General features: G+C 42.8%; 2 protein-coding genes and 4 pseudogenes across 2 annotated transcripts; 3 read left to right on the forward strand and 3 right to left on the reverse strand.

Annotated features, from left to right (window-relative positions):
• Positions 1-3798: 3798 nt before the first annotated feature.
• LOC101527279 (RNA-binding motif, single-stranded-interacting protein 1-like) lies at positions 3799-9729 on the reverse strand (annotated as a pseudogene).
• Positions 9730-17223: 7494 nt separating this feature from the next.
• On the reverse strand, positions 17224-18192 carry LOC101525036 (olfactory receptor 7A10-like). Its single transcript, XM_004586250.3, has one exon. It carries the CDS (start codon positions 18190-18192, stop codon positions 17224-17226), a length of 969 nt encoding a protein of 322 aa, XP_004586307.3.
• Positions 18193-32371: 14179 nt separating this feature from the next.
• On the forward strand, positions 32372-33196 carry LOC101524801 (olfactory receptor 7A10-like; annotated as a pseudogene).
• Positions 33197-36817: 3621 nt separating this feature from the next.
• On the forward strand, positions 36818-41154 carry LOC101524560 (olfactory receptor 7A10-like; annotated as a pseudogene).
• A 10305-nt stretch (positions 41155-51459) lies between these two features.
• LOC101524092 (olfactory receptor 7A10-like) lies at positions 51460-52383 on the forward strand (annotated as a pseudogene).
• A 4348-nt stretch (positions 52384-56731) lies between these two features.
• Positions 56732-57700, reverse strand: LOC101523849 (olfactory receptor 7A10-like). Its single transcript, XM_004586249.2, has one exon. The coding sequence runs from the start codon at positions 57698-57700 to the stop codon at positions 56732-56734; it is 969 nt and encodes a 322-aa protein (XP_004586306.2).
• Between the last annotated feature and the right edge of the window lie 14389 nt (positions 57701-72089).

Consider the following 72089-nt stretch of genomic DNA (forward strand, 5'->3'; position numbering starts at 1 on the left):
TACCATATACTCTTACTTGATTGGATGATTGCTACTAAACACAGCTAGCTGCTCCCCTCTCCCACACGTTGTGGAATGGGACATTCCACTGGTTGGTGCCGGGACTCCTGAACTCAGACTCATTTTTTTTGGGATAGATTTGGTCAATTTGAAATACTGTCTGAATTTCAGCTTTCCTACTTTAAAAAAAAAAAAAAAAAGATTTATTTTTATTGTAAAGTCAGATTTACAGAGAGAGACAGAAAGATCTTCCATCTGCTGGTTTACTCCCCAAGTGTAAACTGAGCTGATCCAAAGCAAGGAGCCAGTAACATCTTCTAGGTCTCCAATGTGGGTGCAAAGTCCCAAGGCTCTGGCCCAGGTTCGACTGCTTTCCAAGGCCACAGGCAGGGAGCTGGACAGTAAGTGGAGCAGCTGGGACACGAACTAACACCCTTTTGGGATTCCAGAGCATGCAAGATGAGTATTTAAGCTGCTAGGCCCAGCTTTCTGAGTTTTTTTTTTTTTAAGATTTATTTATTTTTATTGAAAAGGTAGACATACAGACAGGAGAGACAGAGAGGAAGATCTTCCATCTGATGATTCACTCCCCAAGGGCCGCAACGGCTGGAGCTGAGCCAATCCAAAGCCAGGAGCCAGGAGCTCTTCCGGGTCTCCCACGCGGGTGCAGGGTCCCAAGGCTTTGGGCCGTCCTCGACTGCTTTCCCAGGCTACAAGCAGGGAGCTGAATGGGAAGCTGGGCTGCCAGGATTAGAACCGATGCCCAAATGAGATTCCGGCAAATTTAAGGCAAGGACTTTAGCCGCTAGGCCACTGTGCCTGGCCCTTTCTTACTTTTAAAAGCATGTTTTAATAGTGGTGGATATTTGGCCTGGCTAAGACATCTTGATCTCATATCCAGGTGCCTGGGTTCAAAGGCCAACTCTAGTATTAGAGCTTCTTGAAAGTACAGACTCTGAGAAGTACTAATGATGGCTTATGGGTCTGTGCCACCCATAGTCCCAGATTGAATTCCTAGTTTTTGGCTCCTGGCCTTGACCCCAGACGGGTGCCATTTTATTGAGCAAGATAATGAATATAGAGGGTGGATATGGTGGCACAGCACATTTGTGTTTCCCAGTCTCAGGTGAGGCCAACACTTTGCAACCTAAAGCCTGTAATTCCCACTCTGTGTGCAAGCCCCCTGTCACCCTTGCACTTTAGCAGGCTCTGCTGCCTGCTGTGCAGTTGCCTAGAACTGGAGAGGCCCAGCCACTGCCATACAGGGTGCAGTCGGTAGCTAGGTTCTCCGCAGTCTGTGGGGGCACCGCACCTTCTGCACTGTGGGTTTGTCTTTCCTGGAGTTTGTGCCTCTCCCGCTGGGTTCACCTGTGGTCTGCTGCCAGGTTTTGTATGCAGCTGATCTGTGTGTGCCTTCGGAGTGTGCTCTTCATCTGCTGGGTCACTGAGAGAAACCTCTGAGCCTGGGAGCTCCCGTGTCTCTGTTTCATGGGATTCTGGTCTCCCTCTGGGTGCTCAGGTCCTAGCGCCCTTGGGTGGGGGTGGGCTCAGGTCTCACGCCAAGTGTCTCCAACCCATGCACTTCATTTTCTGACTACCCTCTCCTCAAAAACATTCCTTCATCTGACTTTTTTTTTTTTATGTACAGAGGTTATGTTTCCAAAATCTTACCCAGATGAGTATGGCACTTAGTTCAGAGGATTCTAGCAGCAAATACAACTCCCCTCTAGCTCAGCTATCAGAGTTCTGTCTTAACTAATCAAAAACTATCAAGTAGTGAGAGACCCAGGTTTGTAAAGGTACTAGGTACCTAGAGGGTGCTGCGTTCAGTCTGGACTTTGACAAAGCAGTAATATTCCAGGGAGCATAGAACCAATAATACCACAACTTTACAAATAGTAAAAAAAAGGAAACAAAAACAAAACACATTTGTTTTACCACTATGTAATTTTCACTAGACTCTACACTTCTCAGAGCGGCAAGGACTTTTGAAACTATGAAATGTCACTGCCATCTATCATCAACTAACAAGCATAAGACTTCAGAACTTAAAAATACTAAAAAGAAATAACTGCTTAGCCCTTAGCCCTAGCTCCTGAGCTAGGGGGATTTGGTTGTGGAAACAGGGAGGGCCAGCAACCTGTCCCAGCACGAAAGGAAACAGACTCGGAGGTAGATAACTGGTCATGTACAGCTGACCAAAGTACACAGTTTTGGAAGACAATTTACCATTGCTTTGAAAACATATGCAATTGCCTTAATAAAAGCGCTTTCATAACAGTGAATAACCTCATATGTACTAAAGTAGAAATAACTTTATGAATCAGGAATTTCATAGTTTCAAAATTGGGTTTCTTTACACGTGAACACTTGTAGCGATGTTGTAAAAAAGTGTGGCCCTGCTTGGATCCGAATCTTCCTTCATGCTTTTTTTTTTTTTTTTGGTTGGTGTGTGTGTCCATACATCAATTAAAATTAGAAAAACCTAAATGGAAAGGTACAAAAAAGGCACATTCTCCTAATCGCAAACTGGTCTGGCAAAACTAAAGAGCACAGAAGATAGGATGCTGAGATGAGTTGGAGCTCCTGGTTACTGGCTCTTCGGTCTTTGGTGAAGTTACCTTTAAAAGTGCCAAGTCATTTTTATTTTTCAAATTTACCTGATCTAGAGAGAGCTAGTAGCCAATCGTTTTGCTTCTGTTCATATCTCAGCTTACATTTGAAGATAAATCCTTACTTTTAGCTTTTGCCATTTAGTTGCAATAGTAACATTTTTTTCTTTTTCTTTTAGGTCTGCCAGATCTCAGGCATAATTCTCATTCTAAAGCACTATCGTTATAATAAAACCAGGACAAAACATTCAGTGACTCCCCTCCCCCGTCCCACCCCCATTCCCAACACTGCCTACACTAAACCTAGAACATCAAGTTAGTTTTTTTTTTTCTGAAAAAAGGCAAAAAAGACTTTACATTGCATCATACAGCAGATATCCTAAATCCATCAAACTTTCAGGAAACGGTTGGCGTACAGTCTTACAATTTATCCTATTAAAAGTTCCCCAGTCTGAAAATGTGTTTCACACAAAATATTTTTCCCTTCTTGCATTTCACTACTTTACACACTATGTGAAAAATCATTAAAAACACCTACTACATATTTTAAAAAGCCCAAATTTCAGCAGCTTTTACTGACTACCTTTTAAAAGCCCTATGCTGCTGTTTTACAAGGCATGATAGACCAGCTCCTTTGGTCAAAGCATTCTACATCATTAGCTTGAACTAACTTTTACTGAAACAGCTACAGCATCAAAAGAGTTAAGGCAAATTGGAATTCATGGAAAAGTATAAGACACTTCACACTACATGGAAACAAGAAATGGAAAGCTAAGAAAGAGACGTTGACCCTGAAGGGTAGCGACACTCGCGCTGCAAGCACAAACCACCATGGTTGAAGTCAGACTAGTTAAAACTTGAGAAAGCCCATTTCATACAGCTGGGAAAAAAAAAAAAACAACACAAGCACAAAATGAACAGAACCACAAAAATCCAGTCATGCCCTTGGATAAGTCTTCATGGTCTTTGTGCACACCCAGAAAATCGAAGTTTTCTTTTCTTTCTTTCTTTCTTTTTTTTTGGCATGGTAACATTTGATAAAAATCTTTTGTTTTTTCCTTTTTTCTTTCTTTTTCTTTTCTTTTTTCTTTTTTAAGAAAATAAACCTGTTCAGGGCAACAGCTACTAGATGAATGTAAGGGTTTTATGCACCTTGTAGAACTTATAGGAAAAATAGTCAGTTGATTTCATTATAAATAACGTTTTCAAGAACCTGTGCAAAACTGTCAATAATTTCCTAAAGCACAACTGATCAGAAAAATCCATGATTGTTCAGCCTCCACACCCTTCTTCATGTAAAGAACACCCTTCTGTGTAGCTCACAGTTACTTATCGGGTTGAAAGGTATATGGAGAATGGTCATTAGACGTCTCTACTGCCACCTGCTGCTGACCACTCGCCTCCTCCACAGGAACCGCTGTGGTCTGCGTGTGTGGATACTGTGGCAGATAGGCTCCTTGCATAGCTCATGTTGCAGGCATGTATGTTCCGGTGCTGCCTCCTGATAGGTGACTCATCTGCTGGGCGGCCAGAGGGCTGGTCATAGACGCAGGTTGTAGTGACATGGTGTGCTCCATTGTGGGAGTCAACCTGGCACCGGGGTGCTGTAAGATATACGGCTGAGGTTGCATCCAACAAGGACTTTGTACCTGGTGGGCAGATACAGGAGATGCAATGTAAGGTGTCATACAAGTTTGAGTGATCATTCGGTTTGTAGCAATACTGTATGGTGAAGGGTAAAATCCGTTCTGTAGAGCAGCTGTAGTTGGGTCATAAGTGTCATTCCAGCAAGTCTCACCTCTCCTCAATGCCATGGTCTTCCATTAGGGATGTATTTGTTTGGGTTCTGTCTCTTCTTCTGTCCTCCATCCGCAAACTTGCACAATAAAGGTTCTGTCGGAGCAGAAACTCCAGGTGGGGTCTTAATGAATTTTCCATTAAAATGATCAATAATGGCTTCGCAGTTTTCTGCTGATTCTATCCTAGCAAAGCCAACGCCACGACTTGTACCACTGGACTCACGTAGTCTCCTGGTGGAGATAACTTGTCCAAATGGGTTGAGCAGATTTTCAAGTTCTTGCTTATCCATGGATAGCGGCAAATTAGAAACACACAGGTTTGTAGGATCTTGTTCCTGTTGCTTTGCCATTTGAGCTTAAACCCCGCTAGCCTTCAGGGCAGACACAGCTTTCTGAGCCGCCGCAGGACTGTCAAAGTCGAAAAAACCGTAACCTTTGCATTTGTTCGTTGTTTCATCCAGAAAATTGCCTTCGTGGAGACTATTTTCCCATATGGTTGGCAGAGTTTCACCAGGTCCTGGTCGGTGGTATTGGGGGGCAGACCTCGGATAGAGAGGTTTGTTTTGCTTAGCTGATCCCATCCTGAGTTGCTACTGCTGCTACTGTTGTTATTACTGCTGGTGGTGCTGGGACTGGGCGGGGCCCTAGGATGGGCTGGGACCAGAGACTGCTGCTAGCTACAGGGAGTTCAGCAGCTGCTGCAGCTGCTGCTGCTGCCGCTGCCCCTGGATCGCCCCTGCTGCTGGGGAAGATGATTGTGGCGGGCGCGCAGCGGGGCAGCGTGGCCAGGTCAGTGGTGAGTGACCCTGCAGAGGGAAGAACAGAAGAACAATGGGACCAGCACGGGGGCCCCTGGGCTTGTCAACACTAAGAAACAGCAAGAAGGGGGGACAGCAGCCAAGGAGAGCAAGTTGGAGCAGCCAGTGTGCAAACAACAGTGAAGCCTGGAAGCCCGGAGAGGAAGGAGCGGTCTCCTGTGCCCACACTGCTGACAGCCAAGGAAATGGCCTGCTGCCTACACAGCACTGAGAAGGCCCGGGTGCATCCTTACTCTCACAGCTTCTATGCCTTGGCTTCACAAAGGACTCAAAGTGAAGAGCCTTATGACGATATTAGAAAATCAAAGTTTAAAAAGAGAAAAATAGGGCCCGGCGGCGTGGCCTAGTGGCTAAAGTCCTCGCCTTGAAAGCCCCGGGATCCCATATGGGCGCCGGTTCTAATCCCGGCTGCTCCACTTCCCATCCAGCTCCCTGCTTGTGGCCTGGGAAAGCAGTTGAGGACGGCCCAATGCATTGGGACCCTACACCTGCGTGGGAGACCCAGAAGAGGTTCCAGGTTCCTGGCTTCCAATCAGCGCGCACCGGCCCGTTGCGGCTCACTTGGGAAGTGAATCATCGGATGGAAGATCTTCCTCTCTGTCTCTCCTCCTCTGTGTATATCTGGCTGTAATAAAATGAATAAATCTTTAAAAAAAAAAAAGAGAAAAATATTTTTTCTTTTCAAAAGCGTGTCATTGTTAATAGTGTGTATGTAGTTGAGAGAATTGAATGTCCATGCGGGTCTCTGATTAGGTGAAAAGGGTGCAGGTATGGAGGAAGATGGGTGAGAGAAATGTTTCAGCTCTTTTCTTTATTTTGTTGTGTCCGTAGCTGCAAATGGGGCTGCTCATTTCTTTCAAACTATGTCAGCAGTGGTTTAGCATGACATGACCCATACCCAGGGGGTGTTGTGCGCTAGTCCAGCCTGGCCCATTCCCAACCCACTCACGTACTCCAGTGAGTGTGGGTAAGTTTTGTAGTCTAGCCTGGCTTGACCTGTCACTAGGTCAAGTACAAACCAGCAGGTGTAGCAGTCCCACAGGGGAGAACCCACTGTCCATTACTGAACATGGCAGCAGATCTGGTTCTCTCATGTTCCAGATGCAACCCACCTGATGTGGCTGGCCCTGCACTTATAGGAAGATGCTGTGGTCTAGCCCTGTCAGACAGCACCCTGCTGGCTAACCCCTCCTCCCCAGCCTCAACTTTCACATGTACCAGTGGTCAGGTAGCAAAACTACTGAACCCATTCCAGGTCACACACGAGGGGAAAGTGCCTTGGTCTGACTCAGACATCCCCTCCAATTTATGCTTTGTAAATCACCTTGTCAGGTCTAGTGTGATAAACTAGCAATTTAATCCTTGCCTTGTGCCGACTGCCAGGATCACATATGGGCACCAGTTTATGTCCTGTTTCTTCCGCTTCCATCCAGCTCCCTGCTTCTGGCCTGGAAAGGCAGTGGAGGATGGTCCAAAGCCTTGGGATTCTGCACTCACATGGGAAACCCAGAAGAAGCTACTGGCTTCTGGCTTCGGATCGGCTCATCTCTGGTCATTGTGATCAACCGGGGAGTAAGCCAAGGGACAGAAATTTCTTTATGTCTCTCCTTTTCTCTGTTAATCTGGCTTTCCAAATAAAAAAAATAAATTTTAAACTACTTTGTTTGAGCTCCTTTGTTTTTCTGTGAGTGTAGTGGCCAGGTCTATGGAAGTCTCCAGAATTCATGCCACAAATGTCAAACATGCCTTTGGTGGCTCCAATTCCAATAGTCCCCAACCCTCCCTGAGACAATCTGTGCTCCACATGCCACACTGTGGTGTGTGTGTGTGTGTGTGTGTGTGTGTGGTGCCTGGTGGCCAAGGCAGCATGACCTGGCCTGGGTTCCTCATTGTGTAGCTCCACACAAAAGTGCCCGACATGCCTAGCAGAAAGGGCTGCAAGTTCCAGCCCAGCAGTCCATGCTTCCTGCCGTAAAGTGGCTTGTGCTGTTCCCTGCATATTTAAAAAAACAGAATAGGCAACTGTGTTGGCAAACTGGTACAGTTCACTTAGAGTTGGCATTCGCCAGGCCCAGAATGCCCGCCAGCTGTCGGCTGCTTTTCTCCCAGCAGTGTAACAGTTGGCTAGGTACAAGGCCATGTAGGCAGCTGCTTACAGCTTGGGGAGAAAAAACATTTTCAAAACTATGAATTAATAAAACATGAAACTTTCTACAGCCCTGAGACTCACAGCTCCAAGTGTGATTTTTAGGAAAGAAATTTTTTTTTTTTTTAATTACAAAGTCAGATATACAGAGAGGAGGAGAGACAGAGAGGAAGATCTTCCGTCCGATAATTCACTCCCCAAGTGAGCCACAACGGGCCGATGCGCACCGATCCGAAGCCGGGAACAGGAACCTCCTCCAGGTCTCCCACGTGGGTGCAGTGTCCCAATGCATTGGGCCGTCCTCGACTGCTTTCCCAGGCCACAAGCAGGGAGCTGAATGGGAAGTGGAGCTGCCGGGATTAGAACTGGAGCCCATATAGGATCCCGGGGCATTCAAGGCGAGGACTTTAGCCACTAGGCCACGCCGCCGGGCCCCTTAGGAAAGAAATTCTAAGTGATTTGAAATATATCTGGAAAAGTGAACAAGAGGCAGAAAATACGTGCAGTTTGGATTTGGAAGCAATGTGCCCTAATTCCAAAGACTGAAATCTTAGATAAAGGCTGGTCGCTAGTGTATCAGGCTAATCCTCTGCTGTGCCACTGGCATCCCATTTGAGTGTTGATTCATGTTTCAGCTACTCTACCTTTAATCCAGCTTCATGCTTCTTGCCTGGGAAAGCAGCAGAGGATGGCCAAGTGCTTGGGACCCTACACCCACATGGGAGTACTGGAAGAGGCTCCTGGATCCCAGTTTCAGACTGCCCCAACTCTGGCTGTGGTGGAAATTTGAGAGATGAACAAATGGATGAAAGGTTTGTTTATATCTTCTACTCTAAAATACATCTAAAAAAAAAAATCCCTAAAATTATATGTCACATACAGCTTTAAGTCCATAACATTTTTGCTGATTAGGTGAATCCTATTTTGGGAAATCACATATTACCATAATCAATTTGAGGCAAGAGTAAAAGGTGATGTCTCAACAGCCACTAAACAATTTGAAAAGGATGTTAACAATGTATATCCGCTTGGAGCCTAGATGGCGGCTCTGCTGCTGAATGACACAGCACCCTGTGCTGAGCCTGAGCGGCCACCAGAGGGCGCCTGATATAAAAAATTAAGTCAGAAAGAACATGCATTTTCTTTTTTTTTCCCGTTTTTTTTCTTTTTTTTTTTTAAGATATATTTTATTTTATCTTATTGGAAAGGCAGACTTACAGAGAGAAGGACAGACAGAAAAAAAGATCTTTGTCCACGGGTTCACTCCCCAAGTGGCCACGATGACCAGAGCTGAGTTGATCCTTAGTCAGGAGCCAAGAGGTTCTAAATTACTTGTTAAAACAAAACAAAACAAAACAAAAACTGGAGGCTAGAATAATATTGATATTGAAACTTAATGAAAATAGAGTGAAAAAGGAAATCGCATTATTGTCTTAGAATATAATTTAAATATAATAATTATAATAATAATTAATTTTAATATAATTTAAATTTGTTGTTGATGTTGTTGTTGTTGTTATTGTTGTTGTGATCGATGTGCCTGTTATGAAATGATGTCAATCCGAAAAATAGTAATATTATTTCAACCCCCCCAAAAATAAATAAAATGATTCAAAAAAAAGAATATAATTTAAATCTTAAAATGAATTAGGCTGATTATTTAAAGTAAGAACGCATTACAAAAAAGTCATAGCATAAACGGAAACATAATAAAATATTAATAACAGTTCTTAGTGTCCAGGCTGGCCTGGGAAGTTAAGTGAAGCATGTTACAGATGTGGCTCCTGGCCCTGCAGCTGCCATGGAGGTAATAAGCTGGGCCCTACCATACTTCCCGATTAACCATGGAGGACTCTTCCAAGATGGAGAGCTGGAGAAGGTACCAAGGAGCTGTGCCTGTGGATGTGTAAGCATGGACAGAACACTGAAGGTCACAGTGTGACCTTGAAAGTGAGGTGGGGTTCCTAATGATGCAATCTTGGAAAAGTCTTTATTAAAAGAACCTCACCATCCAAATATAGTCTAATTTCAAGCTGTACTTACGTAGGATTCCAGCTTATAGCTCATCCTTGAATTTCTTTTTTGCATATCAATAAATATTGGATTCAACCCCTCCTGGTCAGCTTATGGATTCTTCACTATTTAAGAGTTATTGTATCAAGAGGGGATTGTGTTTTGTCACTCTAGAAGAGATGTTCACAAAAACTAAACATCTATTGATTAATGACAAAGGAGTTATTACATTAGCTGGTGTGGGCTTCATCAGAACTTACGTCGTATCTGTGGTAATGTGCACACATGAGGTAGCCATGCCCTGTGCGGAAGGGTAGCTGTGGCTGGCTCATTGAACTCATCCCCAGTTGCTGTTTGGAATAGGCACCACATTTGCAGAGTCAACAACTAAGAAACCACATTTCCAAGGAGATTTAGGACGTTATCCATTCTCCAGGATTTTCAGAGCCTTGAGGCCTCCCAATAATGATGCCTACCCAGCAGTAGAGTTATCATAGTACTTTAAGAATACCTGTCCTAGATGGGAACCAGAAAACTTATCATTCATGTTAGAAAGTTGGTTGGAAATCACAGATTCTCTCCTGAGGATGTTCATCCATGATCCTGCTGAGCACATTTCTGGTAATGGGCAGATAGACTTGTTGGCTAAATGATCACCAGACTTTCCAGAGAATTGGCTACAAAGTGAGTTGAAGCTGGCCAAGGAGCAGAGCAGTGGTCGTGTCTGGTTAATGGGTTAACTGGTTGACAATGAGCTATCTGGCTGTAGGGTGGGAGAAGGGTAAGCTATGACCCTAGAGAACCAAAGAACCAGTAAGAACCAGGCAGCTTTGTCTGCAGGCAAAGGAAGGGTTGCCAAGGGAGCCTGGGAAGGGGTGTGGTGTCTGTATTTCCTAAGGAAGAATGAGCAGATATATCCTTGGGGTGATGGAGGAAAGTGGCAGTAACTCCCACCCCTACCCTTTTCTTCCTACTCCCCTTGAGAGTGAGTTGTCAGCTGAATTGGGACAAGGGAGGCCCTCCTCCATGCTAGCAGAAGGATTGTGCTTCAGTGCTACATGGAGTGACCCCAAACCTTCCCTCCATGCTGGCAGAGGGATCTGCTCCTTCCACTGCCTCTAGGACACTCCTCAGTGACTCCTCCTGCTTATCCTCCTTGACTTTTCCCCCAAACCCTCCAGTTGCTTCAGTTGCTCCCATCCTTTTATTCTCTTTTGAGGAGCCATCCTTTCCTGGTTTCATTTCCTGTAGCTATCCTCAACTTCCTGGAATGCTTTAGGCTTCTACTGTTCACCTGCACTTGTGTGGTCTTGCTATGTTTGTTTTCCACAGACACGTTCTGTCTCATTAAGGACTAAAGTCCTAGCAAGGGAGTGGTGAATCCCACATCAGAGGGCTTGGGTTCAAGTCCTGGCTCTGGCTCTGATTCTAGCTTCTTGCTGATGCACAACCTGGAAGCAGCAGGCCACAGCTCAGGTGCTTTTGTCCTGTCATCTACAGGGGGACCTGAACTGAGTTCTGGGTTTCTGGCTTCAACATGGCCCTGTTTCAGCTGCTGCAAACATTTGTGAATTTAAATAGCAGAGCAGAAGATTTCTCTGTCTTTCTCTCTATCTTTCAAATGAATGAAAATAAATTCAAAAAAGAAAAAGTCTCCAAGACATTGAAATTCAACAGGAAAAAGCAGAAAGCCTTTCTGTTTTTTAGCTAGACACTTGCAGAGCAAATGAAGAAAGAGTCCAGAGAGGAGGCAGAGGGTCCAGTGGGACAAGGGCTTGTAAAAGTGAGTTTTGTACTTAAGAGCAGGGTTGGTTATTACAAAGAACCTAAAAATGACTGCTGGCTGGAATGAGAAATCAATTGAAGAACTATTTTTTTTAAAGATTTATTCATTTTATTACAGCCAGATATACACAGAGGAGGAGAGACAGAGAGGAAGATCTTCCATCCGATGTTTCACTCCCCAAGTGAGCCGTAACGGGCCGGTACGCGACAATCCGAAGCCGGGAACCTGGAACCTCTTCCAGGTCTCCCACGCAGGTGCAGGGTCCCAAAGCTTTGGGCCGTCCTCGACTGCTTTCCCAGGCCACAAGCAGGGAGCTGGATGGGAAGTGGAGCAGCCGGGATTAGAACAGGTGCCCATATGGGATCCCGGGGCTTTCAAGGCAAGGACTTTGCCGCTAGGCCATGCTGCCAGGCCCAATTGAGGAACTATTAAGGCAAGTACAGAAATTTTTCTTGAGAAGAGGGAAGGAGAAATAAAAGCACAAAGAACGGTTTGTATCAAGGAAGAGGTAGCTGAAGACAGATTGAATCAGGGTCTCCCATGCAAAAATGGTTCTAACCCAGAGACAAGGAAGACAAAAACAACCTGGTACTGTTATTTCCAAACTCCTGACCCCATCCCTGAAAATGGCCTGGGTGTGTAGAAGCCATGGCAGTCACCATTCCATTAGTGGAAGGGAGCAGAAATGTGACCTTTGCTGGCATCCTGCTAGTGAGCACCCCACATTGGCAAAGAAACTATTTTTTTCTTGCTTGAGAAAAATTTCCCCTTAACTTTCGTTCAAAATCTGCTCCATTAGATATTTCAGTTATGTTTTAAGCGGTGAAGTGAGACTGGTGGGCAGTGTTGGCTTCCAGGCCTGCCCCCACCCTGGTCTTGTTTCTTGACTCCGCATACAGAAGGGCACTGTGCCCTCCCCAGTGGCCTTGGTGTCATGGACAGGAGCTTTGGCCTGCAGGCAGGTGCCTGGGGATCCTGCATCCTGCTTCAAGGAAGCCCAGCGATTGTGCCCAGCCCCCAGGGCTCTACCTCAGTGACACCATCGGGGATTTTACCAGCGTGCACCAAGATCATGAACCTGCTTGCCCCCCTCCCCGGTCTGTCCTCCCTACACCCCCAGATCTGCATCCTGCAGAGGCTGTCAGGCCCCACCCACTCTAGGCCATGCCCAGGAGGAAAAGAGGGGCCTCCGCAGTCCACATGCTCATTCCATCTTGAGTTTAGGACTGCAGGTCAATCTGCATTGGTCCAATGGAAGCCTTCTCCACATGCCTGTATAAGGATTCTCTTTGTCCTCCACCCCATCCCATGGCCAGGCTATGCCAGCAGCTGCTCTGTGTGGCAACAATGGGCTAGTATGGTTCCTAGCAGTCTGGGATTCTGAAAGGTTGGCATGCCAAACCTGTGATTGTACCAAGACAATTCTTCTGTTGTGAGCCCATGTCAGTGTGAGGCAGTCCCAGATCCTGTCTCCACCTTTGATTATACTGTAGTATTTATGGGAACCCAACACTCACCATGCTTCCCATCTATAATATCCATGCATAAAATCCATTGGAAGTTTATTACAGCAGGGTTGCAGGGGACAAGGAAATCTGATTATCTCAGTGAATTACATTTCCACATAAATTGTCAAAAGGTTTAAAATAGAGGTGGTCAGACTGAGGAAAGCGTGTACATGTAGAAAATAAAAATACAATTATACATATACAATGGTTAATGTGCTTGTATTAAATATTTATTTACTTTTATGTGAAAAGGTGAGAGAGAAAAAGAGATAGACATAGGGAGAGAGAGAGATTTCCTGTTCCTTAAGTGGTCACAACAGCTGAAACTAGACCAGGTCAAAGCACATGGATGGCAGAGGCCCAGACATGCAGGCCATCTTCCAGCACATTCTCAGGCACAATTCAAGGACAGTGGACCAATCTTGGAGCATAGCTACCTACTGGGCCTTGTGCCAAGGTAAATATTATAGTGCTGGAAGAGAAGCAGCTAGTAGCTGGTAGGCATTCTGGGCCTGCTTAATACCAAATCTGTGTTAACTATCAACATATGCCAGTAGAGATTTTTATTCTATTTTTGTTCTTTCTTATTTAAATGCTAAGTGGAGAAACAGGGGAACTGCAGGTTGGGACATCCCACCATGGTTCCAGGCAGCAGGGGCTGCAACTTGCCTAGGGAAGGAGGCTTGGTTACATATTGGAATGGAAAAGGCTGAGGGCATGTTTGACCTGAGAAGAATGACTTCTGGGTTCTTCCAAAGACCTGGCCACTGTACTTGCAGGAAGACAGGTAAGATGGAATGGTTTAGACAGGGAAAATGGAGGGTATGTCTGGGACAGGCCAAGACACTTGCCTACCTGGGAGGCCTGGGCTGGGCTAAAAAGGATCACCTGCTTCACATTGGTTCATGCAAAGCTGGTGCTAGTGGGCATACCTTGCTGGTTTGTGAGTATCAATGCAAGGAAAGGCTACATAAAGACTGGCAACAGCACCCATCAGAATGCATAACACCTGCATTTAGGAGTAGATTCTGTACTATATTTGTGGTCTCACTTCCATAGAACAACACTAGCTGGTAATGTGCAGAACTGGGGGTGGTGAAAGGCCACTCCAGGCTGGGCCACAAACTCATCTGAATGAACAGAATCCACCTGACACTCATGGGAGCTGGGACTGTGAGGAGACCAAGTGGGGACAATACTTTCAAGGTTAAGGACTGAGGGCAGATTGTATCAGGCTGGGCCACTGCCCCTGCTGGCACGTGTGAGATCCAGGGCTGAGAACAAGCACGGTGACAGAACTTGTGGAAATCTCCTCCAAGTCTGCAGTTCCCTCTGGGGAGCATGAGAGTTGGCTCTTGGGGTGGGCCTGGCCAGGCAAGTCTGTAGCACACATTAGCATTTCTGTGGTTCTGGTCTGAGGGCAGGCCAAGTAGGACCAAACCTGAGCAATTGATTTCTCACAAGAGAGCCTGGAAAGGATGTGTGCTCAGCCCAGCTGGGCTGCAACACCCACCGGCAAGAACTGAGACTGTGGATTTACCAGGACAGGCTGATTTGAAACAACTGCCAACACACACAAGACCCAGGAATGGTAACAGACCTATTAGGGAAACTGTTGGGACTCCCTTGCTGGGCTTGAGCTCCCATTGCTGAGTGAAAGGCAGAGTTCAGGGTGGACCAGGTGGGGCAAAGCCCCAGTATCAGTCAGCAGCTGTGTGGACTGGTATGGGTTCAGGCCAGGTTGATAAAGGACCCAGAATCCACTTGTGCTTTCAAGAACCATCCTCTGATGAGACAATCAACATCTCCCACTGACACAGAAGAGCTGGCTTTCATGCTCCTTGATGTCCACTCCTCAGGTATCTGCAACTAAGGAGACCCAGTCCAACACCTGCACTTCAGGGTCAGAGTTTAAGGATGCAGTTGCACAACCCCCAAGAGATCTCGCCTCAGACTTGACTCTTGTGTGCACTGGCCGGGCAGGGTCAGATTCAGTCCATCACCTACACTAGCCAATGGACATATTGTTGCCTAGACCCAATTCTCACATGCACTGATGGGTGCTGTGACCCAGTAATAGGTACATCCTGACAGGGAAGTGCCAATAGTTTCGCTGCCAGGCATCATCCCAACGCTAGATCTTGCACCTGCCAGGGGCTGCTGCAATCCTGCCTGATATGATTCACATTTATTCCTGGAAATTGTCAGCTGGGTTGTTGCCTAGCTCAGTTGGCCTGCACCCATCAAGGCTCTCCTGTTTGCCAACGAGAGACCCAGATTCAACTCCCAGCTCCCAACGTCAGCTCATGGCTAAGGCTCAGCAGCTGCAGTCACCAAGTGCAGAGTCCAGTTCCAGGTGAGTAAGGAACTCGAGAATGGTGCATGGAGTAGGCATAAGAGAAAATAAATGGACCACTATGACTTCAGGATCATAATGGACAACACAAGAAAGTTGTCCTCTTTATTTATACAGAAACAGTCACAAGCCCTGGCACAGACTTTTTGCCTCATAGTCAAGACAGTGTTTACAAGAATAATTCTGCCCTTTGTTTCACCTTAAAGCTCTCAATAGAAGTTCTCAATATCAATCAGTAACACATTCGTACTACAATCCTCATTCTACAACTTAATCTTGAATCAGTTAAGGGAGGAAATCCATTACATAAAGCGGGGGGGGGGGACCTAAAGATCAAGGATGGTCAAATGGGGACATCACAGACAAAGGCAGCCTAAATAATAACAGACCTTTTCATAGTTATCACTGACATTAACCTCCAAGCTCACATCGATAATAAAAAAATAACTCCACAGCAATAAACAATGCCTGAACAGATTACAGAATTATTCAGCTGGGTGGTCCAGCGTCAATGCAAAGCAAGGTGGAACTGCCTTCAGGTGGCTTATAGAGATATCCTCTGGACCCTGCCATGCAGACCCTTCCTTGCGGCAAGGAATCAGAGGTGGTGCACCCTCTGAGAGACGCAACCATGGTGAAGGCTGCTACTGTGTAGTTACTGGTTCCTATTACTCTTTTTTTCAGGTTTTAGATTTTTACTTTTGATATATGTACATAATTGATCAGGGTGGGAAAGATCTAGGGTTAGGGAAAAGTGAGTGTGATCATTGTTTCTAAATTTTCTATTTCTTCCTGATTCTAGGGGAAGGAGAGACATAATGGGAGAATCCATACTCAGCCTCCAAACTGCCCCAGTACCCAGGGAAGGAGAATGGCCCAATATCAACCTAGGGTCCCGATATGGAGCACTTTCTGAAGGTTGTGCCCAGGTGGTTTGGATGGTTCTGAAATGTTCTTGATCTTGCTGATCCAAAGATGAGGAAACACTCCTGCTGTTCATTGACTAACGTAATCAATCTTAGCATCTGCATTTGTGTGGAATTTTATTGTCATTGTTTGGCTGGAGTAGTTGTCCAGTTTGTTCTGATCTTCTTCCTCTGCTATGGTACCAGTTTTCCTCTGCAGACTCCAAAGAGCTGTGAAATTCTCCATGTGCATAATGGCCTGCCACCCACTGCACTGTCTTCTCCAATGAGGAGTACCTGTTCTCACAGGTAGGCTTAAGGTCTTGGGACACATGACCCTGACCTGCCAGAACCCCTCTCCTGGGGCTCATGGATCTGGACCCCATTGCAAAAATGAATCCAAGGATCTGGGCAAGGCAACCAAAGCACTACAAGACCCCCACCAAAGTTGCCACCCCGAACCTTATCCTCTCTGCATTTGTAGAGAACTGATTAAGAAGTGAGGCAATTGAGACTCAATAAGAACACTGATATGATAAACTGGCATCATCCAGCAGGGGTTTAACCTTTTTTGGTTAAAGATTTATTTCCTTTTATTGGAAAGGCAGATCAGATTTACAGAGACAGAGAGAAAGATCCTCCATTCTCAGATTCACTCCTCAAATGGCCACAATTGCCAGAGTTGAATGGATCCAAAGCCTGGAGCCAGGAGCTTCGTCTGGGTTTCCGACATAGGTGCATAGACTCTAGGGTATGAGCAATCCTCCACTGCTTTCCAAGGTTATTACCACAGAATTGTATGGGAAGTGGAGCAGCCTGGACAAGAACTGGCAACCACATGGGATCTAGGTAGTTGCATTGTGAGGATTTAGCCTTTGCATCAGGTTCAGGCTTGAGATTTGGTGCTACAGGACTGGACAAAGATGCATACATGTATCTCCAACTGCTTTATTCCAGGAACACACAGAACAACCATCATGCCATAGACTCATAAAAACCACCTTGGTGGTGAATATACTTCATTACTTATAAGAGTAATATACCATATCACTTCATGACTCAGAAAGAAAATCAAGGTGGTTTAATTTTAAAGTCAAAATGATTTGGAGAAAGTGAAAAATAAACAAGGAAGAGAAGTGTGAAAATCCAAGAGATCTGAAAACTTTTGACAGGAAGCAGCAAAATGCAGATTGTAGAACAAGGCCAAGACTTCAGAAGCTGAGTAGAAGAGCAGGCGGGTGGGGGGAGGTTCTACTTGACACTTCTGCAAGACCTGAGTTTTATAGGTCTGATTCATAGTTATGACTTAAAATTGGCCATCGGAAGATTTCCCACAGATGTATTTTCACAGCCCTTTGGATATCATTATTCCTGAGACTGTAGATGAAGGGGTTCAACATGGGAGTGACCGTGGTATACATCACTGAGGCCATGGCTCTTGAGTGTGAATTTTGTGTAGCAGTTGAACTGAGGTACACACCCAGTCCTGTTCCATAAAACAAGGAAACAGCAGAGAGGTGAGAGGCACAGGTGGAAAAGGCTTTATACTTCCCCTGAGCTGTTGAAATGGCACAGATGGAGGAGACAATCTTGGAGTAGGTGTACAGGATCCCAGCCAGAGGACCTCCTCCCAACAACACAGCACCAAGATACACCACTAAGTCATTGAGAAAGGAGTCAGAACAGGCTCTGTGGACCACCTGATTTGTCTCACAAAAGAAGTGGGGGATTTGTAGGTGTGTGCAGAAGCTCAGCCTCAGCACCAGTAAGCTGTTTAACAAGGCATAAAGGACACTGATAATCCAGCACAGCAGAACGAGCTGCACACAGAGACGGGGGTTCATGATGACCATGTAGTGCAGAGGATGACAGATGGCCACAAAGCGGTCATAGGCCATCGTGGCCAGGAGAAAGTTGTCCAGCACTACAAAGATTATGAAGAAGAACATTTGTGTGATGCAGCCTGCATAGCTGATTACTCTGCTCTGTATCTGAATGTTCACCAGCATCTTGGGGATGGTGGTGGAAGTGAAGCAGATATCCACCATGGACAGGTTGGCGAGGAAGAAGTACATGGGCGTGTGGAGGTGTGGTTCTGAGAGGATGGCCAGGACAATGAGCAGGTTCCCACTGACAGTGACCAGGTACATGGAGAGGAACAGCCCAAAGATGAGAGGCTGCAATCCTGGATCTTCTGAAAGTCCCAGGAGAAGGAATTCCACAACCCATGTGTGGTTCTTTGGTTCCATATCAGCAGTGTGACTACCAAAAGGTGAAGCAACGGGTAGATGTGAGCACTAGTTACACGCTGCCAGAACCATGATATGTGGTTTTCATATCAGTCTGAACGCCCCCCGAATGCCTCTGTTCTCTGGTGTAAAATTCCTCCCCAACGATGCTCACTTCCTGATGAGGCTGTGCCTGCTGCAGCTACAGTGAGATTCTTTGATGCCCTTGAGCACAGGATGTTGGATCATCATGTTCGAGGTACAGTTTCAACAGTATGTGAGCAACCCTGAGAAACAAACATTCCTTAGAGTGAACAAGACAAGAGAAACCATGCAACACATCAGTGGAGGCACAGTTATCCTGGAAAGGAAAGAAATCAGGTGTAAGAGAACAAGGGTAAATTGGGTTGTACTTTCCTGTATCTCCAGTTCAAGCAAGCACAGCAAACAATGTGGCATTTGGACAAAGATTAAGATCTCAACGAACATAAAGAAGGTTCACAAAATTGTATGGGAAATGGTGTGTCTGACAAGAGCCATGGGTCATGCAGAGTCCCGGTGGAGGGGCTCATTTCAGATGACCAATGCCACCACAGCAGAATCCAAAAACAAGAATGAGCAACAGGGAAAGGGCTGAGAGATAGAGAATATTGAGGAAGGCACTAGACTCATTCCCATGACACTTCAAGATGGAGGGAGTCCTTCTGTCCAATGTCACTGCAGTTCATCTTTCTCTGATGAGCTGCAAACACCTTCCTTGAAGTGAAAAAGATGCTGTTCTATTTCCACCTCTGCTTGTGTGTTTTGGCTATTGTATTATGTGTGACCTTTGAGGACACCGATGCTCCTGAATTACAATTTACCCATCATTTTTTTAAACTTTTTAAGATTTATTTTATTTTTATTACAGAGTCCGATATACAGAGAGGAGGATAGACAGAGAGGAAGATATTCTGTCCAATGATTCACTCCCCATCGGCCGGTGCTATGCCAATTCGAAGCCGGGAGCCTGGAACCTCTTCTAGGTCTCCCACATGGGTGCAGGGTCCCAAAGCATTGGGCCATCCTCGACTGCTTTCCCAGGCCACAAGCAGGGAGCTGGATGCAATTTACCCATCTTAACCAAAACATATCGTGAAGAGAAAGAAGCTCTCGAACAATGTGCTTTAGCAGCTTGTATTGGTAATTGGGGATTGCACAGCCCTATGGGATCTGTGCCTCACCTCCCACTGTCCACAAGTGAGAGAAATCACAACCTTGTGGAATGGTCAGCATTCGAAGGACAGTTTAGTCTTTTCGGCAGGAGAAAGTCAAGTAACCACGAACTTGAACCAGTGCATGCTGGAAACTATGTGATGAATGTATGTGTTTTTTTTTTTCTGTTACTTTCTTTGCTCACCACCTCACACACGTACAAACATACACAATAGTATGCATGCACACACCGGGCATGTGGGAGCATCAGAAAGTTAGTGGAAATTCACATTGCCTCTTACTTCTGTTTTCTACCATCTCCTTCAAGCCCCTGTGACACACAGGTGAACACCATGGTCCCCTTTTTCATGTGGCATGAACTCTCTATCCATCCCAGTCACATCATTGGAGAGGAGTTCTGTGGGGCTGTCACTGTCACACTAACTGTCATGACAGAGTGCAGACAGTACACTTTGAGTTTGTGACTGTCCCATTGGCTACATTTCTATGTGTCTGTTATCTGCCTTGTAAAGAACTAATAGTTTTAAAGTACCCAATAAATAGAACTGTTCCTAAGGAGGATCTAACAAGATCAGGGACCTCCAGAGAGATCATTAGAAGAACTTCCACTGGTGTTGGAAACACGCCGTTCCAATTATAAATCCTTGCTGCCCAGCAGAAAACAGCAGAAGAGTAAAAATCAAGGAGCTTATGAAACAAAATGATGATATCCCAGTAGCATTGAGAAACGTTTAGAATGAGCACCATGATAGGAAAAAATGAGCAGAGAATAAACCGGCAATTCCCCCAAGGCAGCACACAAAGAATAGCAACATTTGACTTGGAACTTGTTGTGTCAACCTGAATTTTTTCCCATCTATTGTATACTATTGGAGCAGTTGGTTTCTATGAGGTCTGTTGGCTGCTGAGGGCAGGCCTTCACTATCTTTTTCAGGGATGTCATATTTGTTATTTTGTTCTTTGCAGTTTTGTCTCTTGTCTCATCAACCCATTGAGCACACTCTGGATTTGGTTCTCATCTTTCTCCAACACAGTTTCTACTATATACCTGCTTTACAAAAGTAACTGCTTCATAATTTTACGTCAAATAGCATTCTCCTTTTAATATGTCCCTCGAGACATTATGTCACAGGGATTTCTTTAATTATGTAGTGTCTTCCCTTTGCTGCTGCAAGGGCTAAATGAGAAGCTACCTTACCTGTTTTATTTCTTTTTCAATCCTGACATGGTCCAGTGAATAGGGGTGCATAACACAGAAACAGATTTGAAGTAAGAGTGTGATAAGAACAGGAGAAAACAATCAAATCACTAAGATTCTCCAAAAAGTTTTAAACGAAAGAAAATCTACATTAATTTCATAGCAACAGTTTAACATAAACATGGATTCATAAATGAGTGACTATCTGATAACAAAATATGTGACATAAAATATTCTGGCATAGAGCAGACGTAAAGTCATAATTGATTGCTTTGATCAATAATTGTCTTTTACATAGATGGGTATTTAAGCTCTTACAACTTTTAAATTTATTAATTCAAAAATATTTTTCAAATTTAACAGTGTTTCACATATTTAATATTCCCTTCCTATGTAGATATTCTATGCATATATAATATTCTTTCTTTACAACAGGGATATTATCTCACATCATGTGGGGTTCATGAAAACAAACATAAAGTGAAGAGACTAAGGTAGAGTATTCAAGACAAAATTGAGTCCATAGCAAAATAGTATTACAATTTAGATAGCAAAGTTTGAAAGGTTTCATAAACTCTGGCACAGGTGTCTCTCTATCTGCCAAAACATAGGATGGGTCTGCACCTCACATATCATTCAGAAGATAACAAGAGCTAGAGACCTGAACTGTGGTGTCTGTAACAAGCTAAGCGCCTCTGACAAGGCTGGCATCCCTTACCAGAGCTGCAGTTTGAGTCCCAGCTGCTCTGCTGCAGATGCAGCTCTGGGAAGGCACCTGGGAAAGACAGCATGAGGTGACCCCACTCCTCATTTGAGGGGAGACCCAGATGGAATTCCTGGCTCCTGGGAAGGCAGCAGAAGCCGACCCCAGTGCCCAGATCTCTGTTCTCCACATGGTAGACCCAGATGGAATTCCTGGCTCCTGGCTTCAGCTTGACCAGCCCTGGCTATCGCACTAAACAGAGGCACTCACTCTCTCCCAATTTGTCGCTCATTCTTTAAAATGAATAAATGAAAAACATGTTTGCAAATGTAGAGTCAGACACCTCATGGTGAAAATGAATGTAGGAGAGCATATAGAAAGACACAGGTAAGATGTTTCACTGAGTAGATCCTCCTGACTTTGACAAGAACTCGTGTTGTTTAAAGGATTATTTTCATGTATTCGTACAGAAAGTACATAAATATGTGCATTGGACATAGAGAGTCTTTTTAAAAAACTGTGAGAGGGATGGGTTTTTTGTACAGCAGTGAAGTTGGGAATTTAAAGTTTTCTTTTTTTCTCCCAGTGGTGACAGTTATAAATAATTTAAAATTTTTTTAAAATTTTAAGGTTTAACAACTTTGAACTTTATTTTATACAAAAGAATGAAATTTAATACATTTTTCAGGAGCTCAGTGATATGCTATCCTTACTCTCTTCCACAATCCTACACTTCAACTATTCTGAAATTTGAAAAAAAGATAAACATGGTGAAATGAAACCATCTCTGACAGTGTAATTTCATAAGAAGGTTATTAGGAATCAAACATGCTAATAAAAGATGAATGTGCTGTTTAATTAAATGATAACAGTTGCTTTTGGAGTTAAGAAATAACAGATATAACTATTAGAAAGAGATGTGATCTCTAGAAGATGACAGCTTCCAACAAGTAGCAGACAAATAATCACAAATTAAAAGTACACATACCCAGAAAATTGCAGAGCAGGCAGCATCTCACCAACCCATCAGTATCTTCAGCCAACGATCTAAGAAAATGCAAATGTACTTAAATTTTCACAGAGAAGAAAGAAATTAAGAGCTATGTTTCATGCATACAGTTTCTTGAAAGTCATGCATAATCAGTTTTTAACATAATATTGATTCTTCCAGGAGATCTCTGAAGACCTTTTGGAAATGTGAGATGAAGTTCATGAACACACCCCTTTTACTACATATTTTTTTTTTCCTTCTGTGAATCAACCACATGAGAGAAAAAACTGCAATGTATGTGACACAAGTACTGCTTCTCCAGGTAGAGTTTGAATTTTTCTTATTAATATGAAAGCACATTCACTTAAGCCCATCTCACGGATGACAATGACCTGCCCTTATGTCCCTGGACAGCCCCCCACAACCAACACCCTGCTTCTATAGCCCTCCATCACTCAAACCATTGGAAACACCTCTTCTTTGTGACCTGTTCCATTTTCCGCTCTCATAGGCTTCAGTTACATTCATTTCCTGAACCCCAGCGACCCTGCCTTGCTGAGTTCCATGGACATGTCTCTTTTCATCCTCAGGCACAAGCACTTCACTGAGATCATGACTCAGGCAATCAGGCCTCCCTGCATCTTGCCCCATTGGCCCAGTTCTATATAGTGTGGCTCTCAGGTGGCCACAGGTGAAGGCTCTCCTTTACTGTTCTCTGACCCTTACTACTAGATTTTCAGACTTGCCTGGAGAGGTATCAGAGAGGCAGGTTTTTAACTGGAAATGCAAGCATATCCACAGGAGCTTCCACATGGAGACAGAAACACTCTCCAGTCAGGGTGGCAGGAAGCAACCAAGTTTCTGCCCTAGAGTTGGACACAACCAAATTCCAGACAGCCAAGACTGCATTTTCTGGCAGGAGAGATGTACACAGCTCCTTATGCCTGCTCATCAGGCACGTTTCTCTATGGGATTTCAACCCCTGCACACGTCACTGTCCCAAGGGATGCTATTCTGCACAATAAGACAACTTTATTCCATAGAGTTGTTGTTCCCAAGACAAAAGCATCAAATCAGGCAAATCCAGTATTGATGATTTTGTATCATGGGACATTTTTGCTTGTTGAAACAAAATCACATTAAGTCAAATCACAGGCCTACTTCACTTTCCCCCAAGCTTAGAAAAGAGAAGCTGGCCTTGATCATGTCCTTGGGATCATCCAAGCATGGGTGTGCGGTGGAGACATCGGCTTTGTTATATTCAGAATTTTATTTTTTCCTTTTTTTTTATTGTTTCCTTCATGTATCTGATGTAAAGGCACGTTTTAAGGGAGAAACCACAACCAGTCTCACACCCACCCCAGGTCCCAGATGTGGGGCTTGCTCCGAGGGTCTTGCTCAAGTGGTCTTGATAGTTCAACACTTAGGAATCGCTGCCAATCTCGCCGCTCCAGGCACGATGAGGTTATTGAAGAATCCACTGATTGACATAGTCCATCTTAGAGTCTCCATTTACCCAGTTTTTCACTGCCAACATATAGCTGAGGTGGTTGATTGACTTGTTCTGTCTTCTGTCTTCATGGTTAGGGTTCCGATCCCCAAGGTTCAAATTCCACCTGCAGTCATAGCACAGAGTCAGACCTAAAGCTCTCTCAGGTCTTCCGCATCCATGAGGTAGACATTCTCTACCCCTGCAACAATGATATTGTGGTGGCCTGTTACCCTGAATTTGCTTACTGATACAGTGATGAATGCCAACATCAATGAATACATTCCAAGGAATTCCCTGCTTCTTGTGTTTGGCTATTGATCTGATATGTATTGGTAGCATTCATGGCTACATGGACATACATGCTTAGTTGCTATATCTGCATTAACATAGGTTATTATTGAGATTCTCTTCTGCATAATCATGAAAGATTTCAAGAACTTGATTTCACCGGAATAACTTCTAAACTGCACCACATTCTCAGAGTGAAGATCATACTGGAGTAAGAAAGGAAGGTGGAGGGATGGTGAGACTCAGTGATTGAGGAAGAATACCATGGGAAGTATTATTTTCTTGAAAGTATAAATATGAATTTGTTTGCTTTCTATTTATTTAATTTCATTTTTACATTAGTGCATGCCCATCATCAAAACCAAATTCTCCACAGAAGATGAATGGCTGAAAATTCAATATATGAGCTTTAAAGTTTATACAGCTTAGGTCATCTCTGATTCTGAGACCATTTTAGGTACATCACATTGATTTTGCAGAATAGATTTTACATATGGATTACACTTAAAACACCTGATTTTATTTGTAAAATGAGTAGGTTTCATGTATTCCACAGTAGGCATTTAGGAACATAGTAATACTTTCCATGGTACACTCCTTATTTCCCCAGGTTCTCCACCACACTTTATAAAATTAAAAATACAATTTTTATTGGAAAGGTGATACGATTTATAGAGCTATTTATGTAGAGAAATATTATATCTTCCATGTGCTGGTTAACTCCTCAAATATCCACCAAAGCCAGAGCTGAACTGTTGAGGAGCCAGAAGCCAGGAGCTTCTTCCGGATTTCCCACATTGGGGCAGGTTCCCAGACTTTGGTCATCCTCTAATGCTTTCCAAGGCCACAAACAGGGAGCTGGATGGGAAGTGGAGCAGCATGGAGAGGGACTGGCATCCATATGGGATTCCAGCTGATGCAAGGCAATGACTTAGCCACTAGACCGTCACACTGGGTTCTTTTGCATTCTCACTACCACATCAATTTGGTTTTTTCACTGGTCTATTTTGGTATGCACAATGGTCTGCAGCTGTACCAAATTTATTGCAGAAAGACAAGAATTCATTTTTTTGATGGCTGGGGGCATTCCAATGCATATATATACCAGATGACTTTCGATAGGTGTCCTAGTTAGTATAACTTGAACTGCAAGAGGTTAAGGGTAGAATTGAAAGGTCCACATTTGTCATGATACAGTTTCTTGTCAAATTACATCCTACGACAGTATTCAATGTCCTTCTTAACTTAGTAGCTTATTTTTCAGATCACATGCATTTAAGAATCATTAAAATAAAACGGGTCTCTGGACTCTTGCTATGGCAAGGGATGCCAATTATGCACTTTTAGGGCAGGATGAAACTCTGATCTTTGTCCGTCATTCCTCTGTACATCCTATTCCCAAGCAGTATAGACTTTTTTTTTTTGCCAAAGTAGAGTGTGTGAGACCTCTGTTGAATTCTTTCTTGTCTAGGGTCTTGCTCTTGGAACTAAATGTGTTACTGCATTTTCTGACATAGTCATGAATAAAAATGAGACTCTGCTACTCAAAAAAAAAAAAAAAAAGCTCATTCCTTTCTCATTGCCCAACAGAGTCTCATGTAAAGAGATTGTCATTAAATGAATAAGATTCAGAAATCTCCCTCAATATAGGAAGAACAATTTTCCATTTTAATTACCTTGCATGTGATGGTATTCTGCTCGCCTGTGTCCAAGTACTTTGTGCTGAAAGGGTCATGCGGTCCAGGTGTAGGCATCTGGGTTTGGGCAAATGGTTGTTGGATGTAATTTTTCCTTGAATTTTTATCCTGCACCTGCTTAGAAAGATCCAGAGATATCTCTGACCTTGTCTCCTTGGTCACCCTAAAGCTGGCATTCGTCACTTTTTGAGTTTAGCAAAGACACTCCAGGAGAGGAAGGGAGAAGCTGAGAGAACCACATGGAGCCTATGCATTCCACTGCCCCTTCATGTTCCGGGATCTCTTCAACATCAACTCACACAGAATTTGAGCTCTCCTCCAGTCATGTGTGTCAGGATCTCACATGTTCTTGTTCCAGTGTGTGTGATTTTCTAAAGCTTTTGATTTCCCCAGAAGGCAGCCTCCATGTCATGACTTTGTACCAGCAGAGTAGAAGTGAATTTGAGCAACACTTTGCCAATAAATATTATTTTCCAACATGGATATCAATGCCACAGTGAAATTTCCCAGAGTATTATGACCTGTTCTGTTTGCTTTGGTTAATTTATGTTATATCCTTTGATACAAAAGGAGCCATCTCATAATAAAACAGTTTGAGATGGTATCTTGTGAAAGAGTGGAATGGCACTAGGCGGATTCTGCTGAAGATCGGGCACCACTGGTTTTGCAGTCAGCAGCGCATCTTTGGTTGTGTTTCTGAGGTTCATTTGAGGCTCTGTGTGGCTGTGGTGACTGCTTTTCAGAATTCATCTCCAAAGATGTGGTGTCTTCTTCCAGCCTATCACATTTATTAGACCTGTGACATTTGTCATGATGTATTCTTACCAATGTCAGTGATGGTCAGCTCCAGGGCTGAGCTAAATGAACTAACTTTAATTGAGGATTTGGGCACAGAGTGACCAAGAGAGAAAGAGATGCAGACAGAGATGGCATTCCCTTTATTCTGGTTCATTCCCCAAAAGGTCTCAGTGGCTGAGGCCTGAACTCAGGACCATGAATTCCACCTGTGCCTCCCACATGGGGTGCAGAGAACTCAGTCTTGGACTGAACTCAACCAGCCTCACATGAGCACTGGGTGGGTCAGATTTGGAAGGAGGTAAAGCAACTGGGTGCAAATGGGTGCACTAATTGAGGAGAGCAATATCACAATGTAGGTCCCAAAAAAGCCTGTCATCGACTTAACAATTTCATGTTTACCTGAATTTTCTGAAATGCCAGTATGAGAATAATTAGAAGGCTTTATTCTATTTGGTCTAGCTGCTTAAATATGGCTTCTTATTTGAGGAAATCAGCCGTAAATCATGCAACTTGTTTCAATTTTTTGTGTCCTATCTCAATATGACTCAAGTAAAACATAGTGATTACCACTTCCAGGGGTGTGAGAATTTTCATGTTTATTGTGACCGAGGAAATAAATTTTTCCCCCAATGAAAGTTAAAATTGTTTAACATGCATATTAAGCTATTTAATATATTCATTTTCATAAATCAAATATGTAATATTAAATATATAATGATATATAAACTAATATGTTTAATTATATGTATTCAGCAAATAATATGTTAATGTAAGTACAGATATATTAATATGTTTAAACTATTTAATGTGTGTATTAAACTAAGCTATGCATATATGTAAGCATTAAATAGTTTTGGCTTTATCTCTTTGCACATTTTTATTAAATTTTGTAGATACAATTGCAGTAACACATTCCTGCCTTCATTCATTCTTGCCTAGCAATATTCCCAACATTCCTTCCATTATTTTTTTCCTCAATTTTTGAACAATGTATTCTCAATCTCCTCTAATAGTCACAGCTTAGTGCACCACTAACCATCATTTTCAACAAGTAAAAAAATCAGAGAAGCTGCAGTTTCCCAGGAGTAGAAACAACAATCAAATCTCAAGAAGCGCTTTCCATTTCTATATTATTTTTGTATTCATTGATTTTATTATTTTTGTTTTATTATACAGTTCCACTGGCTCAGAGATTCCCTCCCCCTGACAAATCCCTTCACCCCACTAATTTCTCCTTCCAAAACAGTTTTAAGTCCATCACTCTGCTATTGAATCATACCTGTTCTTGTAGGTGTGGACAACAGTGTAGTGTCCTGTATCCTGTTTTCAAGACACATTTAACAGTTCCATTGGGAGTCCATCTTTCATTTGGAAGTAAAGATGCATATTGCATTGCAGCTTCATATCTCTTTATGATAATTCTTTAATACAGTCACTGTGCTTTTTCTTAAGTGAAAAGTCATAAAGCAAAATCAACCTAAGGAACAAAATAGAAAACTTACAGCAACACAGAGTTATGCAAAATAAAATATAAGTCAGAATTCAAAGCTTTCTACAACATTGTAATTTGAACAGTGTTTGGTGTGCACTGATTTCCTTTGATTTCCATTTGACCTTCTCCATGGTAGCAGTTACAATTAAAGGGCCTGAAATGAATTTAATTTGCTGTTGGTCAAATTTATATATGCCCCATGTTTAGTAAAAAGAAAAAAGAAAACATATGCAGACGTTTGTTACTTGGTTGCGAAAATCTAAGAGGAATGGTTAGACTTTCTGAAACTGGTTGGTGAAATGTTGGAGAACACATTTTATTTAATCACTGATCTATTTACATTCTCTCTAGCACATTTCAATGCAAGCCACTTGTTAAGCAGTAGCACAAATAAGCCCATCATGTAAATTTTGTGTGAAACCTATGTAATTAAACATTTGAAGTCATGGATTTGTCAGGAGTTAATGGAGTATTGCATAGCTTTACATAAAATAACTTAAAATAAAATAATTTTTTTCTGAATTAAAATTCCTTGGATATAAGAATTTACCAGTAGCCACAGGCTTAGCATGCAACTAACCATCAAATTCAACAAGTGAAAACTGAGAGAAATCAGTTTCCCAGGAGTAGAAACAACAATCAAATCTCAAGATGTCTTTTCCGTTATTATAGTATTTTTATACTAAACTTTAACTATGACATGTTAGGTGAAAACCATGATAATTGTCTTTAGGAAACTGGCTTGTTTGACAAAGAAAAATATTTTAAGTTGAGGAACTAAATGGTAGCAATTTGCGATTGCCCCAGAGCAGGAGAAACAGAAAGAGGATTCACCTGAGTCCATCATGATCTCTTGGGAAACACCTGTTTCTGTCCAGGCCAGTGTCCCTCGGGGCCAACAGGTGCTTAGAGGTTAGGGAGCTGCCTAATGAGCAGGTGCCAGGAGCTGTAAGGAGCTTCTCTGTTGTGTTCACTCAGACTGTACAACCTCGGGCTAGAAGCAGCCAGGTTGTGGCATTTGCTTCCCAAGTCTGGCTCAGGGACCAGTGCTTCCTTCATTTGCTCTGCTGTGTCTCGGAAAAAGCGTCAGTCACCAGATTCCAGCATCCACCGTTCCCATGCAGGTGAATCTGAACACAGCCCGAGTAGTCACAGAATGTGAGCATAGAGTACTTTCTCAGGAGCTGGGCTAACACACCAGAGAGTTGTGGGGTTGTTGACTCATAGACTTAACTATGAATGCAAATATCAATGATTATCAAAGGGCAAAACAGTGTTGAATCTCCTAGGGCAGTGTTCAGTGCTAATAAAAAAAAAGATGAGGGAAAGAAATGATCATCTCTCTGAGATAATGAGAGGCTTAAACTGCCTAGAGTACATGGAGCCAACTTTGCAGCATTTGGAGGTCTGTTGGAGCAGAGAAACAATTTCCTTTGTGTAGGGACATGTATTGCAGTGACATCATAGCAGATTTCCAGTGTGAGATTGGTTGTTCCCCATTCAAAACTAATAGAGGAGAGGAAATGACAGCCCCCTGTCCCTGGAACAGCCTCTATACACTGAATCATAATCCTCCTCGTTTGGGTCATAACTGACTGTCCCTGTACTGACAGGAAAGGCCCTGGTAGGGGGAAATGTCTTCATGGAAATCCCGATGGGAGCAGCTGCTGGAGCACACACGTCTACAAGTCCTCTGTCTGCTCTCACATTGTGTCTAGGATGACTCGATGTTAGTGTTGCAGTAAGAAGGGATCTATCAAAGACACCTGCTTGACTTATATTGTATCCTCTGTGAGTTGGATTCACTCACAATTTTCCAGTCACTTGCATTTCTCCTGCAATTTTGCATTTGCCTGGTGTGTTGTCAGGTAAGAGACTTTTTTTTTTGCTATTGTTTGGTGATCTTATACTCTTTTTTTTATTAATTATTTTGCATTATGTGACAGTTTCATAGGCTCTGGGAATACCCCCACCCCTCCCCCTCCCCTCCCCCCTGGTGGATTCCTCCACCTTGATGTAGTATTACAGTTCAAATTCAATCAAGATTCTTTCCTTGCAAACATATACCAAGCATAGAGTCCAGCTACTTATTGTCCAGATGGGTTGAACAGTTTTTTGGGGAGACCATTTCTGATCTGAAGTTAGAGCTGGTAGAATATCATCCCAGTCAATTAAGAGTCCCAACATCAACAGCAATTTGCAATATTATGGAATTGACATGGTTTGGAGTAACCAGTATGTTAAAAAAAAAAAAAAGCAAGTCCTAACCACAACCTATGATTAGCTCATTGACATTTCAATTTTAGTTTATATACAGGACCGGCTGCTATATACCTTAAAATGGCTATAAGGTACCATTCAGCTGTCTTGTGTCTATTTCATTTTAGTATTTAGCCATTTGTTGTGTTGAAGTATAATTTTACTGATCTTGGCAGATTTTAGGATAATCTAGACTGGCTTGTAACTCTAACAAGATATTTGTCGACATTTAAGCTGCAGAACACATTTTGTTTTTTTGGGGGGGTGTGTGCAGGAAAATCCTCAACACCATGGTGAGGAGTAACTAATCTTTGTGACCCACCCAGTGAGGCATGAGCCAATCCACGCCAGCTCTTTCCTGTCAGACTTCAAGCTCTACTTTCTGTTGTTTGTCTATTTATTTTAGGTTTTTTTAGTTTGTATGATTGTTTGTTTGCTGTGAGGGGTTTTCGAAGCAATCCCGATGGTCATTGCGAGGGAGGGCGGGGGTCCAGAGGTGGAGCCAGGCTCGGACCAGAGAAAGCTCTCCTCCCTGGTCCCAAAGGACATTTATTGTTCTTCTGTTTCTGCGGACCGCTCAGGGCTTCTGGTTGTCTTTCCGATGATGTTGGTTTCTGTACGGTAGTGTTTGGACTTCTTCCACCCCCTGCGGAAGCTCCGGTTGGGGGTGAGTGACCTCAGAGTACTCGGCCTCCGAGGGCATCCAATTCCCTGTGGCCTCCTTGGCAGTTGGGATATAGTCCTTGTTGCTCGTATTAATAGTTTGTGGTGAAGGTCTGAGAGTCTTCATGGTTGGGATCCAAGCTTCCTCCCAGGTAAGTCTTTTATTCCTGTCTTTTCTGTCTTTATTTTTGACTGCCATTGAGTTGTTTGATATGTGCTTGGAGTGTTCTTCAGTGCGAAAAAAAAAAAGTGATTTAAAAGGTAACTTAGTTAAGGTCCAAAATGCCTCGTGCAAAAGTATTTTAACCCATACTTATAAGAGGTAATCAAACTTTGGAGAAATCCCTACTTGCAAAATGCATACACAAACATGAATGATTCATTACCTGCATTTTAAGACATTTTAATGGACCTTCTTAGTAAAATTTAAGAGAACTTGTGAAAGCTTGGATTTTTCTGTTGTCAAATCACAAACTCAATCTGAGTTGCAAATCTACTGCAATTAAAATCTACAAAACAATTTGATTCTGCAAACTGAGTCTTTTTTTTTAATTCATTGATTACATTGTATTATGTGATACAGTTTCATAGGTACTTGGGTTCTCCCCACCCCTCCCCAAACCCTCCCCCCATGGTGGATTACTCCACCTTGTTGCATAACCACAGTTCAAGTTAGGTTGAGATTCCCTCTTTGCAAGCATAAACTAAACATAGAGTCCAACATCTTATACTCCAGTCAAACTGAGTCTTAATAAGTCACTTTTACATATATTTCTAACCTGCTCCACTTTAAGCTGTTCTCATTTGACATCCTTTCTGAGTCCTCTTGTCTAGCTGATGGAACCATTTACTCATAGTGATACACTTCTGCTTCCAATTCCATGATTTGGCTAAAGATCATTTTATCTGAAATAAGCAGAACTGCATCCCAGGATCTCTGAACAATCATAAAACCACATAATATACATTGGTTCATCTCCTGCTTACTTGTTCATGTATTTACTTGGAAAAAAATCTATGGTGAGTTGGTAAACACTGATGAATAGAAATCTAAGGGGTCAAAGAATATCTCATTAAATGTGAGAAGTATTTGATGATGTAGGGAAGGCCTGAGAGTGGGAAGGAATTCTTGGTCAGTAATCCCACTGGGAAGCAGCAAAATGGGACCTCAGCCTTCTCCAAATGTGGGAGCTACATTCTGAACAGTAATACATGGATTTTGCATTTGCACCCTGTTATTTACATTCTGTTTGTAGACATATGTTTCAGGTTCAACTACATCTGTCTGGTAGTACTGTGCACCACATGAATCTGAGCAACCAAACACAGCTTTCAGAATTCTTCCTCCTGGGATTCTCAGAGGATCCAGCACTGCAGCCTCTAACCCTTGGGATGTTACTCTCCATGTACCAGGTCACTGTCAGTTGGAACTGGCTAATTGTCCTGGCCATCCTCTCAGACCCCCACCTCCATACACCCATGTACTTCTTTCTCGCCAACCTATCATTGGTGGATGTCTGCTTCACCTCCACCACCATCCCCAAGATGCTGGTGAACATCCAGACGCAGAGCAGAGCCATCAGCTATGCAGGCTGCATCACACAGATGTTCTTCTTCCTCCTATTTGGAAGCCTGGATGACTTTCTCCTGACCGTGATGACTTATTACCGGTTTGTGGCCATCTGTCACCTCCTGCACTACATCATTATCAAGAACTCCCATCTCTGTGTGCAGCTGGTTCTGCTGTGCTGGGTCATTGGTGTTCTGAATGCACTTGTGCAGAACTTACTGGTGCTGAGGCTGAGCTTCTGCATGCAACTGGTAATCCCCCACTTCTGTGAGACAAATCAGGTGGTGCACAGAGCCTGTTCTGACACCTTTCTCAATGACTTCATAATTTATCATGTAGCTGTGCTGCTGTGAGGAGGTCCCCTGTCTGGGATCCTGTACTCTTACTCCAAGATTGTCTACCCCATCCGTGCCATCTCGTCAGCTCAGAGAAAGCATAAAGCCTTTTCCACCTGTGCCTCTCACCTTTCTGCTATCTCTCTATTTTGTGGTATAAGCTTAGGTGTGCACCTCCGTGTGAGTGCTGCCCCAAGTTCAGCTTCAACTGCAGCAACCTCAGTGACGTACACCGTGGTCACCCCCATGCTGAACCCCTTCATCTACAGCCTGAGGAACACAGACATGAAGAAGGCTCTGAAAAGACTGTTGTTCCATAAATGATAGTGGAACCCACAGTGTTGGGGCTGAGCAGTGTCAGTGACTTCATGTCTGAAGCCTCAGGGTCAAACATGGTGTTGAATTTATCAGCGGAGGAAACAGAGCTTGCTTATTCTGTTCACTGTCTTATTTCCCTTATTATTATTATTTTTATTCCTCTGTGTACACTGCAAATGAATGACCCACTGCATTGCAATGTATATTTTCTGGTAGGTAAAACCTGGTAGGTCAACACTTTGTGATTTTTCCTTTTTCTCATCTTTATTGTCAACATTGCTTCAGAATTCCAAGGGGACTCAAAAATTTCATGGAAAAATCGAAGTCAATGAGAACACTTTATGTGCTTTATGACTTTTAATTCCATGTGTATTTTTTAGGGTGCCTATACATTTCTACAATGAATCCACATATGTTTAAATTCTATTGAACTACCACTTATATTTGCTTTTGGAATGAGCTTTTTCAGCATATACATATCCAGTTGCAAAAATTTTTAATGCAGAAAGATAAGATTTCATTCTTTTGATGACTGTGTGTTATTCCATTTATGTGTGCCACATGCTCTGTAGATGGGAATCTTTATTAGCATAGTCTTATGCATATTCTTTGAAGTGGATGAAGTTAAGTGTGTGCAATTGGAATGTGCACATTTCTCATGATATAATTTCTTATCAAATAACATGTACGTATTCGACATTCTCCTTTTTAGCTTAGGAGTTTATTTTTTAGATAACATACATTTAAAAAATACCATAGTAAAAGGTTTTGATGCTTTATTTCAAGCAAAACAGAAAAACACACATTTTATTTTATTATAGATGACAGTTAATATGTAACACACACATAAAAATAAGATATATAAGAATGGAACTGGCATCTTGTGATTTGATTATTGTATTAACCCTTGTCAATACTCCTGCATAGCAGCAGTCATTCTGATATTTACTTGACATTGAGACTACGATTAAAATATTTAAACTACATTACTGCATAAAGTTGTAGAATAAAAGGAAGAAAGGGAATATTGAGGCAGGGAAATATGACTAATTTCTTTGAATTTTATTTATGAGAATCCTGAAACCTGCTCTCTTTCTATTTGTAGAAATTTAAGAAATGAAATTTTAAAAATTAGTAAGAACATCCCCATTCACGTGTTCAACTCACTTGACGCAACGTTGCTCTCCTCAGTGCTGGGAGAGAAATTTTGTGAAAATACGTGTTTCTTAATTTGGGTTATGAGAATTCTTCTCACTCCTGGTAGGACAATATGTTATCACAAACCTGTTCTTGTAATTCATCCCATGAGACTCCTAGAAGGTGAGACAATTGAAAGAGATGATATTTTGCAAAAACATTCAGAAGACACCGTACTTATTAAGATTTAAAATATCCCTGCACAACACCTTGACAGACAGACATAATGGCTCAAGTAACTGTTTTTGCCATATGCGTAGGAGAACAGGGCTGAGTCCTTGGTCCTGGAACAGGTCTAAACTCATCCATTGTGAGACTCTCTCTGCTCAGCCTCTGGAAAAAAAAACAAAAAAAAAAAACAGAAGAAGAATTTCCACATGATTACTTTTTTTTCACATTTTAAATTTTATTATTATTGTTATTATCATTTTATGATACAGTTCCATATGCTACTGGTATTTCCCTTATCCCAGCCCCAATTTTCCCTCTCCCCACCTAGTTCCTCTATATCATTACAAAAGTATAGTTCTTCATACACAGTCATATGTCCATCATTGTGGGCATGGACAATGGCAGAGAGTCCAGCATTCTATTGTCAAAATATAGTAAACAGTTTCATTGTAAGTCCATCTTTGTCTGGAAGTAGGGATGCATACTACATTATATCTTCACACCTGGATATGTTAGTCTCCATTTCACAGCTACTGTACATCCTCTCAAATGAAAAGTCATAATATAAAATCAACAATAGAAAAAAATAGAAATTCACAATTCCATGAAGTTAAATGACATGTTACTAGATATGACAGTTTCCATTACACGGCTACTATACATCTCCTTAAATGAAAAGTCACAAAACATAATCAACATCAGGGAGAAAAAAGAAATTAACAACACCCACATGATTACTTTTGAAAGTATCACAAAAAAATTTGTAAAACCTCCAATCTGCCGAGTTGTTGGCTGTGGGAGCTGGTGTGGCCTGGGACGATTGTCTGCCCGAGATGCTTCACAGCAGTGTTGACAATGTTGTGGTCCCCAGAGGGCCTCATACACCCAGGCTTAGTGGGGGATCTGGCTAGGAATTGGGCTCATGAGCTTCATCATATATAGGACCAGGATTGCTAGGAAAAGAAACAAAACTTCGGAAGGTTGTGGTCCTGCTCATGTCCATCATTAGCCAGCTCTGCTCCAAGTGCCCATGGGAAGACATGTGTGCCCACTTGTGGCCAATGTTGTGTTGGGTGGCAGCCTGGAAGGTTACTGCTACTCGCTGGAGCACTATTTACTCTGTGGCATGAGTTAAGGAATCTGTTAGCTGCACCATGAAACAAAACAAAAAACAAAAATCCAACCAAACCAACCAACCAACCCCTCAGTTTTGCAGGCTCTAGAGGCTCTATCATCTACTCATCTGTATCTAGCGATATGACGGTGGAAGCATTTTGTGTACTTACTGTGTATATATATATTCATTCTTGAACAATATTTACGGTACACAAATTTGCTCTTAACTTTTCAAACAGGTATTTAGCAATGATGACAAAGTGAACTTGTGACACGGATTTAGAAATCATGAGTTTAACATTATGAATGAAGACTTAGGGAAAGATGAAACCTTCTCTCCACTAGGCAGGAATCTTGTCTGTGTCCTCCCCATAGAGCATTGACTGACGTGGGGGATGCCGATTAAAACAGCATAGAAAAAGAGTGTGGGGATAAAACAAAAGACACAGTTTTTTCCAATAAATATACAAGATTTCAGAGGAATGCCACATTTTTCTAGGTTGTCTTGGTTTATGTGGCTGTATTGGGTTGACACAATGCTTCCACCATCACATCAATAGATACCGATGAGCAGATGGACTGTAGCTGCATGGTGGTTGCTTGCGAGCCACTTTTACTTTCAGTTTTTCTAATTCATCAGTCAAATGCAATATTTGTTCCATATGTGGCTCCCTTCTCTGTGTTTTATATGCTGGGGAGTTCATGAGTCTGACTCTGGGGATCTGAAAGATTTTTGCAACGGTTGCACTGGATCTAAAGGAGAAGACATGGGAAAAGTTATGACAGGCTTCAGATCCTCCAAACACTTTTCCTTTTTACAGTCAACCTGCACTCGGATCTCCTCAGCTAAATCATACTCATGAACAGACTCCTCAGCTTTCTCTCTCACTTTAGATGGAGACAACAACGGTCCATCGTCCTGAACCATACTGACAGCCGCTCTGATCAAAGCCCAAACAGTCCAAAAATCTACAAGCACCTTCTTTCCCTGTTTCAACGCCTTTTCCACATTCCGCTTAACTGGAACCAAGTTTCCAAGTCCAAGGAGTCCTGCTCCAGGAAGCAAGGAGTAAACTTAACAACAACCTTAAGAAAACAATCTATCCAAACTTGGGAGATTCACACCCCATTTTACTTAAGAGCATGACGCACAAGAACAGCAAACAGAGTGAACTGAGCTTGTCCCGTTGCACTGTAATAACTTATCTCAAGAGATCTTTTGGCATCACCCATGGCCTCCAGTGGGCTTCTATTCAGGTCCATGTTAAGGCACCAATTGTCGATGATCCTCTCAGGAGGTCAGGACCCAAGGTGGCGACCAGATGGAGAAAGATCGGGACACAGAAGATGCAAGGCCGATGAAGCAATGCACACGTTATTGAACTCAAAGGGTATATATGCACTACGCAGGTTAACTAGGAAACCATGGAAAGCTCCTCTAAAGGTAGCCAACAATAAAATGAGGTTATAATCAGTGCAGAAAGGAGTAAACATGTTTTCAGGAATGAATTATAACAATCAAACCAATTAACTGAGGAAGGGGGTGTGATTGGCTACAGGCAACTAATGAGAAAGTAGGCACAGGTAGGCACCGCTCATTACCAGCCATGCTTGGGCAGTGAGGCAGCCACAGTCCCACGCAGGAAGTTTGTTTCCTGCTAGCACTCTCAGTTAGCTGAGAGTATCTGAGTTCTGGGGTCCTAGGGCATCTGATGGAATGGTTCAGAGGTGCACTTCCACACTACAGCCAACTCATAGGTTGCCAAATTGGATAGTATAATTTTACTTTTATTTCTTAATATATACTTTTTATGTTTAAGATTATTTTAAAAAGACATTTTAAATAAAATAATTTCACTTATATAGGGTATATAATAGGACAATTGATATTGGGTTAAAAAAAACATTAACTACAACTTATTAGTCACAGGCTTGTTGTACCATTAAATATCCTATTCAACAAGTAAAAGATTAGAGAAACCACAGCTTCCCAGGAATAGAAACAACAATCAAATCTCAAAAAGCTCTTTCCATTTCTACATTATTTTTGTATTCAGAATTTACTATGACTATTATGGAACACAAGATAGTTGTCTTTAGGAACTGGCTTGTCTCACTAAGCAAAACATTTTAAGGTGAGGAACGAAATGGCAGCTATTTGCTATTGCCACAGAGTAGGAGAAAAAGAAAGGGGATAAACCTGAGTCCAGCATGGTCTCTTGGGAAACACCTGCAAGAAAATGGCTTTCTGTCATGGTCACATTCACTCAGGGCCAGCAGGTGCTTAAGAGGTCAGGGAGCTGCCTAATGAGCAGGTGCTGGGAGCTGTAAGTAGCTCCTCTGCTGTGGTCCCTCAGACTGTTCAACCTTGGGCTAGAAGCAGCCTGCTTGTTGCATTTGGGGTTGTGAGTCTGGCTCATGGACAAATGCTTCCCTCCTTCCCTCCTCTATGCCTGAAACTGAGCTTAACTCTCCAGCATCTACCATCCAGTCAGGAATTCGGGCATCTATACAGCCAGCTTCTTCCCACAATTCCCATGCAGGTGAACCTGGCAGGCACTGCAGCTAGGGTCCTAGGTGTGGATGCAGAGAGCTTTCTCTAGAGTCAGCCAACATTGAGCTAACCGAGCAAACACAATAGACAGGTCTGGAGTAGTTGATCTGTATAATTAATTAATGAATGCATTTGTTCATGATTATCAAAGGGCAGGAAAACATTGGCTCGCCCTTGAAAATGGTCATTGCTGATGAAGAAACAAGGGTAAGAAAAGAACAATTCTAACAGACAATGAGTGGCATAAGTTGCCAAGAGCACATCTACCCAACTTGGCAGCATTTGGAAATCTGCACAGTGTAGAGAAAATTTTCAGTGTGGAGGGACATGTGGTGCAGTGAGGTTATATCGCTTTTCCAGTGCAAGGGAGCATGGTTATACACCACTCAAAACCAATTACAGAAGAGAAAATGACCACTCCTGTGCTTGGAACAGCCTCTGAAGACTGAATCTCCACAGTGCCCATTCAGGTTGTGAAGAGTTGATGTAACTGACTGTCCCTATATTAACAGGGAAAAACGAGTTGAGGGGAAATGTCTGCATGGGAATTACGATAGTAGGAGCTGCTGGAAAACACGTCTCAGGGATTTCTTTCACTGTACTCTCACATGACCCAATGTTAACTGAATGATGCAGGAAAGCATGCTCTGCGAAAGACACCTGCTTGGCAATTATTGCACGCTCTGTGAGTTGGATATAAGCTTGCGTTTAGAGCCACTTGCATTTTCTCTCGCAATTTCAGAAATTTCCTGGTGTGCTCTGAAGGTAAGAGAGAGTTAAATTTTTTCCTGGTGTGCTGTCGAATGAGACACTTTTGTTTTTCTCTTTATTGTCTTCTTACTTACAAAGACTGGCCATCGTGAATAGTTTTTTTTTTTTCCTGCCATGGAATCCTTTGATGTATACTTGTATTGTTCTTCAGAGAAAAAAAAAAGAGTATTTAAAAAGTAAGTTTGTCATAGTCCAAAAAGTCTGCAGCAGAAAATATCTTATTCCATATTTAGGAGAGATCATCAAAATTTGAATCGTTGTTTTTCAAAATGTATGGACAAAAATTAGTATATCATTTGGCTGCATTTTTCAAGACATTTTGATGGATCCTCTTGATGAAATTTAAGAGGATTAGGAAAGCCTGTATTTTGCTGTTGTCCAAATCAGTGACTCACCCTGGGCTCCAACCGCACTGTTACTAAATCTATAAACATTTGATTCTATAAATTGAGTCTTTTTTAAAGATTTATTCATTTTATTATAGCCAGATATACACAGAGGAGGAGAGACAGAGAGAAAGAACTTCCGTCCGATGATTCACTCCCCAAGTGAGCCGCAACGGGCCGATGCGCGCCGATCCGAAGCCAGGAACCTGGAACCTCTTCCGGGTCTCCCACGCGGGTGCAGGATCGCAATGCATTGGGCCGTCCTCAACTGCTTTGCCAGGCCACAAGCAGGGAGCTGGATGGGAAGTGGAGCTGCTGGGATTAGAACCGGCGCCCATATGGGATCCCGGGGCTTTCAAGGCGAGGACTTTAGCCGCTAGGCCACGCAGCCGGGCCCTCTAAATTGAGTCTTAGTAAGTCAGTTTTATATATATTTCCAATCTGTTCACATTGAGCTATTCTTATCATTTGAGATGTTTTGTGATTTCTCTTTGTTTTATATGAGTGCATAACTGATTCAAAGTCCTACCAATTTTGCCATCAGTTACAGCATTTGAGTGAAGATCACTTTAATTTTCATAAGCAGAATTAAATTACATTATTTCTTATGATACGTGGAACTATACATTATGCACTGCTTTTCTCCTGGTTTCTTGTTCATGCCTTTAATTGAAAAATCAGTGGTGAATTTGTTACCACTGATCAACAGAAATTTCACATGTTGTCAAAGAGCATCTCATTAAATGTGAGACTATTGATACTTTGGGAAGTTGCAGGATTACAATCAATACTTGGTCCAAATGGGAACTGAGACATCTTGAAATGTGGCACATGCTGAATGAAAAACACGAATTTAGGATTTGTGCTGTGTTGGTTACATCTTATTTTGTATGCATATGATTCAGGTTCAACTACTATTTCCTGTTAGTAAACTGCAACATATAAAACTGGAAAACCAAACACAGCTTTCAGAATTCCTTCTGCTGGGATTCTCAGAGGACCCAGCCCTGCTCTGTTCCTCTGCATGTACCTCATCACTTTAAGAGGGAACCTGCTCATCGTCCTGGCCATTCTCTCAGAATCCCACCTCCACATGCCAACCTGTCATTAGTGGACATCTGCTTCACCTCCACCACCATCCACAAGATGTTGGTGAACATCCAGACACAGAGTAGAGCCATCACTATGGAGGCTGTATCATAGAGATGCACTTTTTTATATTCTTCATTGGATTAGAAATTTTACTCCTGACCGTGATGGCTTATGACCAGTTTGTTGCCATCTGTCACCCCCTGCACTACATGGTCATCATGAACGCCCGGCTTTGTGTGCACATGGTTCTGTTGTGCTGCCTCATAGGTGTTCTGAATACACTTATGCAGAATTTATTGGTGCTGAGGTTTAGGTTCTGCGCAAACCTGGAAATCCACCACATTTTCTGAGCGTTAAATCAGGTGGTCCACAGAGCCTGTTCTGATACCTTTCTCAATGAACTCATAATGGAATTTACAGCTGTGCTGCTGGGAGGAGGTCCCCTGTCTGGGACCCTATATTCCTAGTGCAAGATTGTCTCCTCCATCTGTACCATCTCATCAAAACAGAGCAAGTATAAAGCCTTTTCCACCTGTGCCTCTCACCTCTCTGCCATCTCCCTGTTTTATTGAACAAGCATAAGTGTGTACCTCAGTGCCAGCGCTGCCTCAAATTCTACATCTACTGCAGCAGCCTCGGTGATGTACACACAGGTCACCCCCATGCTCATGATTTAAAAATTAAATAACATTATTGTATAAAAACAATACAAAGAGACTATTGAGGAAGGGATATATGACTAATTTCTTACAAATTTAATAATGAAATACATTAAAACTGTTCACTTTATATCCATAAAATGTTTAAAAATAAAATTTTAAAAGTCATAAGAATATCCCCATCCACTTGTTATACTAATGTAATTCAATGTTGCTATCCTTGCCGCCGGGATAGAAATTTTGGCAAAACATTTGCTTCTTCATTGAAGTTCTGAGAAATCATCCTACTCCTAGTATGACAGTAAGTTATCAGAAAACTGTCCTTATTGTAATTTTTCCCATGAGGCACTTCTGGAAGGTGACATACTGACAGTTTATGGCTGTTTTCAATAGCTTTCACAATCCACCTATCATTAATTAATAAGACTTAAAATATACATACATAAAATCCTGTGGAAGTTCATTGTAACTGAAGCATAAAGAACAATGGAAGATTCTCAGTGACACATAGTCATATAGTTTGGTGGGTTGGATGACTTTATCCTGACTGTGATGGCCTATGACCGGTTTGTTGCCATCTGTCATCCCCTGCACTATACAGTCATCATGAACTCCCAGCTCTGTGTGCAGCTGGTTCTGGTGTGCTGGGTCATTGTCTCCTGAATGCCCTTATGCAGAGCTTACTGGTGCTGAGGCTGAGCTTCTGCGCATACGTGGAAATCCCTCACTTTTTCTGTGAGTTGAATCAGGTGGTCCACAGAGCCTGTTCTGATACCTTTCTCAATGACCTCATAATACAATTGGCAACTGCACTGCTGGTGGAAGGTCCTCTAACAGGATTCCTGGGCTTCTACTCTAAGATCATCTCCTCCATCCATACCATCTCAACAAAACTGGGCAAGTATAAAGCCTTTTCCACCTGTGCCTCTCACCTCTCTGCCATCTCCCTATTTTATGGCACAAACATATTGAACCACTTCATCTACAGCTTGAGGAACAGAAACATGAAGAAGGCTCTGAAAAGACTGTTGGGCCTGGCGGCGTGGCCTAGCGGCTAAAGTCCTCGCCTTGAACGTGCCAGGATCCCATATGGGCGCTGGGATCCCATATGGCCGCCGGTTCTAATTCCGGCTGCTCCACTTCCCATCCAGCTCCCTGCTTGTGGCCTGGGAAAGCAGTCAAGGATGGCCCATAGCCTTGGGACCCTGCACCCACGTGGGAGACCCAGAAGAGATTCCTGGTTCCCAGTTTCGGATCGGCACAGCACTGGCCGTTGCTCTCACTTGGGGAGTGAATCATCGGACGGAAGATCTTCCTCCCTGTCTCTCCTCCTCTCTGTATATCTGACTATGTAATAAAAAATAAATCTTTAGAAAAAAAAAGACTGTTGTTCCCTAATGAATAGTGGAACCCACAGTGTTGGGGCTGAGCAGTGTCAGTAGTTTCACGTCTCAAGCGTTGCCGTGAGACACTGTGATGCATTTATCAAAGGAGTAGGAAGAGCTTACTTAGTCTGTTCACTGTCGTTTTTATAAACGCTTAATTTTCTGAGTACACTGCAGATGAATGACCCTTTGCAATGCACTGCGTGTTATCTGGTAGGTCAATAATCATCACTTATTTTAACTTATCATTAAGCCTAATGATAAGTTCAAATCACATGATTTCAGAAAAAAAAGAAGGCACAATTAAGGAAGGGACATATGAATAATTTCTCAGAATTTTATTTAGGAAAGACATTAAACCTGTTCACTTTATATCCATAAAAGGTTTAAAAATAAAATTTTAAGTCACAGGAATACCCCCTATCCATATGTTAAACTCACATAATTCAATGTTGCTATCTTTGGTGCTGGGATAGAAATTTTTGCAAAGCACTTAACTTCTTTATTGGAGTTCTAAGAAATCTTCCTACACCTGGTATGACAGTAAGTTATCAGAAAACTGTCCTTGTTGTAATTTTTCCATGAGGCACCTCTGGAAGTTGATATACTGTCAGTTTATGGCTGTCTCCAATAGCTTTCATAAGCCACCTATCATTACTTTATAAGACTTAAAATATACATGCAAAGAATCCTGTGGAAATTCATTGCAAATGAAGCATAAAGAACAAGGAAATCTGATTATCTCAGTGACATACATTTCCACATAACCCAATGAGTGCTATTTACATGTCAGATTTGAAGAGATGCCACACTGTTTCTGAGACAAGTGTAAGAACCTTCACATAAACATAACTCAGCAGGTACAGCTAATGTTTTTGATGCCGTTAACCCACATTGAAGCAACAGTCTGAGTTCCAGCATTCACCTTCTGATCCTCTGCTGGAAAATGCATCTGGGAAGGGTACAGATGTGTGTGGATTCCTGTCACCCAGCTGGGACACCACGATTGAACTCCTGGCATCATGGAGACCCAACCCTGGCTATCATGGACAATCAGGAGTGAGCCAGCTGATGGAAGATTTCCCCATGTCTCATTCCCTTCTTCTCACTCTGTCTTTTTGTATATAAAATAATTCTTTCTAAAATTATGACACAAAGATAGTAAGAAAGTAGTTATCTTTTACCTTGACAACTTAACCAAATTAGTCCTCATCTTTCATTTTTAGCTGTCTTTAGACATTGCAATGCCATTTTCCAGCAATATAGTATTAATTCAATCTTTTTAAAAAATCTTAGTTTTGTTTATGAAAAAATATGAAATGGTTTACAATATAGGAAGCCAACTGTGACAAAATTCTATTCCTAAAATAAACACAACAACAAAAAAGAGAACTATACATAAAATTCCAAAATATTTTAATAGGGTTATCTTGTCCATTTAAAAAAATTTATTTGCTTTTCACTTGATAGAAAAATAGTTAGACTGAATGAAAGCGAGAGAGAGGGAAAGAGAGAGAGAAAGACAGAGAGAGAGAGAGAGAGAGAGAGAATTTTCTATTCTGTGCATGGTCTTAACAGCTGAAACTAGACCAGGTCAAAGCCATGATGGCAGAGGCCCAAAGATATAAGCCATATTCCACTACATTCCAAGGCTTATTACAAGGACAGAAGATCAGAAGTGGAGCACACCTGCCTAAGCTGCCTGGTCTATAGGCAACTATTGTAGTGCTGGGAGAAAAGCAACTTGTAGCTGGTGGACATTCTGAGCCTGGTTAATACCAACTCTGTGTTAACTAGAGTTGATTGTTCTTTTTTTTTCTTTCTATTTGAAACATTAAATGGAGAAGTCAGGGACCTTGAGGCTGGGGCATGGCACCATGGCTCCAGCAAGAGAACTGCAGAAGAAGGCCTGGTTATATATTGGAGTGGGAGTGGCTGAGGGCTTGTTCGACAGGGGAAGAATGACTTCTGGCGTTTTCCATAGACTGGGTCACTATACCATCAGGAAGACAGGTAAGCTGGAAGAAATTAGACAGGGAACACGGGGTACATGTAGCTGTCTGCCAGTGTCAGATTAGGGATGGGCCATGTGAGAATGGGCCACAGCACCAACCACAATGAAAAAGAACTAAATTTGGAGGGGTAGATTCTCTAAGAGAGATGTATGCTTGCATTTGTGGAACTGCAGCCCAAGCTGGTTAACATGGAGCGCTGAGGATGGTGACAGGCTAAGGCAGGGCGGGCAACAAAACTCAACTGACAAGAACCCACCCAAAGTTCTGGTCTGTAGCCTAGTGGCTAAAGTCCTCACCTCGCACACGCCAGGATCCCATATGGGCACCAGTTCTAAACCAAGCTGTCCCACTTCCTGTCCAGTTCCTTGTTTGAGGCCTGAGGGGGTGGGCAGTCAAGGATACTCCAAGGCCTTGGTACACTGCACGTGTGTGTCAGAAACAGTGGAGGCTCCTGGAACATGCACCTGGCTAAGAATTGCTGCAGCTCCACAACAGACAGAAGATCTTCCTCTTTTTCTCTTCTCTGTCTGTATATCTGACTTGCCAGTAAAAATTAAATAAATATTAAAACAAACAAACAAACAAACAAAACAAACAAAAAAAAACAAACCCACCTGACACTCATGGGAGCTTGGATTGTAAAAAGAACAAGTGGGGCCAGCACATCCAAGGTTCTGGGCTGATGACAGATAATGCCAAGCAGGGTCGCTGCCCTGCTGGCACATGTGAGAACCAGGGTTGTGAATAGGTCTGGTTTCAGAACGTGGGGAATGCCTTGCACGTCTGCAGTTCCACACGGGGAGCACAGAGGCTACAGTTGGAGGCAGGTCAGCCTAGGCAACTCTGCAGCATACATCAACAATTTGTGGGCCAGGCCTGAGCACGACTGCACATAGGAGAGCCTGAACACCATGTGCCCAGCTGGGCTGGGCTGCAATATCCAATTGCAAGAGCTGATAATGTGGGTGTGCCAGGTAGGGTTGTGTGGAACTCCTGCCAAAATGCACGAGTCCTGTTGCTCAGAACATGCCTAGTAGGGGACATCTTCACACTCCCTTGCAGCGTTGTAGCTCCCAGTAGTGAATGTGAGACACAGGATAATGTGAAGACCAGTTGTGCAATACTACAACACCTGTCAGTGTGCAGGTAGGCTGATGCGACTCACATCTAGTGCTGGCCCTTGTCAGCTGTGCTGTGCCCTAGCTCAGCTGGCCTGCACCCATTAAGACTGTTACGTTTGCCTGTGAATATGGCAGCCAGCCTAGCCAGTCTCACTCCCTGACTACCCCACCCACAATCCCAGCTGTCTCACTCACCAGTGGAAACAGTAGTCAGCAAGGGAGTCTCCAAAGTTACCCTACCAGCTCTACTCTTAGCCCCTGTTCCTGTGTGTGTGACAGCCCAGTCTAGATGTCCCAATTAAGCAGTATAATTTTGCTTTAATTTTTCATATATATTTTCCCTTTTTCAATAATTTATTTTGAAGATTTTTAAGAAATCATTTTCATTTTTAGGGTATATAACATGAGAATTGATAATGTGTAAGCATTTGTAATAATTAAAGCATGGTAATTGCCTTTGCATCTCCTTCAATATTATCTTGTAGAAGTAATGGGCATGGTGCAGAGACCTAGTGGTTTAAGTTCTGGCTTTGCAGGCACCAGGATCCCATATGGGCACTGGTTTTAATCCCAGCAGCCATGCTTGCATCGAGCTCCCAGCTTCTGTTCTGGGAAAGCAGTTGAGGATAGCCCAAAGCCTTGGGATCCTGCACCTGTGTGGGAGACGGGAAGAAGCTCCTGGATCCTGGCTTTGTATTGGCTCATCTCCAACCATTGCAGTCACTTGGGGAATAAATCATCGGAAAGAAGATCTTCCTCTCTCCTTTTCCTCTTCTCCATTTATCTGAATTTGCAATAAAAATTAATAATCTTGGAAAAATATATTATCCTATGTAAGTATTGAGAAACTTACAACTCTGATTTGAAATGCATAATAAATCATTGTAAGCTGAGTTAAAAATATTAATTACAACATATTGCTCACAGGCTGAGGGCACCACTAACCATTATCAACAAATAACAAATTAGAGAAATCAGTTTCCCAGGAGTAGAAACAACAATCAAATCTCAAGATGCTCTTTCTATTTCTATGTATATTTTTTTATTTCAACATTAACTACCACATAATAGGAGAAACACATGCTAATTGTCTTTGGGGAATAGGCCTGACTTGCTAACCAAAACATTTTAAAGTGAGGAACTAAATTGCAGTTATTTGCGATTGCCCCAGAGCAGAGAAAGAGAAAGAGGATTCACCTGAGTCCAGCATGGTCTCTTGGGAAACACCTGCAAAAAAAAACGGCTTTGAGTTGTGCCTAGAGTCCCTCAGGGCCAGCAGGAGCCTACAGTTCAGAGAGCTGCCTAATGAGCAGGTGCCAGGAGCTGTAAGTAGCTCCTCTGCTGTGGTCGCTCAACTGTACAACCTTGGGCTAGAAGCAGCCAGCTTATTGCTTTGGGGTCCTGAGGCTGGCCTGCTGTGCCTCTGCTGTCCCTGGAACAGAGCTTCAGTCTGCAGCATCCACCAACCAAGAACAAATTTGGGCATCCATGCAGAAAATTTAGTCATAGAGGTGCCATGCAGGTGAGGCTGGTAGAAACTGTGAAAGGGATCCCAGAGTGTGGACACAGGCAGCTTTCCCTAGAGTTTAACAAGAACTGAACTATCCTTGTCATACCCTGGTAGAGGTCTAGGGTTGTGATTGCTATAACTAAATATTGAATGCATTGATCAGTGATTATCAAAAGGGGAGGGAAATATTAGATAACATTGAGCAATAATTATAGCTAATGAGAAATGAGGGCAAGAAAAATTCAATTCTAATGGACATTGACTGGTATAAGTTTCCTCAAGTACATCTAGCCAACTTTGCAGAATTGGGGGATCTGGAGGAAGTAGAGAGGGGATTTCTGTGTTTGGTAGATATGTGTTGGAAATGAGGTCACAATAATTTGGCAGTAAGAAGGGGACTGGTTGTCCAACACATAAAACTAGAGAAGCCAGGATCACAGCCCTTGGTCCAGGAACAGGCTCTGCAGACTCAGTCACCACCCTGCCCATTCAGGCAGTGAAGAGTTGCTGAAACTGACTGTCCCAGTATTGACAGGAAATGGCCAGGAGAGGGGAAATGTCTGCATGGAAATCCTGATAGTAGCGGCTGCTGGAACTCACAGGTCTCAGGGTCTTCTGTCTTTTCACATAATTTAATGTTATCTTAACCAGACAGTAAGAACAGCTCTATCAAAGACATTTGCTTGGACTGAGCAAACCTTAACCCACAAGTAAAGTGAGAATCCAGGATGGAACACAGGGCATTTCTAGCTAGGCTCTTACACTGGTCTCTACTGGTCTGCGTGAGCCATGGACGCTAAGCCTTGGTGTCTAAGGCAGGGGTCGAGACAGGTGAAGGGCTCTGCCAAACTGAGTCAGAGCAACCACTGGCATGCGCTTGATCTATGGCTGGGAACAGGCCCAGTTGGGGAGCTATGGGGACACCCTGGCTGGGTCGAGGTTCCCACCAAGGGGCACATGAGCTGGAGTCGGGGCTGTGTTCTGATCAAGATACAGCTGTAGTCTCCCTTGGCACAAGTGTGGACTGAAACTGGATGCACTAAACCGGGCCAGACTCCAACACCGTCTGGTGTTCTGGAGGATCATGGTAGATATGGGACTAGGCTAGGTCTCAACCCCTAGTGAGCCATGTGTGAGTTGTATGTGGGTATGGATGAGCTGTGGCTGGGCTGAAATATCTAACAGCAAGATCCAGTTTGGGTTGAAGGCCAATCAGGAAAAGCCATTGTTCCTTCTAGGACAGGAGGTGAACTGAGCAGGGCTGGCTCATGGACCCCCTGGTATGCGCAAAATTGGCATTGAGAGAGGTTCTGATGGAGAAACCTGGGCAACTCCTTTGGAAGGACCCTGCAGGTAAGCACAAGAAGCATGACAGAAAACAGCCCAGAACAGGTTATGGAAAGTTTCCCACTGGCATACATTTGGCATGGGTAGGGGGCAGAGCAGGTTGAATCAGTTCACGTCATCCACTGGTGAATCCTAGCATTGGAACATAGTGTAGGTCAAACCAGGTTCGGTCGCAAGGAAAACCAGTGCCATTATGAAATGCCAAGGTGAGGTTACCTGTACTAGATGTGACCACAGTGCCAAACAGCACATGTGAGAACCCAGAAAGGGGGATGGAGCCGGCAGGGAGAATATGAGGTGCTCCCCTGCTGAAACTCCACTGGAGAGTGTGAGCTGGGATGGGGGCAGACCAGACCAGGCAGGGCTACAACACCTGTGGGCCTCATGTAGACTAGATCAGGGAAATAAAACAGATTGGGCTGACTGTTCCTACTGGTGCAAACAAAATTAGAGTGGGTAAGGATTGTTTGGGCTTAGCCACAGCATCATCTGGCAGAAGCTGGCACTGGGGGCTAATTTTATCAAGTCAAACCATAGAACCACCTGGAGAGTGCTTAATCTGGCAGTGGGAATGGCCTGGGAGGGAAATAGTGGGCTCCTCCCTCTTGGGTTACCACTCCCACAGGAGGGCACGAAAACTAGGACAGGGGATGGGGTGGCTAGACAGAGACACCCAACATCCCTGAGGGCTGGGTAGTTGAGCTGGTTAGATGGAACTAGGCTTTAATACCCATCTACATCTATGAGAGCCGAATGGGATGTGGGACAGATTGTACAAGTCGGCTACATATACTGGCAAACCAGGGTGGGGGGGCGGGCCTGGTGGGGGTTATTGTGGACTGCTGCGGCTGGGCTACAGCTCACACTGGTTTATGTGAGGTCCGAGTGTGTGTGCTGGGCAGAACCAGGCTGGACTGCAACACCCACTGGTTCCAGTGGAAGACAGGGCTGGAAACAGAACCAACCCAGTAATTGCAACCACCAGCTTTTTGGGGCAATGAACAGTGCTGGGCCCAATACTTGCTAGTACATACATGAATCTTGTCTGGAAACACCTCAGACAAAGTTTTTTTTGGGGGGAATTCCCCTAATCAAACTGCCATATGCAGAACCCCAGCCATAAAAAGAGGACAGAACAAGTTAATGAATCACCTCAGCTTTAGGTTTGCAGTGAAAAACTGGGTAAACAGAGACTCTAAGATGGACTATGTCAATCAGTGCAATGTTCAATGACCACATTGTGCTTCGAGTGGTGAGATGGGCAGCAATTCATAACTGTTGAACTATCAAAACCACTTGAGCAAGACCCTCAGAGCATGTCCGACATCAGGGACTTGGGGTGGGTGTGAGACTGGGTGGGACCTCTCCCTTAAAATCCACCTTTCTCTCAGATACATGAAGGAAACAATATGGAAATAATAGTCTTACCCATTTTCCTGCCGCCCTTGAACTTTTTACCCTAACTCAGTAAATATTGTAAAAAATATAATAAAAAAATTGAAAAAGGCTGGGAAAAAAGACACCTGCTTGACAATTATTGTCTCATCTGTGAGTTGGATACACTCAAGGCTTTCCTGTCCCTCTCATTTTCTCCCACAATTTCACTGCTTTCCTGGTGTGCAATCAGGTGAGAGAGTTTTATTCCTATCTTTACTGTCTTCTTACCTGCAAAGATTGGCCATTGTTGTCAGCATGCTCTCTGCAGTGGAGTACTTTGATACTACGTGGGTTTATTTCAGTACAGTAAAAAAAAAAAAAAAGTATTTACATGGTAGATCGGTATGCTCCAAAATGTCTGATCCAAAAATATGTCCTAATCCAAACTTATGAGAGGTCATCAAAATTTGAACAACTCTATTTTGCAAAAGGTATGCACAAATGTAATTGAAGCTTTTAGCTGTATTTGTAAGATATTCTAATGGACCCTTAGTAGAATGTAAGAGGATGTGAGAAAGTTTGTACTCTTTCTTCTCAAAGTCTCTAACTCATCCTGGGTTCCACATCTACGTATATTAAATCTACACAAGTTTCAGTTCCACAAACAGAGCCTTAGCAAGTCAGATTAATATATATTTCCAATCTACTCCAGGTTGACTACTTCTTATCATTTGACGCCCTTTGTGATTCCTCTTTGCTTAACATGACTGAGTCATTTGCTCAGAATTGTAGCACTTCTGCCATCACTTGCACCATGTGCATGAAGGTCACTTTATTTCACAATCAAAACTGAATCTGTTGGGCCCAGCGGCATGGCCTAGCGGCTAAAGTCCTCGCCTTGAAAGCCCCGGGATCCCATATGGGCGCCGGTTCTAATCCCGGCAGCTCCACTTCCCATCCAGCTCCCTGCTTGTGGCCTGGGAAGGCAGTCGAGGACGGCCCAATGCATTGGGACCCTGCACCTGTGTGGGAGACCCGGAAGAGGTTCCTGGTTCCTGGCATCGGATCAGCGTGCACCGGCCCATTGCGGCTCACTTGGGGAGTGCATCATCGGAGGGAAGATCTTCCTCTCTGTCTCTCCTCCTCTCTGTATATCTGGCTGTAATAAAAATGAATAAATCTTTAATTATAAAAAAAAACTGAATCTGTTTAGATACATGAGACCACACATTATATACAGCTTCTTCCCCAGATCTTTGCTTCATACAGTCAAATGGAAAAAATCAATGGTGAGTTTTTAACCTCTGAAGAATAGGTATTACCCATGTGGTCAAAGAATATCTCATTGTATATGAGAAGCATTTGATGGTGTAGGGGAGCATTGAGGGTAGAAAGGAATGATTGGTCAGTGATCTCACAGGGAAGGTCCAAACTTAGTGCCAAGTCATCTCTAAATTCAAATTCTGAATGGAAAAACATAAATTTGGGATTTCCGCTATGTTGGTTACATCTGGTTTTTATGAATGTTTCATGTTCAGCTACTTCTTCCTGACAGTGATCTGTACCACATGAAACTGAACAATCAAACTCAGCATTCAGAATTTCTTCTCCCGGGATTCTCAGAAGAACCGGCACTGCAGTCTATTACATCCGGGCTGTTCCTCTCCATGTATGTGATCTGTGTCATTGGGAACCTGCTCATCATCCTGGCCATCCTCTCCCAACCACACCTCCACATGCCCATGTACTTCTTCCTTGCCAACTGTCCTTTTCTGACATCTGTTTCACCTCCACCACGATCTCCAAGATGCTGGTGAACATCCAGACGCACAGCCAAGTTATCAGCTATGCAGGCTGCCTCACACAGATGTTCTTCTTCATAATATTTGCAGAATTGGTGACTTTCTTCTGGCTGTGATGGCATATGACTGGTTTGTTGCCATCTGTCATCCCCTGCACTACACGGTCATCATTAATCACCGACTCTGTTTGCAGCTTGTTCTATTGTGCTGGACCATCACTGTCCTGTACGGCTTGTTAAACAGCTTACTAGTGCTGAGACTGAGCTCCTGCAGAAACCCGGAAATCCCACATTTCTTCAGTGAGTTAAACCAGGTAGTCCACAGACCCTGTTCTGACACCTTTCTCAATGACATCATAATGTACTTTACAGCTGCACTTTTGGGGGTGGTCCCCTGTCTGGGATCCTGTACTCTTACTCTAAGATCACCTCCTCCATCCAGGCCATCTCATCAGCTCAGGTAAAGTGTAAAGCCTTTTCTGCCTGTGCTTCTCTTCTCTTGACCATCTCCCTATTTTATGGTACAATTATAGGTGTGTACCTCAGTGCCAGTGCTGCCCCAAGATCAGGCTCAACTGTAGCAGCCTCAGTGATGTACACTCTGTTCAACCCCACTCTGAACCCCTTCATCTACAGCCTGAGGAACACAGACATGAAGAAGGCTATGAAAAGACTGTTGCTCCATAAATGAGTCAAGGCCTTTTGACACTGCACCTGCATGGCAGAACAAGCGGAGGCTCCTGGAATCTAGCTCCTGGCTTTGTATTGTTGTGGCTCCTCAAAGGACAGAGAATCTTCCTCTCTGTCTCTCCTCCTTTCTGTATAACTGACTTTCCAAAATAAGTATTTTTTTAAAGGAACCACCTAATACTTTTGGGAGCTGGGACAGTATAAAGAACAAGTGGGGCCAACACATGCAAGGTCTGAGGACAGATGATGCCAAGCAGGGTCGCAGCCCTACTGGCATGTGCGAGAATTGGGTCTGTGAACAGGTCTGGTTTCAGAATGTGGGGAATGCCCTGCAAGTCTAGTTACCCATGGGGAGCACAAGTGCTGTAGTTGGAGGCAGGTCAGCCCAGGCACCTCTGCAGTATACATCAACATTTGTGTGGGCCAGGCCTAGGGCAGGCCAGACATGGCCAGGCCTGAGCACATGATGGCACACACGAAAGCCTGAATGGAATGTGGGCTATGCCCAGCTGGGCTGGGCTGCAATATCCACCAGCAAGAGCCAAGACTGTTGGTGTGCCATGTAGGGTTGGGTTGAACTCCTGCCAAAATGCACAAGTTCTGTGGCTGAGAGCATACCTATTAGGGGACATCTTCACACTCCCTTGCAGCGTTGTAGCTCCCAGTAGTGAATGTGAGACACGGGATTATGTGAGGACCAGATTGGGCAATACTATGGCACCTGTCAGCATGCAGGTAGGCTGGTCTGGGAACAGCCAGTCTGGACTAGACCCCAGGACACTGCCACTTGCATGAGCCATCCTTTGATGACATGCTCAACATTGCCTGCTGACCCAGATGAGCTGGCTGTCATGTCTCCGTGATGTCCACTACTTAGACATCAGCAACAGAGGAGACACAGTCCCAACACCTGCACTCCAGGTTTTGAGTCCCATGATCCACTTAGAGAATCCCCTGAGAGATCTTATTGGGATGACTTCAGACTTGACCCTTGTGTGCACTGGCCAGAACAGGGTTAGTTTCAGTCCATCACCTGAATCATTCAATGGGCACATTGTTGCCCAGACCCAATTCTCATGTGAACTGATGGGTGCTATGGGCCAGTAATAGGTATAGGCTACCAAGAAATTGCCCACAGTTCCTCTGCCAGGCCTGTTCCCAGCACCAGAATTTGTACCTGCCAGTAGCTGCTGCAATTTTTCCTGGCCCGAGTCACGTCCAGTCCTGGCAGTTGTCGGCAGGGCTATGGTCTAGCTCAGCTGGCCTGCACCCATTAAGACTCCTATGTTTGCCTGTGAGTATAGCAGCCAACCAAGCCTGTCCCAACCCTGGACTGACCTACACCAAGTCACAGCTATCACACTAACCAGTGGAAGCAGCAACCAGTAAGGGAGTCACCAACTTTACCCTACCAGGTCTGTTCCCAGCCCCAGGTCTTCCATGTGCCAGCAGGTGCTGTAGTCCTGTCTGAGTTGGTCCACCCTTAGTCTTGGAATTCACCAAGAGGTGCTACATATTTGCCCATCCAGACTACCCCCAGTCACAGCTCTTACCACTGACTGCCACAGCTGAATTTTGCCTGGCCCACTCCAAGCCCCATCCCTCTTAGGAACTAGTTTGTGCTGTGGTTGAACTCTCCAGGACTCCACATTTTCTGGCTATCAATTGTAGTAGTGTTGGCTGTGGACTGACCCTGTCAGACTGCTGTCAAATCTAGCTCATATGTATGCCAATTTTGTTGAAATCCAACATTGTCTAGCCTGCTCCCAGCAACAACTCTCACACTCATCACAGGAACTGCAGTCCAACTGCAGTCCCCAAGTTCCCCTACCAGGCTCTTTCCCAGGAATTGATAATGTGTTTGCTAGTGGTTGTGCTACCCAGACTGACATGCCTGCCCCTATCATGATTCTCACTTGTAGGTACTGCAGCTAGCTCAATTTGCTGGCACACATTCTGGCTCATCCAGGGGTGCTCCCTCCTAACCAACCTAGCTCAGCCCCAGACCTGGCTCTCATGTGAATTGACAGTTGCTGCAGCCTAGCCTGTCCTGTCCTATAGCTATCCTGGCTCTTGTGAAACACTGAGCATGCAGTAGAAAATGTGCCATTGGACTCACCTATGTTTAGTGCTTGTGGAAACTTTTAAAAAGAGAGGAGATCCTTCTTTTATTGTTTTAGGTGATGGGAGGAGTCCTATGTGTAGGATGCACTAGAAGCTTAAAACAGAAAAGTGTTGCCCTGGAATAATATAAAGTTCAACTCCAAATCATTTTGTGTCTAATTCTGTGAGTACATAGATGTTGCCAAAACCACATATTCCTCTGCAGGCAACTGGCAGGCTACTCACATTAATTAGTAACCCCACTGAAGCAGGTGCTCTGTGTCACAGTGGGGAAGACATCCTTGTCTTTTCTTAATACCACATTGGAATGCTTGGGTTCATGTCTACCCTCCACTTAGAATTTGTCATCTCTGTGGGTACTCTGGAAAGCTCAGGGTGAATACTCAAGGGCTCAGGCGATTGCCTCCCACATGAGAGAGACCTGGATGAAGCTCCTGGCTCCTAGTTTCAGACTTGCTTAATTCCCATCACTGTAACCTTTTGGGGGAATAAACAAGAGGATACAGGGTTTCTCTCTCTCTCTCTCTCTCTCTCTCTCTCTCTCTCTCTCTCTCTCTCTCTCTCTCTCTTCTCTCTCTCTCCTCTCTCTCTCTCCTCTCTCTCTTCTCTCTCTCTCTCCTCTCTCTCTTCTCTCTCTCTTTATCTCCTCTCTCTTCTTCTCTCTACATAAATCTCACTTTCAAATAAATATGATGTAATACTTTAGGTCATGCTTCTCTCAAATTTCAGAGAACCTGGGTTGGACTATGTGCTCCACTCCCACACCTAATCCCAGCGTCCTGCTAATGCACACACTGGGAGACACCAAGTGAGGGGTTATAGGCTTCATGTCACTCACATGTGAGACCCAGATTCAGATCTCAGCTCCCGGCATCAGCTCGTGCATAGGCTCAGCCCCTGCAGTCACCAAGGAGTGACTCAGTTGATGAGCGCTTCTTATCATGCTGGGCCTCAGCCACTCAAAAGAGTAAGAATTAATATTCTCTAGTAATTCCATGGATGAGGAAAAATGTTGCTTTGTTGTGGGGAAACCCTAACTCTGAAGCCATAAGGAGTCTATTCGGGAAAATCCAACTTCCATTGCACACAACATTCCACATGCGCATTTGGTCAGCAAAGAATGCCTGACAACACTGAGCCCATTTACAAAGGATACACTGGAGAGACGGAGCTCCATATGACCATGGTCTAGTAGAATGATGTGTCATGGCCTGCTGTAAGACATGTGAGTGTGCCGAGAAGGTAACAGAAAGGAGAGTTAAGTGGGAAGTAAGAAATACGTTTACTTTTATTCCATTCAGAGAGAGAGAGATAGAATGCTTCCATCCATTGGTTTGTTATCCAGTGGCTACAAAGGCTGTGCCTTCTCCAAGATGAGAGGCCTGACATGGCATCCAGGACTCCCATGTGTGGGGTAGTAGCATCCTCTGTTGATTTTCCATGAGAAGGAGAATAATTGAGACTCAAAGCAGAACTCTGAACACTAATCTGGAATTATCCAGCAGGGGCTTAACCTTTCTTTGAAAAAGATTTATTTAGTTTTATTGGGAAGGCAGGTCAGATTTACAAAGAGAAGAAGCAATGTAGAGATAGATCTTCTGTTCTCTTGTTGATTCTCCAAATGACCTCAATGACCAGAGCTGAGCCAATCCAAACCCAGGGGCCAGAGGATTCTTCTGAGTCTCTTTATGGGTGCAGGGTCTCAAGGATTTGGACCATCCTCTGCTGCTTTCCAAGGCTGTAACCAGAGAGCTGGAGTAGAAGTGGATCAGCTGGGACACAAACTGGAACTCATACGGGACCCTGGAGCTTGCAAGGTAAGATTTAGCCTTCATGTCGGGCTCAGGCTTACCTTTTTGTGCCACATCATAGGCTATGGATGCCTGAATGTATCTCTAACTGCATTATTTCAGAAGTATATAGAACAATCCTCATGCCATATAGATTACAAAAAATACACTATGAGGTGAATGAAGTTTCTCACTGTAGCAGAAGTACAACACATCATTTTATGACACAGAAAGGAAATCAAGGTGGTTTTATGTTAAGCTCAAAATGACTTTGAGAGAGTGGAAAATGACCAAAGAGAGAAGTGTGAAAATCCAAGAGAACTGAATACCTCAGAAAAGAAGCAACAAATATACAGTTGTGGAAGTAACGTGAAACTGCAGGAAACAAGAAGGGGAAGGGGGATATTTCAGTTGCACTTCTGCAAGGTCTGAGGTTTATAGATCTGATGCGTGGGTATGACATGCACAGGGCCCTTGGAAGATATGCCTTAGAGGTATTTTCATGGCCCTCTGGATATCATTATTTCTGAGACTGTAGATGAAGGGGTTCAGCATGGGAGTGACCACTGTGTACATCACCGAGGCTGCTGCAGTCGAGGCTGAACTTGGGGCAGCGCTGGCACTGAGGTACACACCTACACTTGTGCCATAAAATAGAGAGATAGCAGAAAGGTGAGAGGCACAGGTGGAAAAGGCTTTATACTTGCCCTGAGCTGATGAGATGGCACGGATGGAAGAGATGATCTTGGAGTAGGAGTATAGGATCCCAGTCAGGGGACCACAGAACAGCAGGACTGCTGCAAAATCTATCATGAGGTCATTGAGAAAGGTATCAGAACAGGCTCTGTGGACCACCTGATTCAACTCACAGAAAAAGTGAGGGATTTCCACGTGTGTGCCAAAGCTCAGCCTCAGCACCAATAAGCTGTGTAATAAGGCATGCAATACACAAAGGGCCCAGCACAATAGAACGAGCTGCACACAGAGCTGGGGATTCATGATGACTGTGTAGTGCAGGGGGTGGCAGATGGCCACAAAGCGGTCACAGGCCATCACGGCGAGAAGAAAATTTTCCAGCACTGCAAAGATTATGAAGAAGAACATCTGTGTGATGCAACCTGCATAGCCAATGGCTTGGCTCTGCGTCTGGATGTTCACCAGCATCTTAGGGACGGTGGTGGTACTGAAGGAGATGTCCACCAAGGATAGGTTGGCAAGGAAGAAGTACATGGGTGTGTGGAGGTGTGGGTCTGAGAGGATGGCAAGAATGATGAACAGGTTCCCATTTACAGTGACCAGGTACATGGAGAGGAACAGCCCAAAGATGAGCGGCTGCAATGTTGGGTCCTCTGAGAATCCCAGGAGAAGGAATTCCACAAGCCATGTATGGTTTCTTGGTTCCATTGGCCAATGTGACTACCAAAGGATAGAAAACAGAACAGAAGTGAGTGCTAGTTACCCTGCAGAAACACCATCATTTGTGTTTTTCATATCAGTCTGGGTCCCTCCAGAAGTTCCCAACTCTCAGTGTAAGGAATTTCTCTCCAATTTGGCTCAATTCCTCATGAGGCTGTGCACACTGAATCTAGAATGAAATTCCTTCATGCACTTGAGAATGAATATTGACCACTCAGCATGTTTCAGGCACTGTTTCAACAGTGTGTGAGCAGCCCTGAGAAACAAACCTCCCTAACAGTGAAGACCTGAAGACTAAATGTAAGCAAAGACAAATCATGCAACACATAACAAGATGCTAATGCATGTATGCTGGCAAGGAAGGCAACAAGCTTTAAAAACACATGGGGGATAGATAGGGTTGTACTACTCATATCTCAGGTGCATAAAAGCCCAGCAAGCAATGTGGCATTTGGACAAACATCAAGATCTCAACAAACATATAGTAGGTGCACAACATGGTCTATCATTTGATGTGTCTGGCAAGGGACACAGGCCATGCAATGTTCCTGTGGAGGGCTCGTTTCAGATGGCCAAAGCTGCTGTGGGGGATGCTGACAACAGGAATGAGCAACAGCGAAATTCAAAGAATTGAGTCAGACAGTACTAAGGGAGGCAGTAGGCTCATCCCCCTGACACTTCAAGGTGGAGGGAGTCCTGTCCCATGTCACTACATTTGTCCTCCCTTGAAGTGAAAACGGTGCTGCTTTATTTCCACCTGCACTTGTGTGTTTTGGCTACTGTATTATGTGTGATGTTTGAGAACACAGGTGCTCTTGACTTACAATATACCCATCTTTACCTAAAAATATGAAGACAAAAATACACTGATAAGACATGAGCTTCTGAACATAGCTTTAGCAGCTTGTATTGGTAGTTGGGGATTGCACGGCCCCATGGGATCCATGGATCACTGCCAACTGCCCACAAGTGAGAGAAATCACAATCTTGTGAAACAGTTGGTATTCAAAGCACAGTTTGGGTTTTTCAGCATGAGAAGTTCAGCAATCATGACCTTGAACCAGTGCAAGCTGGAGAATGTGTGATGAGCCTAGGTACACTTTTTCTGTTACTGTCGTTGCTAACCACCTCCACAGATGTACATGCACACACACTAATGTGCATGTACACACAGGGCATGTGGGAGCATCAGGAAGTTAGTGGAAGTTAGCACTGTCTCTTACTTCTGTTTTTCTACCATGTCCTACAAGACCCTGAGACATGTAGTGAATGCCATGGTCTTCTTCATGTAGCACTATGCTCTACCCATTCCATGTAGATCGTTGAAGAGGAGCTCTGAAACAGCTGTCACCCTCACACTAGCTGTCCCTATGAAATGCACACGGTAATCATGACTTCAGCTTGTGACTTTCCCACTGGCTATATTTCTGTATGTCCATTACCTGCTCTGGGATGCAAGATTTCTTTTTAAGTGCCCAATAAATAGAAATGTCTCCAGGAAGGATTTAACAAGATTAGGAGCCTATCGAGAGATCATTATAATTTGCACTGGTCTTGGAAATGTGCCTGTTCAAATAAAGCTCCTTGATGCCCAGAAAAAAAAAAAAAAGGAACCAATAGATCTAGACCAAAGTGGTGATATCCTTGCAGCAATGAGAAAATGAGAAACATCCCGAATACAATAAGAACAAATACAATAAGAAAAAATGAGCAAAGAGAATAAACCAGCAATTCCCCCAAAGTCTGCACACAAAGAACAGCAACATTTGACTATTTGACTTGGAACTTGTTGTGTCAACCAGAATTTTTTTTCCCATGTCTATTGCATACTATTGGAGCAGTTGGTCTCTATGAGGTCTGAGTGCTGCTCAGGGAAAGCCATTATTGCCTTTTTCAGGGATGTCATGTTTGTTATTCTGTTATTTTTAGGTTTTGTCTCTCTCTCTCTCTCTCTCTCTCTCTCTCTCTCTTTTAAATTTATGTTTTGTCTCTTGTCTCATAAATCCGTTGAGCACTCTCTGGTCCTACTTCTGATCTTTGCCAAACACACACAGTCTCTTCTGTACACATTCATTACAAAAATAACTATTGATTTTACATGAAATAACATTGTCCATGGGATGTGTCTCTTGAGACATCATGTTTCAGGCATTTCTTTAATTATGTAGTGTCTTTCCTTTGTTGCTGCTGCAAGGGCTAAATGAGCAGCCACCTTACCTGTTTTATTTCTCTTTCAATCCTGACATGGTCCAGTGAATAGGGGTGCATAACATAGAAACAGATTTGAGTAAGGAAGTGGCAAGAACAGGAGAAAAAATCAAATTATTAAGATTCTCCAAAAATGATTTAAACAGAAAGAATTCTTGAGTATGAACAGCATAGCAACAGTTAAACATAACCACACATTCATAAATCAGTTAGTGAGCATCTGATAACAAAATATGTGACATGAAATATTCTGACATAAAGCAGATTCAATGCCATCATTGATTGTCTTCATCAATAATTGTCTTTTAGATAATATGGCTATTTATTTTAAATTCCTTAGAGGTTTCATTTGTTTTAGAAGTATTAATTTAAGAATACTTAGAGATTGGACAAATTTTCAAATCTTTAACATTCACTCCATATGTAGATATTTTATGATGCAAAACATTCTCTCTCTGCATCAGGGATCTTATCTCACATCAGACAACAGACATGGGGTTCATGACAACAAACATAAAGTGAGGAGACTAAGGTAGAGTATTCAAGACAAAATTGATTTCATAGCAAAATAGTGTTACAATTTAGATAACAAAGTTTGAAATGTTTTGTAAAGTCTGTCACAGGTATTTCTATAACTGGAGCAACAGAGTGGGTCTGCCCCTCACATATTGTATGTCTGTGACAAGCTAAGCGCCTCTGACAAGCCTGGCATCCCTTATCAGAGCTGCAGTTTGAGTCCCAGCTGCTCTGCTGCAGATGCAGCTCTGGGGATGCACCTGGGAAGGCAGCAGAAGCTGAGCCCAGTGCTTAGATCCCTGTCCTCTGTATGGGAGAGCCAGATGGAGTTCCTGGCTCCCGGCTTCAACCAGACCTGCCCTTGCTGTCGGACTAGATGGAGGCACTCACTCTCTCCCTGTCTGTCACTCTTTCTTATTTTCACAAATAAATGAAAAACTTGCTTTGAAATATCGAATGGTAGACTTTATAGTGAAAATGAATGTTGGTGAGCTTGTAGAAAGACACAGATAAGACCTTGCGGTGAGTAGATCCTCCTGACTTTGACAAGAACTCATTCTGTGTAAAGGATTATTTTCGTGTATTTGTATAGAAAGTACATGAGTATGTGCATTAGACATAGAGAGTCACTATGAGATGATGAGTGTTTTACACAGCAGTGAAGGTGGATTTTTAGAGGGATTTTTTTTTCCTCCTAGTGGGGACAGTTATAATTATTTTTTTAATTTTTAAAAAATTTTAACCTTTTTAAACAACTTTGAGCTTCATTTTATACAAAGAACTGGAATCTAATGTATTTCATATACACAGTTTTAGGAGCATAGTGACATGCTACCTTTGCTCCCTGGCTCAATCCCACTCTCCTAATTTTTGAAATTTGAAAATAGATAAAATGGTGAAAAGAAATAATGTCTAACAGTAAAGTTTCACATTATAAATGGATAGTAGGATTCAAACAAGCTTATGAAATATAAACATATTTAGTCAAATGATAACAGGTGCTTTCAGAATGAAGGTTTAAGTGATATAACTTTTTAAAATAGATAACATCACTAGATCAGAAGCACCAACAAGTAGCAGAAACACAAGCACCAATCAGAAATATACATACCCAGAAAACTGCAGTCCAGGCAGTGTCTCAGCAACCCATAAATATCTTCAGCTGCAGATCTAAGAAAATGAAAATGCACTCAAATGTTCACAGAGAAGAATGATGAAGAACACGTTTTTTTTTTTTTTAAAAATCCACAGTCTCTTTTTTCTGTAATATTGATTTTTTTGTAAACTTTTGGACACCTCTGAGAAATGTATCGTGAAGTTCATGAGTGCACCCATTTTTGCCCATTAAATGTTTTGATTGTGTGAATCAACCACACGAGAGAAGAAGCTACAGTGTGTGTGACACAGGAACTGCCTCTCCAGCCAGAGTTTGTCTTGTTCTGGATTTTTCTTATTAATACCAAAGCATATTCACTTACGCCCATATCACAGGTAAAAATGACCTGCCCTCAGGTCCCTGGACAGCCCTCCACAGCCAACATCCTGCTTCTATAGCCCTTCATTGCACAAGTCCTCAGAAACACCTCTTCTTTTTGATCTGTTCCATTCCCTGCTCTTGTAGGCTTTGGTTATATTCAATTCCTTGTACCCAGTGACCTTGCCTTGCTGAGTTCTGTGGACATGTCCCTTTTCATCCTCAGGCACAAGCACTTCACTGAGATCGTGACACAGGCAAGCAGGTGTCCTGCATCCTGCCCCCTCTTGGCCCAGATCTAGGAGAATGTGGCTTTCAGGTGGCCACACGTAAATCTCTTGGCTGCTATCTTCTGAACCTTTTCTGCAGCACCTCAAGGACTTTCAGACTTACCTGGAGGGGTCTCAGAGAGGCAGGTCTTTAAGTGGAAATACAAACACTTTCGTGGGAGCTTCCACATGGAGATGGGAACAATTTCCCCAATGAAGGCAGCAGGAAGGGAATGAGAATCTCTCCCTGAGCTGGACACAACCAAACCCCAGACAGCCAAGATGGTGGTTTCTGGCAGAAGAGCTGTGTCCTGCTCCTTATGCATGCTCCTCAGCCATGATTCCCTCAGGGACTTCAGCCCCTGGACACATCATTGTCCCATGGGGTGCTGTTCTGCACAATAAAGCAACTTTAGTCCTGTAAGGGTTCTTGTTCCTGAGATACCAGCATAAAAGTTAGGCAAATGCAATCTTCATGATTTCATATCCTGTGGGTGCTTTTACCTTTGAAAACAAAATCTCCTAATACCGTATCACAGGCCTACTACACTTTCCCCAAAAATCTAGGGTAGAGAAGCTGGTCTTGATCATGTCCCTGGCTTCACTCAGTCATGGGTATGTGGTGGAGACAGGGTTCCTGTTGTGTTCAGTATGTCTAATTTCAAATCCCACCTGCAATCCTCACTCAGAGCCAGACCTAAAGCTCTCTCTGGTCTTACACAACTAAGAGACAGACATTTATTACCCCTGTAATGTTGGCTTTGTGCTGACCCATTATCCTGAAATTGCTTACTGATATAGTGATCAATACCAACAGCAACGAGAACACGACAAGGAATCCCGTTTCTTGTGTTTGGCATTTAATCTGGTGTTTTTTGGTAGCACCATTGGCTACCTAGACTTGCATGCTTGTTCGTTATACCTGCATTAACACAGGTTAACATTGTGATTCTCTTCTGCATAATCATGAAAGATTTAAAGAATTATTTTTTCCTGGAATAACTTCCAAACTGAACCAGCAGTCTCAACTTTCAGTGCAACTGGAATAAAAAAGCCAAGTTGGAGGGACTTTGTGAGTGAGGGAAGGGAGAAAGGAACTATGGAAAGTTTCATTGTTTACTTAAAACTACAAATACAAAATTTGAAATCTTTATATATATTTAATATTATTTACATGTTAGTGGTTGCTCATCATTCAAACCAAATACTCCATAGAGGATGAAGGACTGAAAATTCAACATTTGATTTTAAAGGTTCACACATTGCAGGTCATGTCTGATGCAAAGACTATTTTAGGTCCATTGCACTGATTTTGCAGAATGTTTTTTGTGTATGGGCTATACATACAAAAAATTCTTATTTGTGTAAAATGAGCAGATTTCTTGAATCTCACTGTAGTGATACTGCCCAGTGTATTCTTCCTCCTGACTCATGTTCAACACTGCACCTTTAAAAACAGATTTTTAAAATTTTCTTGGAAAGGCAGATTATATTCACAGAAAGAAGAGACAGAGATGTATCTTGCATCTGCTTGTTTATGCTGCAACTGTCCTCAAAGGCTAGAGATGAGCTGTTCTGGAACGATGGGAAGTGGAGCACTTAGGATTTAAACCGGTGCCCTTATGAGATACCAGTATTCGCAAATGGATGATTTAGCCCTTGAGCCACTGTGCTGGTCCCCTTCCCACCACACTTGTAACATTCACAGGCTAGGCAGTCTTCCTTCTTTTTTAATATATTTTTATTTTGAATTTTGAATGATGTGGTACAATTTTGTATAGACTGGGATTCCCACCAAAACTCTCACCCCCCATGAGATTTTCTCCCACTTTGTTACAATAGTGTAGTCCTTCATAAGGAATCATAATTCTATCAGTCTCTTATTTAAGTGTACCCTGACATTGTTGGTAAAGACAATGTCAGATAGTTCAGCATCCCATTGTCCACACATGTCCAATAGTTTTGTTGGGATTGCGTCTTTCGTCTGGATGCAGGGATGCATGTCCCATTATACCCCCATGTCTGTATATGATAGACCCCAGTACTCCATCACTATACATTACTACAAGTGAGAAGCCATGAAACAAGGTCACCAACTGGTATGAGTTAGAACAGCCACATCAACAACATCAACAACAAATTACACCACCATGAAAAAAAACGTGTCACTGAATAACCAACACGTGAATGACAAAAAGGAAACAGAACTCTCTTGGGAAAAAGGATGCCATCACATATCTCATGAGCCCGTGATGAATTCAACTAGAGAAAAGAGATTATTTGGAAGGAACCAAACTGAAATAAAAACATTAGAACACATGGGATGCAGCCAAGAAAACACACAATCAAAAAACAGTATGGATTGGACTATTGGAATTACACTTTCCATGTTGGTTTCCTTATATAAGAGAGAATATATGGTATTTGTTCTTTTGAGATTGACTCATTTCACTGAGAATAATGGTCTCTAGTTGGGACCACCTGGTTGTAAGTAAAATAATTTCATTCTTGTTAATAGCTGAATGATATTCCATGCAGTAGATGTACCACAGTTTCTTTAACCACTCTTCCTTGGATGTACATCTGGATTGTTTCCATAAAGTGAAGAAGCAACCAACAGAATGGGAGAAAATTTTTGCATACTAAGCAAGTGATAGGGGATTACTATCCAGGATTTACAAAGAGCTTTAGAAACCCAGGGGCAGCTGAAAAACAACATTGTAACAAAATGGGCAAGAGAAATAAACAGACATTTCTTAAAAGAACAGATTCAAATGGCTAGCAGACATATGAAAAGACTCTCAGGCTCCATAGCCATAGAGAGATACAAATGAAAACCACGTTGAAGTACCACCTAACTCCAGTGACACTGGCTTACATTCAGAACTCAACTAACACAACCTGCTGGTGTGGTTGTGGGGATAAAGGCACCCTCCTTCTCTGCTGGTGAGAGTATAGGCTGCAACAACTACTGTGGAAATCAGTATGGAGAGTGCTTGGAAAATTACAAATGAACCTGTTAAATGACCCAGCTATCTCACTGCTAGGAATATACCCAATAGAAGTGAAATCTGCATGTGAGAAGGGGATCTATAATCTTATATTTGCAGCAGCACAATCTATGATAGCAAAGTGTACTCTTTTACAATATGGTGACCCTATTTCATGACACTGTGTTGTATTAGGGAAAACTCACTGAGTGTAGGAATCTGATTGATCTTGTCCACTTTTCCCACACTGAGTCAATCTGTTAGCATTTCAGTTGGGCCTTGGCTACCTATCATGATGACAGCAAGCTAAGCTGAAAGCCAGGAACCCTCAGGCCTGAGAAATCAGACCTCTGCAAATGAGAAAGAGGTCATATCTCCTGCCTGATGGTCTGGATGCCACCATTTTGTAAGTCTTACTCTGAAACTCCCCAGACTGGGTAGATTGGTGAGAATACTAATGCAGAATGTGGCTCCATGGAAAACTCTCCACCTCCTAGCTCTCTGTCTCCTCCTGGAAAGAATGAAAGCAAACACCAGGTGTAGGCTGGGGATGTGACCACTGCCTACTCCACTCCTATTTCTTCTAATTACTTCTCTTCTCTTTTCAAAATATTTATTTATTTTTATTGCAAAAGCAGATTTACAAACAGAAACTCAGACAGAAGAAGTATCCTCTAGCCATTGGTTCACTCCTTAAATGGCCTCAACAGCTGCAGCAGAGCTGATTCAAACCCAGGAGCCAGGAGACTAATCCACCCATGCTGTACGACAATGCCCAGGTTGCCTTGTATCTAGGCAAGGGTTTACATGACTGGGAGAAAAAAATTTAATAGCTGGCAGGCATCCTGGGACTGGTTTCTGCCAAAAATGTGATAATTATAGCACAATGCCAGCATTGCTGGATGTATTATTATTTTTTTAAAGATAAGTAGGAACAGGAAGGGTGACAGCACAGGGGCCCAGTGACTAAATCCTTGCCTTCTCTGTGCCAGGATCCCATATGGGTGCTGGTTCATATCCTGGCAACCCCACTTCCCATTTAGCTCCCTGATCATGGACTGGGAAAGATGCAGATGATGGCCAAAAGCCTTGGGAGCCTTAGTGTTGCTTTTGGAGCACAGAACTCTCAACAGGACTACCAAGTGTGATCTTTTACCAAGACACAAGATAATCAATCTCTCTTCAATAGAACACAAGGAAAAGATCCTTAAATGTGTGCGTGGAAAAAAAAAAGTTGATATATAAAAGAATTCCAGTTAAATTCACAGGAAACTGTATAGGCAATAAGAGAATGGAGTTATGTATTCCAGATTCTAAGAGCAAAAACATTGTTGGCCGAGCATAATGTATCCAGCTAAGTTTTTCTGTCTTAGAAAATGAAATAAAATTCTTCCACAGTAAAGAAAAATTTAAAAGGATATGCCTCTTCTAAACATGTCCTACAAAGGATACTTGAAGATGTTCTCTTCAGAGAAGAGGAATAGCATCCAGCAAAACCAAAGGCAAATGTGCAGCCCAGTAAACTAACAGAACACTAAATCAATGAACAACACATTGATAAAATGACATGGCATTTTAGCTGTATTTTAGCAGGCTCTGGAGTATTCTGTCTTTAGGTATGGCAAGGCCAAGGACAGTTAGCCCCCAAGCAGCACCCGTTTGTGATGGGGGAGGCCAGGGTTCTGGGCAAATTACCGTCCGTGCATAGTAACCCTGAAACTAAATGGCTTAAACTCATCAAATGAATGTTTCAGATAGGTAGACTGGATTATAAAAAGAAAACCAAACTAATTGTTGCCAGGAGACCAACAACGATCAGTGGAAACTGTATCTCATGGATTCTGATTTTATTTTTAAGATTCATCTTTTAAAAACACCTTTTCATCATTAAACTCTTCACTGATGCAAAAGTCATAAAGTAGCATCATTTTCTTCAAGGAGGTTCTTGATGTTGATTTCTTTAGTGACACATTAGTCATTCAGTAGCATATAACTGAACTTCATGGTGTTGTAAATTTCCATTTTTTTCCTGTTGTTGATTTTACATTGTGGTTTTTCATTTAAGGGCATGTGTAATAACTGTCCAATAGAGACTATTATATCCAGATATGAGGATACAATGCAGTATACATTTCTACTTCTAGGTCAAAGATGGACTCCCAATGAAACTAGCCATACCTTGACAATAGGATGCTGGACTGTCTGCCATGCTCCCTGCCTGCAATGATGGACATATGAGCATTTAGGAAAAACTAGATTACAGTAACAATATTGGGGAACTTGTGTGGGGTGGGAACTTGGAGAGGAGTTTAGGGAAATCCCAAGGCCTATAAAACTGTAGCATAAAGTGATAATAAATAAATAAATAAATAAATAAATAAATAAATAAATAAGTAGTTACAGAAGCCAATGGAACTTACGGTCAAAAATTTCCCAAGTTGTTCAAATTGATACTTACAATTAATGTCTAAGTTTTGACTTGGTACTAGATTCCTGAGAGTATATGGTGGCCCTGCTTGTTCTTCATTTCTCCTCCATCCTGTTTAAGACAGCAAGCCGATTCTACTCCAAAGGACTCCCAGGATATACAGTTGGATCTCCAGACATTTTAACGGGGATAATGGCTGGTGACACTCAAAGGACAAAATAGCCAGGTCACATACAGCCCACAAAGAACAGCCAAAATGAGATCACACATTCATTTCACTGATGCACTCATATTGTCATGGACACAGTAAACAGGCAATGCTTTCACTCCATTCAAACCACACTAAAATACAGATCAATTTATACATCATCATGTCTTTTTCCTTTTTTATGATGTATTTATTATTATTTGAAAGGTCAGTTTACAGAGAGAAGGTTCACTCCCTAAGTTGCTGCAATAACCAGAGCTGAGCTGATTCAAGCTCAGGAGCCAGGGGTTTCTTCTGAGTCTTCCGCATGGGTGCAGCATCCCAAGCTTTGAGCTGTCCTCTACTGCTTCCCCAGGCCACAAACAGGGAGCTGGAAAGGAAAGTGGGACAGTTTTGGCATGAGCTAGTGTTAACATGGGACCCTGGTGCATGCAAGATATGAGTTAGTCACTGAGCCCACATGCCAGGTCTGATCTTAATGCCTTCATTTTACTTTATCTCACAGCAGAAATGCTGTCTGAACATGCCTGGGACTACAGGTTACTAGCTGAGTCCACTAAGGTTTTAGAACTAAGAATCGCCTTGCTAATATTCTTTTTTGATAATTTTATTAATTTTTTAAATGATCTTACTTAGTTGATTAGGGCACAAAGGGTCAAGGTCTACTGGAAAGTGGGTAATATCATTGCTTCCACGCGAATATCATTATTTTTTTCCAGTATCTGGGTTCCGGGGAGAAACAAAGGGAAAAGCCGCACCCAGCCTGCACCCCTCCCTGGTCCCCAACATGAGTCATGCTCTGAGGGTCCTGCTCAAGCAGTTTGATAGTTCAACAGTACTGAATTGCTGCCAATCTCGTCATTCCAATCACGATGAAACCTATTCAGAATCTACTGGCTAACATAGTCTCTTCATGGTTGGGGTTCTGAGATCCTTGCTAACATTCTAAAGGCTACCTTATGTCTCCTTGATCAGAGAGTAGTAGGATAATGAGCTTGCTGGACAGCAAGACAGTTAGTTTAAAGGATTATTTTCAACTATGTGTACATGACTATGTGCTTTGGATATAGAGAGTCTTTTTAAAAGACTATGAGAGGGATGAGTATTTTGTACAGCAGTGAAGGTGGGCATTTCAATTATTTTCCCCCCAGTGGTGACAGTTATAATTATTATTTTTTTTTAATTTTAAGGTTTAACCACATGGAGCCTATGCATTCCACTGCCCCTTCATGTTCAGGGATCTCTTCAACATCAACTCACACAGAATTTGAGCTCTCCTCCTGTCATGTGTGTCAGGATCTCACATGTTCTTGTTCTAATGTGTGTGATTTTCTAAAGCTTTTGATTCCCCAGAGGGCACCCTTAATCTCACAACTTTGTACCAGCAGAGTAGAAGTGAATTTGAGCAACAGTTTGCTAATAAATAATATCTTCCAACATGGATACCAATGCCACAGTGAAATTTCCCAGAGTATTATGACCTGTTCTGTTTGCTTTGGTTAATTTATGTTATATCCTTTGATACAAAAGGAGCCATCTCATAATAAAACAGTTTGAGATGGTATCTTGTGAAAGAGTGGAATGGCACTAGGCGGATTCTGCTGAAGATTGGGCACCACTGGTTTTGCAGTCAGCAGCGCATCTTTGGTTGTGTTTCTGAGGTTCATTTGAGGCTCTGTGTGGCTGTGGTGACTGCTTTTCAGAATTCATCTCCAAAGATGTGGTGTCTTCTTCCAGCCTATCACATTTATTAGACCTGTGACATTTGTCATGATGTATTCCTACCAATGTCAGTGATGGTCAGCTCCAGGGCTGAGCTAAATGAACTAACTTTAATTGAGGATTTGGGGACAGAGCAACCAACAGAGAAAGAGATGGGGCAGACAAACATGGTGTTCCCTTTATTCTGGGTCATTCCCCAAAAGGTCTCAGTGGCTGAGGCCTGAACCCAGGACCATGAATTCCACCTGTGCCTCCCACATGGGGTGCAGAGGACTCAAGGTCTTGGACTGAACTCAACCAGCCTCACATGAGCACTGGGCGGGATCTGGATGGAGGCAAAGCAGCTGGGCATGAATGGGTGCATTAATAGAGGAGAGCAATGTCACCATGAAGGCCCCTGAAAACCTGTCATCGAATTTTACAATTTCACTTTTGCCTGAGCTTTCTGAGATGTCCATGTGTTAGTGTGTGTGTTTGTGTATCAAATGTAGTCTGTATGGTTACAGCCATAACAGCTTAACATTTTTTTTTTTGAGTGACGGGAATAATTAGTAAGCTTTATTCTATTTGGTCTAGCTGCTTAAATATGGCTTCTTATTTGAGGAAATCAGCCATAAGTCATGCAACTTGTTTCAACTTTTTCGTGTCCTATCTCAATATAACTCAGGTAAAAATAGCGTTTACCACTTCCAGGGAATGTGAGATTTTTTATGTTTATTTTGACCAAGGAAATAAATTCTTCCCCCAATGAAAGCTAAAATTATTTAACATGTATATTAAGCTATTTACTATATTTATTTTAATAAATTAAATATATAATATTAATATATAATGATATCTAAATTAATGTTTCACTTTATATTCAGTATAATATGTTAATGTAAATATGGCTATATTAATATGTTTAAACTATTTAATGTGTGTAGTAAACTAAACCATGCATATGTGTAAGCATTAAATAGTTTTGGCTTTATCTCTTTGTACATTTTTATTAAATTTTGTAGATACAATTGCAGTAACACATTTTGCCTTCGCTCATTCTTGCCTAGCAATATTCCTCACATTCCTCCCATCCATTTTTCCTTAATGTATTCTCACTCTCCTCTGTGGTCACAGCTCAGTGCACCACGAACCATCATTTTCAGCAAGTAAAAACATCAGAGAAGTCACAGTCTCCCAGGAGCAGAAACAACAATCAAATCTCAAGAAGCGCTTTCCATTTCTATATCATTTTTGTATTCATTGATTTTATTATTATTGTTTTATGATACAGATCCACTGGCTCTGAGATTCTCTCCCCCAAACAAATCCCTTCACCCCATTGATTTGTCCTTTATTATTACAATAGTATAGTCCTTCCAAGATTTGTTTATTTTTATTACAAAGTCAGATATACAGAGAGAAGAAATGACAGAGAGGAAGATCTTTTGTCCTATGTTTCAATCTCCAAATGAGCACAACGGCCAGTGCTGTGCCGATCCGGAGCCAGGAGCCAGGACCTCCTCCAGGTCTCCCACACGGGTGCAGGGTCCCAAAGTATTGGGCCATCCTCGACTGCTTTCCCAGGCCACAAACAGGGAGCTAGATGGGACGTGGAGCTGCCATGATTAGAACCAGCACCCATATGGGATTCCGGCGGGTTCAAGGCTAGGACTTTAGCCACCACGCCACGCTGCCGGGGTCTCGTCTTCAAAAGAGTCACAAGTCCATCATTCTGCTTGAATTATACCTGTTATTGTAGGTGTGAACAACAGGGTAGTGTTCAGGATCCTATTTTCAAGACACAACAGTTCCATTGGGAATCAATCCATCTTTCATTTGGAGATAAAGATGCATGTTACACTGTAGCTTCATATCTCAGTATAATTCTTTTATACACAGTTCTTGTGCTTTTCCTTAAGAGAAAAGTGATAAAACAAAATCAACCTAAGGAACAAAAACGAAAACCTCAGCCAAGTGTTATAGCGTAGTTGTTAAAGTCCTTGCCTTGAATTTGCCGGGATCCCGTATGGGCGCCGCTTCAAATGCCAGAGGCCCTACTTCCATCCAGCTCCCTGCCTGTGGCCTGGGAATGCAGTCGAGGATGGCCCAGAGCCTTTGGGACCTTGCACCCCCTTGGGAGACCTGGAAGAAGCTCCGGGATACTTGCTTCGGATTGGCTCAGTTCCAACCGCTGTGGCTGTTTGGGGAGTGAACCAATGGATTGAAGATGTTCCTCTCTGTCTCTCCTCCTCTCTGTATATTTCTAATAAAAATAAATAAATTTTAGAAAAAATAGAAAACTTACCCCAGCATGGAGTTATGTAAAATTAATTTAAAAACAAAAGGCAAAACTTTCTACAACATTGGAATTTGAAAACTGTTGTGTTTGCACTGATTTTCTTTGATTTCCATTTAAACTTCTTCATGGGAGGACTTACAGTTGAGAGCCTGGAATGAATTTAAATTCTGAGTGTCAAATTTACATATGTGCTATGTTTTGAAAAAAGAAAAAAAAAAGAAAGCATATGCCAAAGTTTGATACTTGGTTGAGGAAATCTAAGAGTAATGGTTTTTGAAACT

Source organism: Ochotona princeps, chromosome 28 (genome assembly GCF_030435755.1).
Source record: "Ochotona princeps isolate mOchPri1 chromosome 28, mOchPri1.hap1, whole genome shotgun sequence".
Classification (NCBI taxonomy): domain Eukaryota; kingdom Metazoa; phylum Chordata; class Mammalia; order Lagomorpha; family Ochotonidae; genus Ochotona; species Ochotona princeps.

Excerpts from the sequence above, each read along its gene's own strand:
- LOC101523849 (XM_004586249.2), bottom strand. The coding sequence starts at position 57,700 with ATGGAACCAAGAAACCATACATGGCTTGTGGAATTCCTTCTCCTGGGA.
- LOC101525036 (XM_004586250.3), bottom strand. The coding sequence starts at position 18,192 with ATGGAACCAAAGAACCACACATGGGTTGTGGAATTCCTTCTCCTGGGA.